The 72,089-nt window shown below is 44.2% G+C and overlaps 2 protein-coding genes across 3 annotated transcripts in view; one reads left to right on the top strand and one right to left on the bottom strand.

Moving 5' to 3' along the window:
• LOC310771695 (nucleolar protein 14-like) overlaps nt 1-11,837 on the top strand; it is a gene marked incomplete at both ends in the record, with an annotated part of 22,283 nt that extends 10,446 nt beyond the window's left edge. The window contains 5 exons of the mRNA XM_083631930.1: nt 2,679-2,801; nt 2,923-3,054; nt 3,612-3,891; nt 5,085-5,215; nt 11,727-11,837. Of these exons, the coding sequence (XP_083488056.1) occupies nt 2,679-2,801; nt 2,923-3,054; nt 3,612-3,891; nt 5,085-5,215; nt 11,727-11,837 (777 nt within the window). The remainder of the gene's footprint in view (nt 1-2,678; nt 2,802-2,922; nt 3,055-3,611; nt 3,892-5,084; nt 5,216-11,726) is intronic.
• Nucleotides 11,838-25,326: 13,489 nt separating this feature from the next.
• On the bottom strand, nt 25,327-59,200 carry LOC310795752 (semaphorin-7A-like). 2 transcript variants are annotated; one of them, XM_083657824.1, is made up of 14 exons: nt 59,145-59,200; nt 52,496-52,626; nt 52,091-52,138; nt 51,575-51,676; nt 51,179-51,278; nt 50,353-50,463; nt 47,490-47,629; nt 46,639-46,817; nt 41,590-41,701; nt 38,668-38,860; nt 34,699-34,814; nt 32,101-32,246; nt 28,285-28,349; nt 25,327-27,503 (listed from the first exon to the last, which is right to left on the bottom strand). In XM_083657824.1, exons 1-14 carry the CDS (start codon nt 59,161-59,163, stop codon nt 27,151-27,153), a joined length of 1,815 nt encoding a protein of 604 aa, XP_083513950.1. In that variant the 5' UTR covers nt 59,164-59,200; the 3' UTR covers nt 25,327-27,150. The 2 variants fall into 2 exon arrangements, with proteins under 2 accessions (XP_083513950.1, XP_083513951.1); XM_083657825.1 differs by having other exon boundaries at nt 28,294-28,349.
• Nucleotides 59,201-72,089: the final 12,889 nt, after the last annotated feature.

Genomic DNA, 72,089 nt, shown 5'->3' with positions numbered 1-72,089 from the left:
AACTGGTGGGTCTTTTAAAACCCTAGGACCATAGGACTGACTTCTGAACCATGTTTATCTTCACAAGCGTCACAAACAGAGACTTTTCAGATGAGTGTGTATTTTATTTATATTATTTATATATTTTATTTTTAGAGAAGGTATTTATCCTGAACATCAGAATGCACTGATCCATCTGCTTTGCTCACATGCTGTGTCCGCTCCTCTCCCAGCCCCAGAGTGCTACAGTGACCTGGAGGATCTGCTCCACGGCCACTCCCCCAACAACCAGCGCCTCATACTGGCCAGGGCTCAGAAGTGCAACCACCCCAGCTTGGCTGTGGGCAACGAGCTCAAACTGCAGGTATGTGGAGCGCACATGTCAAATATGTAAAGGTAAAGTCCCACTGATTGTCACACAATGTGTGAAATTTGTTCTCCGCATTTGACCCATCCCCTGGGGGAGCGGTGAGCGGCAGCGTGCGCCGCGCTCGGGAATCATATGGTGATCTAACCCCCCAATTCCAACCCTTTGATGCTGAGTGCCAAGCAGGGAGGCAAATGGGTCCCATTTTTATAGTCTTTAGTATGACTCAGCCGGGGATCGATAACCGATATTTACCAATGTCGATATGATCTCTATAGGACAAATAAGCGTGACGTCACTTGACACCCAGAAATGTGGAACCCCGCGGCAGTTAATAGTATGAGTTGTGCCAAACAAACGTTAATATCTCAAAAACTATACACCACATCGCTTATATTTTGACATTCTGAGTGAGAGCAGAATTAGCTCAAGAGTTTGATGTATAATATATGCATGTCGTGTTAAAGTTGTGTGAACTGTCGCAGTTTTTAAAATGTAAACAGAGTCAAGCCGGCTAGAGCAGACACTCACGCCTCACGCCACTTGGGCTCCATAGGGTTCCATTGCCGTTGCCACCCAGTGACGCGGTTTGTTTACCAAAATGCTGCTCGGCTGATCCCTCGTATAAAAAACACATTTTTACAATAATAAAATTTGGTACATAGTGAAAAACGCATGTAAACACTGAATTGGAAAAAGTAATGCATTTCTTTATTTCCAAAACATTTGAAAAAGTCCATAAATCATAGATTTACTGCATTGTTTCCTCTCAATGTGAAAATTTTGGCTGATACCGATAACTGACTAACATCTGCCGATACTGATATGATCGCCGATATATCGTGCATCCCTAATGGATCATATCCTATATGTTTTGCAGTCTTCTGCTGATACCTGCAGCGCAGAGCGGCATCCAACCCTCTTGCATACTCACTTTCCTCCATTCTCCATAGTAGCTCTGGGAGAGCTGCCCCCCAGTGATGTCATCGGCGTCATCGGAATCATGTGGTTGCAAACAACCTATAGGCTAGCTACAGATCATAGTCACACATCTGATGGTGTTACTGGTTAGATAATAGGCTCGTTTGAGATGAGCAGGTTCTGCGCAGATTCGACCAGCGCCTTGCTTGGCCCGTTGCATGATGGTTAGAAAAGTTGTCCGACTTGCTCCGCCTGGCTCTCGTGAGAGAGAGGTGGGCGCAGGTTTGTCACCACATGAGTCAATGATATAAGCGGGTTGTGTCTACATGGCCGCTAACACAGTAAAGCCCAGAGGCTTAGTTCCATTGTGCTCCGTGGGGCTCGAACCCACGACCCTGAGATTAAGGGGCCCTTTACACGAGGACAGTTTTGTGAAAGAAACGACACAATAGCGTTTCCTTCACACCTTCTCCTTCACACCTTCTCCCTGTTTACATGAGCGCTGTTGAATTTTTAAAACGCCGTAATGTACATGCCAGGTCGCCAGGTGGCAGTGTGATCACCTTATTCTTTGCCCATGCAAGGACGTTCTGCATGACGTCATTTCGTAATCGTCTTTCCAGTTTTAAACGCGGAAGTAGAGTATGTCTACCGCAGTCATTTAGACTTGCCAAAAAGCTTTTTTCAAGCAAAAAAAAAACCAAACTGTTTTAAAGTTTTAATATTTGTCGGGTGAGAATGTAACATATATGTGACCAGTTTATCAGAATAACGCCTATTGGAAATCTTTAACGAGCAGCGAGGACCGGGAGGCTCCCGGTCAGCGCAGCACAGTCAGACTGTGCTGTCGGACTAGCTATCTGTCAAACCCTACTGTTGTAGTTAGGCTACTGGCAGTGAGAAAACACTGTCGACGTGCTTTTGTAACTAACGTTAAATGGCGACCGGGTACAGCCATCGGCCCCTCGCAGCAGTAACGTTATGAACATGTAACTGAAGTTGGCCACAGTGTAGCTTAATTCTGAATGTTGCCAAATTTCATTCATACTGACGTTTTATTTGGTTGCCAACTCGCGCACGGCTATGGCGTGTGTTGCCTGTGCAGGCACGTCAGAGTTCCTGAAATGAGCTGTCTCAAAGCGATTACATGGAGCGCTCAGCGGGGAGCGTCACCAACAATTTCAGTATCTGCATGACTTTATGCATTTTGGTTGTTTATAGCATAATAACATCTGATTTAATGTGATGAAAAAGTGAAATAATAAACAATTTGACTTTGGAAAATGAACCCTGTTTATTGACCTGACATTCTGTTACACATAGAGTAGCCTTCACCACAGTCTCAGACCAGTATGTTTATTGATATCATTCCTCCCGTGTTTTTTCTCGCCCTTCCCTCTGTGCTTCCCAGCTGGAGGAGCATGACCTGATGGTGAGGGAGCTGGGCTTTGAGATGAAGGTTCAGCCCTCGGAGAAGATGAAGACCCCGGAGGAAGTGGCCAGGGAGGAGAGGGAGCGGCTGCACAAACTGGAGGTCTGGAAACGCAACATTGTACCTATCCTGTTGTTTTGTGAACTTGTTTTCATGCTCCGCGTTATAGTAGGTATCTTCTGCCTTGTGATTTGGTTTCCATCCATGCGGTTATTTTCTCCAGGCCGACCGTCTGAGGAGGATGACGGGAGATGTGGGAGAGGAGAAAGCACAGAGTCAGATCCACATGTCTGCTGACGACCTCAACGATGGCTTCATCCTGGATAAGGATGACAAAAAGATCCTGGCCTATCAGGTAAGACGCAACATGTGATGTATTTGCGTAGTTTATCTATTGATCTACGATAGTGCTGGGTTAAAAAAAAAATCTGATACGAATCGATATTCATTTGAAAGAACTGCTATTGATTAATGAATCCCAATATTGATCTTTGAATAGAATGCCTTTTCCCCTGGATGCTTGAAGCTTTAACCCCATTAGACTCGCATGGTTCAGTTCTTAGTGCAATGAGGTCTCGTAAACATCTGTAAACATTCATATTTTTAATAATGCACCAGATTAGAGGGCTGCTTGTACAATTTACAGCATTAGTTCTTTGTGAATTTCATATCCAAGCAAAATTGGTCAAATCGAATTGAGACCTTGTGTAACAGAATCATATCGTCTCGGGAAATCAGTGGCAATACCCAGCCATAATCTACAAAATATCAGAATAATGATTATCTGTTAAAGAACCAATGTTTTCTCTGTTGTCACTTTTTTTATCCATTTATATGTTGATGCAGAATGAATTTAATTTTCTTTTCTTTTTTATCTCTAGGATGGAAAATTGAACATTGATGAGGGGTCAGAGAACAAGGATGAAGGTGAGGATGATGAGAAGGGGGAGAGTAGTCAGGAGGAGGAATCAGAGGGAGAGGATGACGGTGAAGATGCAGATGAAGAGGAGGAGGGCAGCAGTGAGGAAGAGGATGGTCACTCGGACCCGGACTCTGAGCGAGAGAGCGAGGATGAGGGGGAATGGACAGAAGGAGAAAGAGAGCGGCACCAAGCCACGAAAGAGTCTGACCACAGAGGAGAGGAAGGCCCAGCAGGAGGCGGCTAAGGCAGAGCTGCCCTACACATTCACTGGTAACTGCTGTCACACACACACAGATGTTCAAAGAACCCATTAGACCAGGGGTTTTCAAAGTCTGAGACTGTGGGCCTCCCCCCAGACAAAGCTTGGAAAAAGATGTGCCTCTCTCAATTCCTGGATGCCTATGGGATTATTGATCCAACACTCAACAATTGTGCCAATAGCCTGATATTGCTGTTTGACATACTTCAGACACCAAATACATAAAAAAGGTCTGTCTGAATGCATTTATTTGTTTCTGACTGTGGAAAAGTGGGATAAAACAAGTAAAATCCACAAAACTACAGTATCTCTTTAATCAAATCACACACATTTAGGCTATTCTATAGTAGGCTATGTGATCTCCTTTTGATAAATAATGTACGGTAGTAATATGTTTTCAATTCCATTCACTGAGCCTCCCCAGAAACTGCTCAAAGCTCCCTTGGGGAGGCCCGCCTCCCACTTTGAAAACCCCTGCATTAGACTGACTGATGTTGATCAGTGGCTGTGGGCATTGTGGTGTTTGGTACCTTGACATTTTTTTGTTTCCAATCCAGCCAGTCCTCTGGCTTGGCAACGTTAAAATGCTCCGGGGCAGAAAACTTGAGATGGGTTTGATCCTGTGGTGTTCCTGTCAGCTAGCAATCTGTAGCTAATGACTAGCAGCTAGCGATCTACACACTCTACTAATTAGCAGCGCTTACAGTGCGCCAACTGTCGCAAACCACGTGCCACGACCAATCAATGGTGTGACTTCAGTCACTCACATTCAGTTTGTAGGGCTGCCCTGCTGTTGCGGTCCAGCCAAAAATAAACTTAATAGCAGTCAGGTAAACAGCTGTAAATTGCTGTAGCAGGCCAGCGCAGGAACTCAAGCACACCAAGACATTTGCGTGCTAATTTGTTGCTGTGAATTTAATTTAAATTGAATTTTGTTAAAATGTTTGGAGGCTTATCATCTCCTGCCATAATGTTTAGGTTATTTGCTTAACAACTGGTGGGTCTTTTAAAACCCTAGGACCATAGGACTGACTTCTGAACCATGTTTATCTTCACAAGCGTCACAAACAGAGACTTTTCAGATGAGTGTGTATTTTATTTATATTATTTATTTATTTTATTTTTAGAGAAGGTATTTATCCTGAACATCAGAATGCACTGATCCATCTGCTTTGCTCACATGCTGTGTCCGCTCCTCTCGCAGCCCCAGAGTGCTACAGTGACCTGGAGGATCTGCTCCACGGCCACTCCCCCGACAACCAGCGCCTCATACTGGCCAGGGCTCAGAAGTGCAACCACCCCAGCTTGGCTGTGGGCAACGAGCTCAAACTGCAGGTATGTGGAGCGCACATGTCAAATATGTAAAGGTAAAGTCCCACTGATTGTCACACAATGTGTGAAATTTGTTCTCCGCATTTGACCCATCCCCTGGGGGAGCGGTGAGCGGCAGCGTGCGCCGCGCTCGGGAATCATATGGTGATCTAACCCCCCAATTCCAACCCTTTGATGCTGAGTGCCAAGCAGGGAGGCAAATGGGTCCCATTTTTATAGTCTTTGGTATGACTCGGCCGGGGATCGATAACCGATATTTACCAATGTCGATATGATCTCTATAGGACAAATCAGCGTGACGTCAATTGACACCCAGAAATGTGGAACCCCGCGGCAGTTAATAGTATGAGTTGTGCCAAACAAACGTTAATATCTCAAAAACTATACACCACATCGCTTATATTTTGACATTCTGAGTGAGAGCAGAAATAGCTCAAGAGTTTGATGTATAATATATGCATGTCGTGTTAAAGTTGTGTGAACTGTCGAGTTTTTAAAATGTAAACAGAGTCAAGCCGGCTAGAGCAGACACTCAAGCCTCGCGCCACTTGGGCTCCATAGGGTTCCATTGCCGTTGCCACCCAGTGACGCAGTTTGTTTACCAAAATGCTGCTCGGCTGATCCCTCGTATAAAAAACAAATTTTTACAATAATAAAATTTGGTACATAGTGAAAAACACATGTAAACACTGAATTTGAAAAAGTAATGCATTTATTTATTTCCAAAACATTTGAAAAAGCCCATAAATCATAGATTTACTGCATTGTTTCCTCTCCATGTGAAAATGTTGGCTGATACCGATAACTGACTAACATCTGCCGATACTGATATGATCGCCGATATATCGTGCATCCCTAATGGATCATATCCTATATGTTTTGCAGTCTTCTGCTGATACCTGCAGCGCGGAGCGGCATCCAACCCTCTTGCATACTCACTTTCCTCCATTCTCCATAGTAGCTCTGGGAGAGCTGCCCCCCAGTGATGTCATCGGCGTCATCGGAATCCTGTGGTTGCAAACAACCTATAGGCTAGCTACAGATCATAGTCACACATCTGATGGTGTTACTGGTTAGATAATAGGCTCGTTTGAGATGAGCAGGTTCTGCGCAGATTCGACCAGCGCCTTGCTTGGCCCGTTGCATGATGGTTAGAAAAGTTGTCCGACTTGCTCCGCCTGGCTCTCGTGAGAGAGAGGTGGGCGCAGGTTTGTCACCACATGAGTCAATGATATAAGCGGGTTGTGTCTACATGGCCGCTAACACAGTAAAGCCCAGAGGCTTAGTTCCATTGTGCTCCGTGGGGCTCGAACCCACGACCCTGAGATTAAGGGGCCCTTTACACGAGGACAGTTTCTGAAAGAAACGACACAATAGCGTTTCCTTCACACCTTCTCCTTCACACCTTCTCCCTGTTTACATGAGCGCTGTTGAATTTTTAAAACGCCGTAATGTACATGCCAGGTCGCCAGGTGGCAGTGTGATCACCTTATTCTTTGCCCATGCAAGGACGTTCTGCATGACGTCATTTCGTAATCGTCTTTCCAGTTTTAAACGCGGAAGTAGAGTATGCCTACCGCAGTCATTTAGACTTGCCAAAAAGCTTTTTTCAAGCAAAAAAAAAACCAAACTGTTTTAAAGTTTTAATATTTGTCGGGTGAGAATGTAACATACGGTATATGTGACTAGGAGTGGGCTATAAATGGGTCATTTCTTGTTTTGCTTAGGTCTCAGTTTTTTTGTATTCCATTTGCCCTATCTCAACATGAAATGACAAGATTTTTGGCTTCAGGTCCAAGAAAAAAGTGTGCAGGGCACAAATCCAAGATGACTACCGTTTTCCCTGAAAAATCACATTTCACAACTTTGTCATTTTTGGGTCTTTTTACTTGGTTGTGGTGTCTAACCCTATGTTTTGGGGGTCAAGCAATCTATTTATGCATCTAGAAGTAGTCACAAACCATCATATATTGAGTTAATACATACTTTTGACCAGATTTACCCTTCTTTACCTCAATTTTGAACCATGCCCGTAGACCTAATATTTATAGAAAAAGATTAAATTTGACATACCATAATAATATTAATAGCAACCCTACACTGCTAATTATTACCAACATTTCACAACATTTAACTTATTTCACTACAAAATACTGTATGGTGAATTTTATTGTTAAATAGGCCATCCGCTGTCATAAGTCAACATTACTGTAATCACATGAGGGAGATGGGAAGACAACAGCACAACCCTAGCACAACAGTTTGACTTGATTCTAGAGGAAGCTGGGGTACAGAAGTCATTTAGCCTCTACAAAGAGAGATGCTTTACTAGACTTGGATACGAGGCAGGTGCAGTCTATGATTGCATTCCCTACATCAAACAGCTACTTGAGACACTGCTAAATAATCTTCTTGTTCGAGCATGCAACATTTACCTTGAGAATGACTTCATAATAGCAGGATTCAAAGCACTTGCTAATTTTACGTACAGGGTGACAATGCCCTTCCTCAACTGCGTTGAGATAGCAAGCCAGGATTTGCTGCTTGACATGCTTCCCAAGCTCTGCAGTGACCTTGCTGACAGCTGAGAGCCTAAAAATATAAAAATGGAAGACAATGCTCCACAAAGTGATCTCGATCACCTTCTTCTTGGAGAGATGTGTGTCCAGGCCGCGAAAGGAGTGGAATTGCAGCGCAAACATGAGTATTAGGATGTTGATCCTGATGCTGCATGAGCAACTCCTCTCTATACACTGACTGCAGACCAATGGAAAAACCTGCCCACAAACAACCTGAATGCAGAGAGGTACTTGACCAAGTGTGGATATCTTGCTGCCCAGTCAGCCCAACACTCACATAGGATGTTCAAGGCAAAGGGGATCAAAGATGACCTTTATGCTAACAGATAGACATGGCAGTGAAGTTGAGCAGTCAACCACATCTGTCCTTAAACACCTAGATGCAATGGAAGTGACATGGAGTAACAAACAGAAAGAGAAGAAGAAACGGGTTGAGAGAGAACCTGCAAAAGAAAGTGAGGGCCAATGATTTTGTTGAAAACTTCTTGTGAAGTGCAAAGAACATGGAGGGCCTATTTAATAGATGTAATAGGCCCTATTACATCTGTCACTACTTAATGAAGTGAAGGCACTTGTCCTTATGAAGTCACCTGAGCTGAAGGCTTACTTGAGGCAAGTGATCCAATACCAGAGAGTTATCAGAAAAAGAGATGATTGAGAACCTAATTGTGCTCCTCGGGGATGATTACCAAGCTGAGGTGGTATTTCCTTGTGAGGAGGAGGAGCCAGAAAGGCAGAGGGGATCTCTCAGGAAGAACCTATGCTCCAGCCCAACCAATTACTTGCTGTCATTTGGGATGAGGGTATATTGGGTTTTACCTGGATGATAATGGGGATGGAACCTTCCGTGTGGATCACCTGATGCACGTTGGTACCGGAGATTAAATTTGGCAGCGACCACCTGGCACTGATGACATCCAGGACACTATCGGGCAGCAGATTGTGCCTGTGGCAGTTTCAAGAGCCTGGGACTTTATAGGAGAAAACTGTTATGTTTTAAGCAATGCCCCTGAAATTGAACATAATGTTTATGTTTAGTGAACTATGCTAATTAAGGTGAAAAAATAGGTAAATTTGGTCAAAAAAGGTATTAACTCAATATCTGATACTTTGTAACTATTTCTAGATGCATACATAGATTGCTTGACCTCAAAAACATAGGGTTAGACACTAAAACCAAGTAAAAAGACCCAAAAATGACAAAGTTATGGCTAAAAATGTGATTTTTCAGGGAAAACGGTGGTCATCTAGGATTTGTGCCCTGCACACTTTTTTCTTGAACCCCAGGCCAAAATTTTTGTCATTTCATGTTGAGATAGGTCAAATGGAATAAAAAAAAACTGAGACCTAATAAAAATGACCAAAAAAGTGTTTTTGACCTCTGTATAGCCCACTCCTAATGTGACCAGTTTATCAGAATAACGCCTATTGGAAATCTTTAACTAGCAGCGAGGACCGGGAGGCTCCCGGTCAGCGCAGCACAGTCAGACTGTGCTGTCGGACTAGCTATCTGTCAAACCCTACTGTAGGCTACTGGCAGTGAGAAAACACTGTCGACGTGCTTTTGTAACTAACGTTAAATGCCGACCGGGTACAGCCATCGGCTCCTCGCAGCAGTAACGTTATGAACATGTAACTGAAGTTGGCCGCAGTGTAGCTTAATTCTGAATGTTGCCAAACTTCATTCATACTGACGTTTTATTTGGTTGCCAACTCGCGCACGGCTATGGCGTGTGTCGCCTGTGCAGGCACGTCAGAGTTCCTGAAATGAGCCGTCTCAAAGCGATTACATGGAGCGCTCAGCGGGGAGCGTCACCAACAATTTCACTCTGGAGGGTGGTTTTAAAATGTGTCGTTTCCTAAGCGCAAATTCGCCGTCGCCGTCTTAACGGGCACTAACGATAAAATAATTCCCCGTTTCCATAGGAAACCGTCCTCGTGTAAAGTGCCCAATTCCACCGCAGCTAGTAGCGCGGTCCCGCTCCGCTCGACTCGATAAATGGTCTCATCCCACCGGTAAAACCCGGCCCAGCCCGGTTAGATTTGAGGCTGAGTCGTGCTACTTTTGGTCCCTGCCTCGTCGGGGTTCTATTCTGCGAACCCGGGTTCATACGGTGACGTGAAAACATTGTAGACGACTGATTGGTCAGGCAGAATCGTGTTTACTGTCTATCCTACTGACTGTCAATGCAGCGCTGCATACCAGTTTAGTGGGGGCTTACCTTCTCTTATATTATGTTATTTCCATCAGTCTTTTGTGTTGCTGCCTTCGGCGCTGGTGAAATAAAATCGATCTCCTTGCTCAGCTTTAACATGCGCTCCTCGGGAAGCCCTTTGTAGTTGCCTCTGCTAGGCCGCAGGCCAAGCCGCGGGTCTTGCCTGTTGAGCTGCCGCTAGGGTTCTCCTCGTAGCGCCTCTCCCGTCCCCGTCCCCGTGCAGTGCATGCATGTGAGTTTGAGTAACAACAAAGTGATATCCATTCTCCTAGCCGATTGTCACATTTGCCCATGTACACTGTAGGTCATTTAGAGGCACCAGTATTTCATAATCAGTTTAAAAGTTCCGTGTATTGATTTCATTTTAACGTTATACTTATAGCCTACTTCGGCAATGGGCGGAGGGCAGATATGCGGTCCCATTGACGACCAGGTGTGGGCGGAGGCAAGTAAACTTGCTATGGAAACAGAGTCTATATCAAGTAGAGCCGAGTAATACCAGATAGAGTGGAGCTGTACTGTGCTGTTATATGTGGTGGAAATGAGCCATAAGAGTCTCATGCTCTACCGACTGAGCTAGCCGGGCTGCCCTGAGTTCTTTACAGTGCACTAGTGTGCCTGCCTGCAGCCCCCCCCCCTCCCCCACAGTCCATTCATAGTCAATGGATGTCGTCAGTGTGTCAGGCTCCAACACGGTGCAGCAGGGGGCTGTGTGAAAAACATGCATCAGTAGTTAATCAATCATCAATAGTGAGAGAGTACAGCAGGGATACTCAACTTGCTTTGCCCGGGGGCCACTTTCGTGAAATGATAGAAGGCCAGGGGCCAGTTAATAAACAATCAATATAAATTTTTCTGTAGCGGATTGTAGGTGTCAGACGGAGTTTAGTCTGACAATGTTGTGCACACCAGATAGTTACTTAGGTTAAGAACATACATAAGTGCCTAGGTAGCGAGCAGACGGCGGTATTTGACAATTTAGCAGCTAAATCATAGATTATTGAAACATATTCCATATTCCAGACTGAAATGCTATAACAGAAGTGTGAGTATTGGCCAGAATGACATGAACATTTGGACACTTATTCAGCGGGTATCTTGCATGTTGCGTTCAGGTGCACTGTAAAAAAAAAAAATTGCAATTCCATCGGGGGCCACACAGGGGGCACCCGCGGGCCGCATGTGGCCAGTTGAGTATCACTGGAGTACAGGGTGATCCTACTTTAAGGGGATGCAACCTGACGTCATGCTGCAGCTGCCAATCACCTGGACACACACACACACACACACACACACACACACACACACACACACACACAGCTCTGCTCTGTCTGTTTCACTCTCGTCTCTTCTTATCCTCTCTCTCTCTCTCTCTCTCTCTCAAAAGTCGTGGCTTATGTGACAGGTGTCAAGGGTCAGAGGGTACACTGTCACACGCTTTTTGGTTGATGATGGTTCTGAAATGTCTTGTTAAGGATGGGCCAGAAAGTGAGTTTTGAAATCCAGAAATGTGAATTGATTTCATCCACCCAGGCAGTGGTTAGAGGAGGCCATGAGAGAAAATGAGCCTGGATCGTGTTTCATCTTCACCAAGAGTGACCTGCTGGTGAGTGTATGGATGATTTTTGATCACTTGCAATGAATGTTACCAGTTTTTTATATTTTCGTTTGAGCAGATTCTATCATTTTCTGCTTTGACCTCATTGTCTTCTCCTTCAGCCCTCAGAGGAACGGCACATGACAGAGAAAGACGCCATCAGGATGGCAACAGAGATGCAGGCAGAGTTTTGGGCTGTATCGGCCAAATCGGGTATGCTCACTCTCTTTTAGTCTCATAATTAAGTTACATTAAATTAAGTTAGGGAAGGGGGGGGGGGGGGGTGCTTTAATCAAAGTCTGACAAATTAAAATCTCCCGGACCAGAAGTCCAGTGAAATTATCTCCCTCAAAACACATTTTGAATTGTGATGGGCTCAAATTAAATTTCCACACATCTCCTTCTTTCAAATAGCCTAAGTGAATATTTTTATGATATGAATGTAATATAGCATACCTGGTCTTTTTTTTAATTATTATTATTTATGGACTTTTTGTGCATAATTGTTTTATGGGGTATTTTCATACTAATCATGAGCCCAAAATGTTAATTCATACAACTGTTTAACCTGCACCACGCTCTTCAACTTTTATTGATTACATTGTATCGTGGTTGTATCAAATCATGAACCCAATATCGGGTATATTTCTGCCGTGAGTTCTCACATGACATACTGTACACTACCAGTCAAAGGTTTGGATGTGGTCCATGAGTTCTGTTCCAAACTGTTTCACTAGAAGTTGTAAATCAGAAAGACCACATACACATACAGTCACCTAAGTGATGTCACATGCCACAAGCTTCCAAGAGCTATGTAGTTTTTATACCAAACTAACCCCTACGTTTCAGTTTGACATCAAACTGCGACTTTCTTTACATGCAAAGTTATGTTTTAAATTGACAAAATTAACGTTGGCACCCCGTGGCCCAATTCAAACGGGATCAAAAAAGTAACCTTATTCTCCATTCATAATTTTTTCAGCGCTGGTACAGGGAGAAAGCAGGAAGTGACGTTTCACTTTGGCTCTCTATTGGGCTAGTGGCATTCTCTTCATCTCATGAGACCTTAAATCATATTAAATATAATCAAGTAAGCCGAATCTCAAGAACTCTTACTTTAATTTATTCTCTATCACAGATGATGTGAAGTGTGACGATCTTTGATGATGTGAAGTGTGATGATCTTTGTGGCTGTTTGTGTCACCAGGATCGGATCGGGCCAACCTGGAGCAGACCGCTGCCAAAGACACCAGCAGAAACTGCTGCTGATGAGAAGACTGTTACTGTGAGCTTCGGCTGTGGAAAATAAAGTGTCTGACCATCTAGAACTGGATTGTCATGTGCCTTTCCCCATCACCTTTATTACAAGGTACAAGGTACATGGTCAACTTTATTATCCCACAAGGGGAAACTCAGGTGGTAGTCATACACGTCTGTTGCAGTAAATGTCGTGTACACACTGTACACACCATATACACATACACATAGCCACACACATACACACGCACGCAATATCAAAAATATAAAACTACGACAATATCCTACATAGGTTTAAAAGTTACAAGTGCAAGTGCAAAGTGCATTCTGAGAGTGCATTGAGCACATTAAAGGTGCAGAGACTTTTAGAGATTACACACAGCGGCATACAATATCCAATACAGTATATACAGTCCGAACAATGTACACAGTTGGATCAATTATTTATTGTTTGGCGCTCTGATTGCCGTTGGCACAAAAGATTTACTGTACCTGGTTGTTCTGATTTTTCTTTGCAGAATTCAATTCAGAACTCATAAAAAAACTGCCATGTATTGTGGAGATAGGTATTATTAGGGTTCAACCAATAGGAGCTTCTGAAAGCCGACACAACATCAATATTTTTGTATTGAAGCTGCTGATTGTTTTTATTATTATCCTTTTTTCAAAGCCCGATACCCCCCCCCCCCCCCCCTCCAAAAAAGTCCAAAACCTTCAACATATGCAGTGTTTGGCCAATCATTATATTCTTGGCAAGGGGAAAAGGCCTCTGAAATAAACCATGTTGTTGCATACTTGTGTGGGATCTGAATCGGTTCAGGTTCATGTCTTCCCATAGACAACCAGTGTAGTATTGATCAATTCTACATGTGGAATCTGTATTCCAGGGGTTTTCAAAGTCCACAACTGTTATTTGATCCCATGGCCAGTTGGCCACTCAGCAATTGAGTCAAGATAGCCTTTTATTGCTGTTGACATACTTCAGATACACCCAATACATAAAAGAAAAGTCTGTCTGAAGGCATATATTTGTTCTCCAAAACTACTGTATCTTTGAACTATCTCTTGAACCAAATCACACACATTGAGGCTATTCTATGTGACCTTTGATAAGTTATGTATAATGTCATATATTTTTCACTGCCATTCACTGAGTCCCCCTGAAACTGCTTGGAGCCCCGTGGGGAGGAGGCCCGCCTCCCACTTTGAAAAGCCCCGATGTAATCAATCAAACTGCATCATATAATCATATCAGAGGTGGAGCACACTGACTGGACCACATCCCATTTGTAATAAGTCTAGTCTAAGCTCCATACAGTATATTGATGTAATAGTGTGCGTGTTATATATTTGAATCTTTCATTGATTACTTTCATGATAATATTTGTTTGTTTATACAGTTTTGTTTATTCTGTGGAGTTTTGTCTCTTCCATTCATATGTGTTGATTTAGCTCCTGATACTGTAAAGGTGTCATAAAGGATTATACTGTATATGAGTTTGAATCATAAATGTTTGTCTCCGAGTAAGAAAGGTTTAAGTCTATATGCTGCTCAAAGTATAAACTGGACAGAGAAATATAACATAATTACTTTTTTAATCAACACATTATGATGTAATGGACCAGCTATAGAGCTGATAATAGCCTACATTCATGACATCAGTATTTTTTGTCAAAACATTTTGTTTAATAAAGTCATTTTTATCATGGGACTTCAAGCTGTCTGAGCTATTGAGTCATCCTTATAACCGTTATAATTATTACATCCATCATGGATAAGGACTCCATCTATCTAGCCAAAGATTAAATAAATATGAAGATAATTCACATCTTATTCTGGCCTATTAAAACCCTCTCTGCTAGCCTGGAACGATGGACAGTTTCAATTGGAATATGGATGGATAGTGAGCAGCTGTACAGTACATCCAAGAACCTTAAAGGAATGTAGGTAGAGAGCCAAAGTCGACGTCACTTCATGCTTCACCATGCGCATGGTAGATTGTTTTAATCAGTTTTTTTCCCTGGTGAAATGTTCTATGGTCTCTCTTGATTCCAAATATAGCCTAGCTGAATCGCTTGCCCAAGCAAAACAATTTTATAAGCATTTTACGAAATGTAGATGGATTTTTGAGATAAAATTGAATGCATTGCATACATGCACAAAGATGATTTCCAGACCACCAGGAAATAAATGTTTGGAATTCTAATGTTTATATACATGTATCTCTGCCCACGCAGGTTGACGTGTCTGTCCGCCTGTCTGGACCTGGTGAAGTGCTGCTGCCTGCTCTACAAAGACCTCACATCCTTCGCACACATTTCCCAGCCAATCAGCACGCTGCTTTCAAAACATCTTCCTGCCCAAATGTACACTGAGTGATACACTGTTGTGTTTCTATATTCTTTTTTTGCCCTGCGAAGTCTGCATTCCTTTTTCTACAAGGTCAACTCTGCCCAGCGTCACGATCCTGTGCCATATTAACCTCTACTAGTCATCACCTCTTACATGGTCTGTTAATAACCGTAAATATGGACAGTATGACATGATGCTTGATAAAATAACATCAATTGTTCTTTTCTTAGAATATGTTTTCTTTTTCTTTTTTTAGCTTTAAGGTTTAGAATATTTTCAGAGAATTGTTATTTAAGATCAGTCACATCTGTGGTAATTTTATAATTTTATTCATAGGATGAGTAGTTGCGATCTTCTTTGTTGATATGGGTTTATTTCCTCTGGTTTGTTTTTTAGATCCTAGTCGTCTTTTAGTATTCTCCCTTCTGTCTGATTTGCATGCCACCCGGAGTGTAGCTGCCTTCCTCAATGCTCTCTCTCTCTCCATCGCTCCCTCCCTCACAGCCTCCTCTCCTGCAGACACTTCCTCCTCCTCTTCCTCCTCTTCCACTGCCACCACCTCGTCCTCTGGGCCCCGCGCTGTGGAGGGCCGGGAGGCGGAGGTGAGACTGTTGAAGGACCAGGCCTGGGGGGTTCATGCTCTTCTGTCTGGCCTTGGGTGAGTGGTGCCTGTGACACTGACGAGCCAACCCCCCCCCCCCCTCAGGAACTCTTGCTCTTGTTTATAACTCTCTCTCTTTCATACTCCTCCTTCTCTATCTGTCCTGCACCTCGCATGTGAACATTTTCCCCACATCTCCTACCCACCAGCGGGCCTGTCTGCATCACCTAACCTGGAGGGTGTGTGTGTGTGTCAGCATGTTGGTTTGCTCAGAACAAGCTTGCTCTTTTCCTGTGAGGTGTCTGACCTGTAGGGGTTTCTTCATCTCCGTTGTAGGCTAAGACTTTGCCTGTATAAGGGGCAAAACTGAGTCAATGCTATGCTAAAGGGGACAACGCTGGGATTCCTTTATTGCAGTGGTTCTCAAATGGGGGTCCGTGGCACTTTGCCAGGGGGTCCATGAAAAGTTTTCAGGAAAATATTTGTTGTTGTGGCAAAAGCTTCATGGTTCAACAAAAATATGTTATACTTTAAATCTAAAATGGTTCATGGATTACATTCTAATCTAACAAACCTATCAATTTCAAAGTCAATCACTTTACCATGGAAACAATTAAGCTTAGCTCAAAATATACCGGGGACCCCCTCATTCTGATTTGTGATTTGTGATTTTGGGCTAAGCTTAACTCTCTGTGTGTGTGTGTGTGTGTGTGTGTGTGTGTGTGTGTGTGTGTGTGTGTGTGTGTGTGTGTGTGTGTGTGTGTGTGTGTGTGTGTGTGTGTGTGTGTGTGTGTGTGTGTGTGTGTGTGTGTCATGTGTGTGTGTGTGTGTGTGTGTCATGTGTGTAGGTGGGAAGTACGTGCCCAGAGCCATCCTGGTGGACCTGGAGCCAGGCACCATGGACTCAGGCCGCTCCGGGCCCTTCGGACAAATCTTCAGACCCGACAACTTAGTGTTTGGTAAGGACACACACTACTGGGTTTACAGCTGCTTTCTCTACAGGGAGGTCACAGGTTACAGGCTCAGATATAGAACAGCACTCCTGAGCCGGTAGGGAATCCGCCTCTTGCTCAAGGACACTTCGGCAGGGCGGAGACCTGCCAGCCAGGGACCATCATCGCAGGGTTCCTCTGACGTGTCCGGCCCGGCAGGCGCTGGCCATATGGGCGGACCCCCGTTACCTCTCGAGAGGCACTCGGTTGGGCCCTGTCCCGCTCAGGTTGGTGATTCGCACCGACGCCTCCCTCTGGGGATGGGGTGCGGTTTGCGGGCGTTTTTCGGCGAACGGCCGGTGGGAGGCTCAGGAGCTTCGCCACATAAACGTGCTAGAGCTGGAGGCGATTCGCCTGGCTCTACTTCACTTCCAGCGGCTCATACATGGACGCCATGTTCTGATCCGCTCGGACAATACGGCGGCGATCGCCCACCTGAACAAACAGGGCGGTGTGCGGTCGAAGGCGCTGAACCGGTTAGCGGTGGAGATTCACCTGTGGGCGTATCCCTGTCTCCTTTCATTGTCAGCGGTTCATCTGCCGGGACGGCTGAATTTCGGGGCCGACCTGCTGTCTCGAGGCAATCCCCGTCAGACAGAGTGATGCCTCCACCTTCAGGTGGTGGAACAGATTTGGGCCAGGTTCGGCTGCGCCCGCGTCGATCTCTTCGCATCGCGGCGCGCGACGCACTGCCCACTGTGGTTCTCGATCCAGGAGGACACCCCCCCCCCCGTTGGGTCACGACGCGCTGGCGCACGCGTGGCCACAGGACGGCTCTATGCGTTTCCTCCGATCCTCCTGATCCCTCAGGTGTTGGACAGGGTGAAGGAACAGCGCCTTCAGCTCATTTTAGTGGCCCCCTTTTGGCCCAAGCAGATATGGTTTGCAGACCTGATCTCCTTGGTGCAAGGTCCGCCCTGGGCGCTGCCAGTATGGGTGGATCTTCTATCCCAGGCGGAAGGGGAGGTGCTCCACCCCTCCCCAAGCAGGTGGATCTAGCAGTCTGGCTCCTGAACGGGACCATTTGCTAGCCCAGGGCTTGCCCGATAATGTGGTGTGCACTATTCAGAGTGCTAGGGCTGCTTCGACCCGCTCTCAGTACACGTACAAGTGGCGGGTCTTTTCGCGTTGGTGCACGAATAAGGGCGTGGATCCAGTGAACTGTGGTGTGCGACCAGTTCTCTGTTTCCTTCAAAGCCTGCTTGACGCGGGCCAGTCCCCGCAGTCGCTTAAAACATCTTAAGTTGATTTAAATCACTTTGCTGCGTGATTTGGACTAGACGGTGGGATGCAGGATATTCTGTAGGCTACCTAAATTTAGTAATATCATTCATATGTGGAAAGTATGTATGTAGTGCTGCTACTATTAACGCTATATTATATTATATTGTAGGCTGTGTAGCGGTGTGTAAATAGCTATATGTATATAGGGTAGGCCTACTCCATCCATATTATCGATATTCATTGTCTTTTATTTTCTGTGCTTACAGAACCACACACACATACAGATCCTTTCCAAAAAAATAATAATCATGGAAATACCATGGATGACCGTGCAGCTTCAGTGGATTGTCAAGCAAAGATGATTCAAAAATTTGGCGGAGATTCAGAGGGAGTGGACTGAGGCTGGAGTCAGTCATAACTGAGAGGTAACTGCTGATTTTCTTCACACTATAATAATTTCTTGAAATACTGTTTTGGGGGTTTTCTGGAGCTGTAGGCCAAACTTATGAAAAATGAAACAAATAAAGGCTAGAAATATTTCACTTTGTGTGTAATTAATCTATAATCTATGAAAGTCACTTTTTGAAAGGAATTATTAATTAATTATTAATGAACAATATCAAAGAATATAGCACCATATCAGGGTTGAATACACAAAAATGTGAATCGATCAGTATAGGGGACCCATCCCAATAGAGTAAAAAAAAAAAAAAAAGGATTATCCATGGAAATGGGACAGGGAAAAAATTAAATATATAGGAATAGAAATACACAAGAATATATAAAATGTATAAAATTACTTGATACTATGATAAATTAGAAACCAAAATTAATAAAAGATATCTAACATTCAGAATTCAATAGATTGTCAATGGATGGCTATTGGATAAACAGATTAGTCAACAACCAATAGGGGAGCACTTTCGTTTGTTTGTTTTAGTCTTTGTTTTCTTAAAGGAGGAAAGGGAGGGGGTGGGAATCTTATTTGATTAGTATTTTTTTTTAACGTTTTTTTTCTTTTTCTTTTCTTGAAACGGGGGGGGGGTTGTGTGTGTGTGTGTGTGTGTGTGTGTGTGTGTGTGTGTGTGTGTGTGTGTGTGTGTGTGTGTGTGTGTGTGTGTGTGTGTGTGTGTGTTTGGGTGGGTGGGTGTGGGTGTGTTTTGGGTGGGTGGGAGGTGGGAGGCTGAGCGAGTGAATGTATGTGTGAGGTTGTGTGAGGGAGGGAGGGTGACAGTATGCATGGGTGTGTGTTCTCTCCCTACCCAAGTGTTGATATCCTTTTCTTTTTGATATTTGTCAGGTCTTAATTACTGTACTATTATTGTTGTTGTTTTTGCTGTTATTATTATTATTATTATCATTGTCATTATTATTATCATTGTCATTGTCATCATCTTTGACTATTTCACATTTTGAAAAAAATAAAGTTATAAAAAAGGTGCTTTGTGAATGAATCTATAATGTATGAAAGTTTCACTTTTTGAAAGGAATTATAGAAAAAAAAAAACTTACCATGATATTCAAATTTTTTGGAAAGGATCTGTACACCTGTTGTGTAATAAACACTATTGGAGATATCCCCGCCTCCCCGCATTCTTGCCGATGCACCACAGTGCTTACTGGATTTTTGAGCCCGATGCCGATACCAATATTAGGGAGCAAAAAAAAGACTGATATCGATATATCAGCGATATTCTCATATACATTTTTTTTTTAAATTTCAATTATCCCTCAAATCAAACACAAAGATATGATTTGACGTGACTTGAGATATGTAATGTAGGCAGGATATTTTACAGTTTAACAACAAACTTTATTGTTCAAAATGACATCAGTGCACTGAAACAGTAGTCAACAGTATTGGCAGTATTGGCAAATGGCTCTAGCCAGTTTGATGGCCTATAGGCGAGATTTGATTTGGCGCCACCACCTCCCCCTCCCTCTCTTTATCCCCTGCCTACCAGACTGTTTGTCTCTTTTAGGGGGGCAGGAGATGTTTAGGGTCAGATAGCAGCTCAACACTTTATGCCACATGGAAGTGGTACACTTCATCTGAAAGCTGGGAACCTGAAGACCTCATTTGAGTTGCAGCTCAGCACACGTGTCAAGTTCTTCGAGTCATAAATGTGTAATAAACATTGTGTTGGTTTGGCGTCTATTCAAATGTTGAACGTTTCCAGTGTTTTGAGCTTAGAACATTGTGATAGAACTTATGTCATCCCCATGATCAATTGTCTCATCACTTTTTGCAGCGATGTTTGAGTTGATACCTTTTGTTGTTACACAGATTTGCTGCAAGATTTAAGCATTTTTGACAACTCAAGAATTGATAAAAGAAAATGGTGGGTGGGTTTTTTTTTTTTTTTTTTTTTGTGTGCAAAATCTCTCCAAAATACCACTTTAAGACACAAGACCTCGAGAAACACAATAGAAAAATGCATGCAGTGATTTGGTATTAAAAAGAATGACATTTGGAGATTTCTGTAAGAATTTCATTTTTCAGCGATTGTTATCAAGCACTTCTCTTCTGGAAATTGCTCAGAAACCCCCTTATTGCCAATATACATAGGAAAGCCATATGTGATTCTAAAGTTTCATGAGGCTGTGAATATCCTAGAGGTCACAATAGGTCATTTTATACAGTGAGGTCAACTTTCGGATAATTGTCTCACTAACATCACTATATACTAGGGGTGGGAATCACCAGATTTTTTTTTAACCTTTATTTATACAGGGGGAGTGTCACTGAGAGCAACGCTCTCTTTTTCAGGAGCGCCCTGTTCACATTCACACACACATTCATACCTGGAAGCTGACCAGTACAACCACAGTCTGATCTGCTGGCCACTGAGCAGCTCCACTGGAGCAGTTGGGGTTAAGGGCCTTGCTCAAGGGTGGGGCAAGCGCTGCCTTTTCACTTTCCCCACCCAGATTTATCCTGCCGGTCCCGGGGATTGAACCGACGACCTTCTGGTGACAAGCTCGCTTCTCTAACCATTGGGCCACCACTGCCCCAGATGCCCACAATACGATACTAAAACGATACTTGAGTCACGATACGATAGTATTGCGATATCGCCGATATTGCGATATATTGAATATTGCGATATATTGAATATTGCGATATTTCGATATATTTTGCGATTTCTTACTTTTTCAACTGCAAATGATGTCCCCAAAGGAAAACTTTGTCAACATCTGGTTTAAGAACAATTTTCCAGTCTGTACATCTGACTTCAACCATTTTATTGCAGCAACATTGTCAAGTAGACAGACCAACAACTTTCATAAAGTCATGTCATAGTTGCATGCACCTGACAAACTGAACTGTTTGTTACAGTCTACTTACAGTCCACTTACAGACTGGATGTGTGTGTGGACTACTGTAGGTAGTTTTTGAACAATGCAACTTCACTTCACTTGCACAAAACATCTTGTGCAGCCCACTCAGTAACTGGAGAATTTGTAAATTATTGTTATGACAAAACTGTTACTGTTAAAACAAAATGAAAATATGCTACCGTTTGTTTACTGCTGGCCTTGGAACTAAAGTGTATAGTAGCCCGGTGGCCTGGCATGGCCTGCAAATATTATTATTATTTTTTGCAATATCGATACTTGGCGTCCAAATATCGATACAATATCGTCAGGCAAAATATCGCGATACTATGGTGTATCGATCCCCCCCCCCCCCCACCCCTACTATATACAGTCTATGAGCATCACACATGTATACACTGGGCTCATTGAATCAACAAGAGACTCAGCTTTCCAGTGAGATCCAATTCATGCACTGTTTAGGGACCCCAGTAAGTAGAAATATTACAATAGAATAGGCTAAAATAACATATTTGGACTGTGTGCATTTTTTGGGGGCCAAACACTGCATAGAATTAGCATAAAGTGGGCATGTCTGTAACCCATTCTCATTCAGATATCTTGAGCTGAGAGGCCAAGGGACCCCTTTGAAAATGGCCATGCCTATATGGTCTATATGTGGTCTATTTATGGCCTGTGCCTAGAGCCAGCCCTGAGTATTGCTAAGTGTTTGTGAGTGGCTATGCTGGCTGGCTGGTGAACCTTCAGAACCCTCTGACACTTCACCATCTTTTCTAAAGCTGAGGGATGTAGTTGCTGCCTTAAAATCCAGCGCTGGTGAGATCCAGGCAGTGCATGTTTCAGGACTCAAATGTCTTTGTTTTTCTCTTCAAGCTTAATCCTTTGGAGAGGAAACACCATTTACAATAGTTTTTTTAATGTTTTTACAATTCAACCAGACATTATAGACACCAGCTATTTATTTGTGTGTTACTGTTTGGTTTCTGGTGGACCTTTCTTTGTAGTAATGAGTTAATTTGATCACTTAAGCCATGTTACTAAAACACTTTCTCATTTCTAAAAAAACAAGCTTTCCGTTTCACCTGCTCAGTCTAGGCAATGACTGATAGTGTAGCTTTACTGCCTTTGTGTGTGTGTGTGTGTGTGTGTGTGTGTGTGTGTGTGTGTGTGTGTGTGTGCGAGTGTGTGTGTGCGAATGTGTGTGTGTGTGTGTGTGTGTGTGTGTGTGTGTGTGTGTGTGTGTGTGTGTGTGTGTGAGAGAGAGAGAGAGAGAGAGAGAGCAAGTTCTATGTACATGTGGGTGTGGTGCTCATCTCCTGTTTGTTTGTGACCTGCAATGCCATGAAGAATACTGCAGGTGGCGCCACCTCCAGGCCTACTACACCGTGGCAAAGAGACCCTCGGGTTGGAGCCAATGCTGACACAGTTTACTTTTATTTATCCGGGGAAAGTTGACGACCCCAACCTGCTTCACAGTCACACCGTTTCACACCTTCTCACTGGTGCAGCTTGCTGTGATACGTATACAATGTATGGTGTGTGTGTGTGTGTGTGTGTGTGTGTGTGTGTGTGTGTGTGTGTGTGTGTGTGCGCGCGTGTGTGTGCGTGTGCGTGTGTGTGCGCGCGTGTGTCTGTGTGTGTGTGTGTGTGTGTGTGTGTGTGTTGTGTGTGTGTGTGTGTTAAAGACCCCCCTACCTCGTCTCACCACGATACCTCAGGGCATTGGGCTTGCGGTCACTGTTGCATTCGATGTTGAAGCTATACTGAGGGGTGCGTTCAGACACACAGATGCTGTGGCTGAGGGGTGCGTTCAGACACACAGATGCTGTGGTGCGTTCAGACACACAGATGCTGTGGCTGAGGGGTGCGTTCAGACACACAGATGCTGTGGTGCGTTCAGACACACACATGAATGCTACTTTAGACTGACTTTGGTTTTGGTGTTGCATTTTTTTGGATTTTTGTCTTCAGTAACTGCAGGCAAGGTCTCATCACTCAGGAAGCTGTGAAGTTGGAAGTCTGCAGAACCTTTGTCTCTCGGATGATTTTGGAGTTAATTCAGTTTTAAATTGTTTAAAAGACTAACCTGATCTGTGTAAAAACAGGCGCATATGCAAGTGGTTATTGAATACCTCATTTATCAATTTTATGTTGTTTTTGGCTTGTACAATGCTCCGTATATTAATTCATCTGTCGGGTTTGTGCATATTTTTGTACTGTTATTATGGACATGATAATGATATTACTTATAGTTTTCTCTTTGATTAAAACAAACAAAAATAGGACAAAACACATGAATGCTTGTAAAAACTGGTTTGTGCTGATTGAGGAGCACTTTTCCAAAGTGGTTTTCACACATTCAGTTTTGTTCACATTAGTAATATAAAGATATGGTTCTCAGGGCTTTAAACTTGTATGTCATGATAAAGTTTTACTTTATATCTTATTTGTGTGTATTTTGTTCTTTTTTTTCTTCAAATTTGCATTTGAGCTCCATGATGGTCACAGTTGTTAACTGAACACATTCACAGGCGTGTGGCCCGTTATCTGGAAACAGTTGGTGGGTTGCTGCAAAACCAAGATAACACCGGCCAGTGAAACACACAGACAGCTGCTACAGCTCTGCTCCTACATGTAGCTGCTGATATCATCTTTTCAAATAGCCTATCAAATACATGTGCATTGCGCAACTCACCACTCACTTCCTCTTACTAACACCTTACCTCTTACTAACACCTTACCTCTTACTAACACCCAGTGAATGTAGACCACAGACCAGCCTGTTTCTGTCATCAAGTTAGTCACATCCCCCTAAAGGCTTGTCTCTTGACATATGAGTATGGTTATTCCACCCCCGGTTATATGACGCATCCTGGTTTTGAGGAGTGCTTAAACATCTACCACATTAGTCAAACACATGAGTCAAAAGGAGGGGGCTTTGTGAAGACCCTCAGGAACTCTCATACAGTACCTACCTGCTCTTTGGAAAGATTGCATTGCAACCAAATGGGGACAGACCCCTTTGTTTGGGGAACGTTCCACTGCATCAGTGTGGTATCTAGTTTCTAAATGTCTCTAACCAGAGAAGACGGCTTCTTTTTAAATCAGCAGTGCCTTGCTTCATACTAAAAGTTCAACATGTTAACTCCTCGCTGTCCTGTGCAGCCAGTCTTCTGGCCACTGGGCGGCTTCACACCTTTTTTTATGTCTTGCTCACGAGCGTTGAAATGATTTGTAATAATCACTCTCCTCCCCCAGATTTCAGATCACCTGTCCAAGCAAACATTTCACAATTGCAGTTTCACTGTGTGATGTTGACACCTCAGCCCCGTCACAAATCTTTCACCACAAGGCCATAAATGGATCATAAAAATACATAAAACTCTTCTGGAAGAATTTGAAAGTGTTCATAATTTTTATGAATATGCCACTCTTTCAGACAGAGAGAGATAAACAGTCAAATGTGTGAGCGAAAGAGAGAGAGCAAGAGAGACTGAGTTAGAGGTCTGACTATATATACAATTGAGAATGTGGGCTGTTTCAAGTTCTGTGTTCAGCTATGCCGTTTTACGTGCGATCGGGCTGAAACCTTTTGGGTGTGTAAAGGTCACCTATGCGGGTGACCTATGGGGCCAGATTTTTTAATTAGGGCAGATGAATTGCCCCAAGGCTATATAGTTCAGTGGTGATGTCATACATAGGCATTGTGACATCACTGATGATGTCATCAGTGACACACAGGAGAGACTGAGGGAGATAGAGAGAGTGAGACATTGCACGCGCGAGGCCACGCGGTGGCTGAGCTGCGTATGCAAGGGCCAGCTCAGTGAGCTGCAGGGCGGGCGAGCCTAGGCATTAAGCATGTGAGATGTCTAGTTAAATATAAGCAGACTGCAAGTGGTCAAACAGGCTTTTATTGTTTGTTAGATAATCAGCTTGGAAGGCACTTAAATATAGTGCAAATTACATCACATGAAACACTGTCAAATACCCAAAATAAAGTGCTAAAGATTCCTTAATACAGTGCAACCAGTCAAACAAAGTTCAAAGTTAGGAAGCGATTCGATTGGTGGTACGGTGGTACAGTGGTGAGCGCTGTCGCCTCACAGCTCGAAGGTCCTGGGTTCGATTCCCACCTGGGACGCTGTGAACGCTGAAGGAATGCGTGCCCGTCCGCATGTCCTCGAGTGCCCACCGCCCGGGTGGGGTCGTCAAACGGGCCTTTCTGTGTGGAGTTTGCATGTTCTCCCCGTGCCTCCTGGGGGTTTCCTTCATAATAGGAACCCCCTTCACCAAAACATGCAAGATCCTGGTCGCTGATGTGGTTCCTCCTCTGGTCGTTAAGGGCGCCTGTTCGGAGGGAGGGGAACTCGTTGGAATAGCGTGATCCTCCCACGTGCTATGTCGTACCGGTGAAGCTTTCCCTGTCAGGTGAAAAGAAGCGCTGGCTAACTGCCCATGTCTCGGAGGAAGCATGGAGCCAGTTTTCGGCTCTACCCAGATCGGCAGAGGGTGGAGCAGCAACCAGGTTAAATAAATTAAAATTAGTACTAATGGGGGATAAAAATGGGATAAAAAATCGGGGGGGGAAAAGAAAGCGATTCATATCTACATACAAATTATGTCCTTAATACAGTTCAATCAGTCAAACAAAGTTCAAAGTTAGGAAGCGATTCATATCTACATACAAATGAACTCCCAGAGGAATCATACTTCACGCTCAATAAGATCAAAACACATCATTCTCTCTGCTGAGTCTCACTACATTGTTTGACTGAAAAATAAGGATGGCTTAAATAAGATGGCTGAACCTCATATTTCAACTTCTTCAGCATGAGTCAGCCCATATAATCTCTATGGGCTGACTCACCAAGGGACGGTGCTGCGGCTCTAGGATTGGGGAGTCTAGAGCAGGTACATAGACGTCTGTTCAGATGTTACGTTGAATCCCTGATCCTGTCTGCCTGGGCTGGGCTAGCAGCTAAATGCTAACTCTGCTGCATTGGAAGAATCTGTATTTGAAACTGTATCTATTGTACTGTACAAAGTGCACTCTGTTCTTTTTTCAATTGAGCAATGGATTTCGACAGGAATACAGGAAATGGCTTAAAATAGCTGCAGTAATAAAGCTTGCCAAGCAAGTTTGAGGTAGTATGCAAGGTAGGAAGTTAACATGATGGTAAAATACTAAAGGGTAAAATTGACTGCATTTATATAGCGCTTTTATCCAAAGCGCTTTACAATGTGCCTACATTCACCCATTCACACACCGAGGGCGGCCAGCTGCCACGCAGGGTGCTGCCACAGCCATCGGGAGCAATTTGGGGTTCAGTGTCTTGCCCAAGGACACTTCGACATGCGGACTGGAGGAGCCGGGGATCGACCCACCGACCTTCTGATTAGTGGACGACCCGCTCTACCTCCTGAGCCACAGTCGTCCCACATGATGCAATACACGTTCAAAAGAATGTATTGTAATACAAGACTTGGATGATGGGCTGCACAATTCATCACGTACATGTATGATCATAGATGGCCATTTTCATTTCCACAATCACTAGTAGAAGGTTGGCATAGTGGCAATATAAGAGCATTGATAAAATGTTCCACTCGCCGTTGAAAATATTTTACGCTATTGCAGTCGATGTCAAGATGCTGATATAGTGCCATAAAATCAATCCTGATCACAATTTCTAGCAAAATAATCTGGATGATCATGTCAGTCATCATAACTGTGCAGCCCTATAGCTACTGTATTGTTATTGTACAGATACCTGGAGCTAACAACACAGACTCATGATCACCGCAGCCAGCAGATAAACCCAGGCCAGTGGGCTGCATGCCTGGCCTGCTCCGTTGTGGATCAGGTCTAGGCGGTACTTTGCCAGGGTTCTTCTGTAGCCCATCTCCTCCATCACACAGCTGTAGGTGCCCTCCTGCTCTGGACCCATGCTGTCAATGAGAAGGAGGCACTGCTGCTTCGTTGGGCTGCAGGGTATTATTGCAGTTCCATGATGCCAAGCGTACGTAGCATGGTGGGACGACACCGGGCACCGAAGGAAATACTTTGACCCCAAGAGAAGTGTGACACCTTCTGCATCTCCTCCAATCCTATCAGAAGAGCTGGTAAGCACTGAAAACACAACACAAGGATGTCTGGTTGTTGTTTGCTAGATTAGTGTTTATATTGATTGATTGATTGATTGAAGTTTATTTCAAATATGCAACAACAACAAACAATAAGTACAGATAGCCTTAAGCCATTAAAATATATAAATGTATGAAAGAAACACAAAGATCAAACTCAATTTTGTCATTACATAATATTTGAAAAGGAGTGGGAAGAAGTATACTTATTTAATCCCACCCCCTTTCCTCAAATCATAATTTACTAATTTCAAAACGATATACTTGTACTTATATAGATATATATATATATATATATATCTATATATATATAGATATATATATATACTTATATAGATATAAGGTTTTACAGTGGAAGGATTTCAGAGGCAGATGTGTGAAACAAAATGCTCAACAGCAATATTGCCATTTGGCAGGTAGTTCTCATGGGCGGAGTCAGTGCTGTGTTAATATTAATGGTGATATTTCCCTGCCAATCAGGTGCAGTGACCAGCCAAGTAGCAATTTCATTGGGTGCCAGCAGATCTTTTTCCATCTGCGCCAGTTCTATCACACTTGGGTGTAACCAACAGATTTTTGGTAATATTGTGACCAGAGACGGTAGCGCAGGCTCACAGCAGCCAGTGGCACACCTGTTGTAAAAAGCATTGTATGAGGAGGAATAAATTGTATAGGTGTGGTAGGAGCCAATCAAATTCCTCTCATCCCTTTTAAAACCGTGCTGCCATCAGAGTCAAAGCTATGTGTTGTCTGCTTTGACATCTCACCTTTCCCACCTCTTTGCTTCTGGCACACCATGCAATTCCCATTCTCCACATCCTGCAGTGTTCCACTGTGAAATGAAAAGTGCATTTGAGTTGAGCAAGATCTACATGTGAAGTAGGGATGTAACCATAACCAGTTTTAATGATAACCGTGATAAAATTCCTTACGATAACCGTAGCGTTTAAAATTTTAATTATAATTCAAACCGTGGTACCGTGATTACCGTGGTACCGTGATTACAGTGCTTTGAAAAACATGGTAAATACTGTCCATCATCAACCAAAGTTGGCAACAGTCTCCCGGATGCAAACGTGCAGCCTTGGAGACATGATTTCAGTGAGTGTATCAATCCTTTTTGGGTCTCAGTTTTCAATATAAAATGTTTTAAAATGATTTCAGTGAGTTTCTCTCTACTTTTGAACATTTTTAGCAATTTTTTACGAATACCGTGATAATACGATAACCGTGATCATTTTGGTCACGATAATCGTGATGTGAAATTTTCATACCGTCACAGCTCTACTGTGAAGCAGAGCTGAAGTACTCGAGTCCGGTCTTGAGTGTGAGGGATCTCGAGAGCCCCTCCTCACACTGCAGGCAAAAGTGGGCCAAATCTGAATTCCCCAGGCCCCCCCCCCCCCCCTCTCCCCCCGTAAGTGACTCAGGTCTGTTTTTTCCATGACCGTGTGAACAGTACAAATCACACAGAATCTGATCTTTTCAAATGTGACATCCTCTGTGCCACTTCTGAGTTCCTCATTTCACTTCAGTACATGTCATCATAATACAAATCTTTTAGATAACACTAAGGTTACTATGGTTACAACCAGACAATTGTCCAAGTCCCTCTGATCCGAGTCCCAAGCGAGTCTCAAGTCAATTGGTCCCGAGTCTCAAGCAAGTCCCAAGTCTTTCCTTTTGTCGGCAAGTCATGTTATTAATAATAATAATAATGATTGGATTTATATAGCGCTTTTCTAGACACCCAAAGCGCTTCACAGGAATCATTATTCATTCACACCATTCGTACCAGTGGTGGTAAGCTACGGGTGATGTAGCCACAGCTGCCCTGGGGAAGACTGACGGAAGCGTGGCAGCCATTTCGCGCCTACGGCCCCTCCGACCACCACCAACATTCATAGACATTCATACCCATTCATACGATCTTACCATCTTATTTCAAGTCAAGTCTCGAGTCGACGAGTCATAGGTTATGTCAAGTCAAGTCGAGTCAAAGATTGTCAATTCAAGTCCCTCACAAGTCGAGTCGAGTCACAGGTTAGAAGAAATGACAAGGCAGAGATTATTTAGGCTGCAGACGTGCGCGTTCACGTGAATACGTGCTTGTTGCCAAGCAACACACTTCTCTCAGACGAGCTCGAGACAGCTGACAGACAGCTCCAACTCAGATCAGACTTATAGAGTTGTATTCAAAGCATAGAAACGTTCTCAAAGCTCAATTTAACAGCGCCAACACAAGCAGTTTGATCACAAGTGCAATCAGTACTGAATGCGATGGCAGACTGCGCACTGCAGGCAGTTGACGAAGTCAGGAAGAAATGGAAAGATCTTCCGACGCATCAGCTTTTAAAAACCTGCCGACGAGCGGAGGTCCTGCGCCCAAAACGTCTATATTTACAGCACATATCGATCGATATTTTTGGAGAAGATTCCGGCCGCATCACGCGCAGATCAAGATGAGACAGCTGTCAGTGAGTACGCCTTGGGTGTAACTTTTACGCCTGCTCCATACCAGACGTAAAAGTTACACCCAGGCGCAGCGCATACAGGGCTTAATACTACATGGTGCACTAGTCATAAAATTAAGTTAGTCGTAACTTTGAGTTCTACGTTGGACGTAGAGTTACACCTAGGCGTACGCCCAGCTGGTGCACTCGGCTGATCTTGTCACAAGTCCGAGTCGAGTTTCGAGTCATTTTCTTCCAAGTCCGAGTCGAGTTTCAAGTATTTACCTTCAAAGTCCGAGTCGGAAGTCGTCAAATTTGCGACTCGAGCCGACTCGAGTCCGAGTCCCTATGACTCGAGTCCAATTGTCTGGTTACAACACAACCAACAAAACAGGAAGACAACGTCAGCAAAACTGTGCAGGATCTATATTGTGTGTATCAGAATTTCCACCAACTGAACGACTACAGGAAAGAAGGGTGGTGACAGAGTGGTCTCGCTTACCGTTTAAAGACACCATCCACTAACCACAACTATAACATACCAGTGCTATTGCATGTGGTCATGTTTCTCAAAACTAAGACGACATTTCACACCAACTCTCTTGGTTCCTGTCAGAAGGGGATGTTGCTACTTCTCTTTTGTCACAAACAGTGTGGCATCTTCCTGCTTTGTGCCATAAAGTCATCTATCTTTGTATCATTGAAAACTCAATGATACAAATAAAACTCAAAACTCAACTGAACCCCCCCCGCCCCCCCATAAAACTGTAACTCATATCTAATTTAATGCCTGTTTAACTGGGACTGTAAATTCATGTAGATTCTCTGCACATTTAATGTCTATTTAACTCAGTCTGTAAATCTCATGTAAATTCAACGTAAATTCATATTTATCATCCACAGAACACTTCACCACTCATGTACATATTGTATATATTTAATTGATTTGATTGCACTTGCAACTTTGTGATTGTCTTTAGTTATCTTCCTACTTCTTATCTCTGTATATTGATGTAACCGCTACGCTGCATACAGACACTAAGACAAATTCCTCGTATGTAACTTGCATACTGAGGCAATAAAAGTGATTCTGATTCTGATTGAGCAATCCAGCACATTTCCTGCCAAATTGGACCTGGTGGCACATCATGTAAAAGGCACTGTAGGCTGCCAACCATGTGGTCACGATGGCCTTGTTTGTTTACAGAAATTATACTTATGTCTCTAAATAAATAATGGCAATGAAAAATAAAATTCTACATCTAGCATCCTTAAGTGGAAATAAAGAATTTCACTCCAAAACGCTCCATCTCCAAATTGAAATATTGCCACCTGAAATTCATTAAGTCTTACTAATTAGCAGGTTAACATTTTGGTTGGCTATCAACTTGACATGACATGAACATGAGTTATGATTGTAGCTTTATGGCAGAAATAATTTTCTAAGATGTGTGTTTTTTTGTTGGTTTTTTGGTCGAGAGGTAGAATGAAGTAGCCTGGTTAACACCAGAGCAATCTAGTAAGAGAGTGGCGTCAGCGGAGGTCCAAAATGCGTGACTCAGTAGCCAATGAACAGCCAGGAATGGGTCTCGCGCTACGTTTGAATGCTAAAATAAAGCTGACGATATACAATTTGATTCTTTAAACGTCAGACTTTTTCAAAGTACATCACAAACTGCAACTCGACAGCGCTCCTTAATCCAGAACCTTACTTCCAGGAACTCTTGAGAGTAAAAAAACGGGTCCAATTGGAGTGAATGGTGATGTCGCGACTCTTCTATATACACGGCTCTGGTTAAAACCATTCTGTTTGGTTCTGTGGATCCGTCTGGCCTCCTGCCCGGGGCGGGTGTTTTCAGAAACAAAGTGTACAGGCCAATCAGGGACCTGCCTTGTAGTTGACATCATAATCGACCAATCAGGAACGCCACTGGCAAAACAGTTAGTTGCTGCCTCCATGGCTCTCCGGCTGGAACAGTAGCATCAACGTTTGTCGAGTTTACACAACCATAAGTGCAGTTATTGCAGAAATAGACTCAATAAAGATGGATCCACAGAAGGAAACTATGTGAGTTCACCGCTCCGGATGGTTTTAAGCAGGCTAAGAATGAAGATCTCCAAATGTCTTACGGTGTATGAGGGGTACAGTGGGTGCTGTTCCACCCGCAGTAGGGATCTCTGGCCAGGATGCATTCCTCACAGCTGTCTCCATAGTGGCCACAGCTCCCCACGTCCAGCTGGACCAGTTCACTGCTGCTTCTCACATAGAGCTTCCTCTGCAGGGTTAGACGGATACAGCTTAGCAGATACATGGCACCTATATTGGCTTTTTAATCAAAACTGGATATTGGACAGTCAATATTGTCCAGGGGTTCCTCCCTGATCATAGATACACAAAAACAGTGTGAATTCTTTTTTTAATCAGTTTTAGCCACGCTCAATTCCCTGCAGCTCACCCGCTACGTGGGCTCTCATATGCAGCTCTCATATGCAGCTCGGTTGCTGTGTGGCCTCACCTGCTCTATTGGCACAATTGCTTAAAGTCGAACTGAACCCGTAGTGGCGCGTGGGTCGGAGTCCGTTTCAGACTGAAAACATAACTTGTCTGAGATGACAGGTTGAGAGGCGGGTCATAGTAGCATGTTGATGATTTGATTTGACAATTCTGGGGACTGGCTTTGGCATTGGCCAATCCTGGCGTGTTCCACCCCCAAATCGAGTGGGATTCAGCGTGTTGTCGTGCTACGCGAGTGGGATCCGCCGAGTACCAGCATCCAGCTGATTCTGTGCGGAACGAGCGGACAATCCGATGCATGAGTGCTGCCCGCCCGCCTGGAATCTCTGAGGGGCGACCCCTGACAACCAGGCTCTCAGGCGCGCGCCATTATCGCTATTGCAGTAAATACAATATTCCTGGAATGCAAGTTTTAACGAGCCAGTTACATTTCTTTGCATTCTCAGACATTACCGTTTGATTTATTTAGTATGTTCCATACAATTGGCCAAGTTAGTAGTTAGTTTATGGGCTAGAAATTCTGCCAGATGACAGCCACTAGGCACCATTTTCTCCTTCATTTGGAAGAGAAAATGATCCTGAAATGAAGATTTGATTGACAGCTGCCATGTCGTGATATGATTGGTTGAAATGGGGTAGAAATCTGATAGTACTAGGTGACGTCAGCAAACTGTAGATTACTGTTATGAATGAAATCTTGAAAAATTAACTTTTGATGTGAATAAGTGTAAAAAACTAAAGAAATTCAATTTTTGAGATTTTTTTGGCATACATTATTAAATAGGTGCACTGAATACCCAGGTATTTTCAACTAAAAGAAAAGAAAACTCATTTTTGGGTTCAGCTCAACTTTAACTTCGCATCACTGATGACATCACAATTGCTCGAGTGACCATCACTGATCACATCATGGAGTGCTCAAGTGACATCACTCACATTTGCCCAACTTCGCATCACTGATGATGTCAGTGTGTGAAAGAAAAGTAGAGTCCGCACATTGACAGATGATGTCATAGACACTGTGACATCATCAGTGACATCATTACTGACCAGAATCATCACAAATCTCACAATGTGCGACCAAAATCACAGACAGACACTTGCTCATATTTTAGACTTATTTCGTATGCATTAAAGTCTTACAAATCATTGTAGACTACAGAAGGGGGGGGGGCGCACACCCCCCAATCACCATCAACGGCACAGTGGTGGAAAGGGTGGACAGCTTCAAGTACCTGGGAGTCAATATCCACCAGGACCTGACATGGGCCAACCACACCGCCACTGTTGTCAAAAAGGCCCAACAGCGACTACACGGACTCAGACGCCTGAAGAAATTCGGGCTAAGGCCAAAAATCCTCAGGGACTTCTACAGAGGCACCATTGAAAGCCTGCTGACTGGCTGCTTCACCACCTGGTACGGGAACTGCACCACCATGGACCGCAGGGCGCTAAGAAGGGTGAGGCGCGCGGCCCAGCACGTAACAGGATGTGAGCTGCCAGAACTGCATGAACTGTACAACCAGCGGTCCCTCAGGAGGTCCCTGAAGATCATCAAAGACACAAACCACCCCCACAACAGTCTGCTCTCCCTGCTACCCTCAGGGAGGAGATACATGGTCCCAAGAGCACGCACAAATCGCTTGAGGGACAGTTTCTTCTCGCAGGCCACGAGACTCCTTAACATATACAAATAGTGTAGTAGCCGCACTGCAGCTGCTACCATCACGTACGACTAATGTTCAATAGTATGTTAATTAGGCATATGCTATTTGCACCTAACAGAATGTTATTATGTTTAATTATGTTTAATTATGTTTAAAGTATGTTCATGCCATTTGCACATATGTGCAGTGAATACACCACTGTCTGTGGCGTGTCTTACTGCTTTATTGCTTGTTGCCTCTTGTTTTTATTTTATTTTTTATTTTTTGCACTATGTTGTAACAGAGTCTACAGCACAAGAATTTCACACGTGATACTTGTACCATGGAGTGACAATAAAAATCTTGAATCTTGAATCTACAAGAGCCCTTCAGTTCCTAGATGTGTGTAGTAGGGAGTGGTGGGTGTGTGGGTAGCTAGATGTGTGTAGTAGGGAGTGGTGTGTGTGTGTGTAGCTAGATGTGTGTAGTAGGGAGTGGTGGGTGTGTGTGTAGCTAGATGTGTGTAGTAGGGAGTGGTGTGTGTGTGTGTAAGCATGTCTGACTCACAGTGGTGGGCTGAAGCATCATGGTGAGGATGTGGTCAGGCTGGCAGAAGGGTTGATACTCAGTGATGAAAAACGCCTTGGTGTTCGTCTCCACAGCCTTGTGAACTCTTCCATTCTCTGTGGGGAAGCATACCGGTAATATGATGTAATATAGCACTGACAGAGGAGGATTTTTGCACTCATATGCCCTGTTATATTTGTACTATGTTGTAAACGGAGTCCACAGCACAAGAATTTCACACGTGATACTTGTACCATGGAGTGACAATAAATTTTTTTGAATCTTGAATCTTGAATGAGTAAGCGTCCTACCCACCAGGCCACACACCCACCCAGCCAGCCAGCCACACACATCCTTTAAACTTGTACTATCCTCATGGGGACCATAATGAGTACATGCGTTCCCTCTCCCCTGAACCTAACCATAACCTCATCCTAATTCTAACCTGAACCTAACCTTAACCTAATCCTAATCCTAATCCGAGCTTTAGCTGTGTACTATACAGTCAATTTTGCCTTTTATTAAGATATGAAGTAACGTTATTTTACACGAGTAGCCCACAGGGAATGTGTACAGATAAGAACTGATCACCGAAAACGGAGGTTTGGCATTATTTTTTCTGTGCTGTTATGACATGGAGATAGAGACAACAAGCTAACACTGTTAGCTATTAGCCTTGGTTTGTAAGGTACCCCGTTGTGAATTAACTTTGTGTTCTGTTGTGATTGTCTATTGTCTAATAAACGATTTTAAATGATTTGCTCTGTGCGTGATTCCAATTCAGTTCCATGACAGTATTGTACAGTGGCTGCTGTAAGCATGATGCGGGGGACAGTGATAAGTGATTGTTGTTTAACACAGTGAGTTTGATATGACTTCTTGTCAAATTACAAAGTCAAAGTGCAGTAAACATTTTACTAACAAGGTCAGGCAAGCACATCGTTATTGCTTTTATATGATCTTGGTTGTGATCAAGTCAAGGGAACTGGCATCCAGTGTGTGTAGATCAGTGATACTCAACTTGCGGCCCGCGCTGTTTTTTTTTTCTCTCTCTTTTTTTTTTAGTGCACCTGAACGCAACATGCAAGATACCCGCTGAATAAGTGTCCAAATGTTCATGTCATTCTGGCCAATACTCCACTTCTGTTATAGCATTTCAATCTGGAATATGGAATATCTTTCAATAAGCTCTGATTTAGCTGCTAAATTGTCAAATACCGCCGTCTGCTCGCTACCCAGGCACTTATGTATGTACTTAACCTAACTAACTTAACCTAACTAACTATCCGGTGTGCACAACATTGTCAGACTAAACTTCGGCTGACACCCCAAAAACCTACAATCCGCTACAGAAAAATGTATATTGATTGTTTATTAACTGGCCCCTGGCCTCCTATCATTTCACGAAAGTGGCCCCCGGGCAAAGCAAGTTGAGTATCCCTGGTGTAGATGTTCTCCATTGCTCCATAAAAAAAACATTATCCCATTTTCATAAACCTTGATAAGGTAACGAGGTAACTTCAGGTTTAACCCTAGGTTTGCCGTACCACAACGTTAGTTAACTTCTTACTGAGATAGATCACCATAGCAACTTATGCTCTACGGCTAACTTGCTTTGTAGCAGGTTAAGTTCAGAGGATAAGATCAAAACCCATGAAAGACCCACCTTCTTACCAATCAGCTCTTTGGAAACAGCGAGTCGCCATTCATATGGTCCCCATATGAAAAATACATTGCATTCAAAAGAAAAGAAAAAGAACAAAGAAAAAAAAACATATGGCTCCTGTTGAATTAATCGAGGACTGAAGCCTTGTACTTGTTGCAGGCTACATAATTAAATTAAGCCCTACTTACCACTTTGGAATATGTTTTTATATATTCATTTTTGTGCTCTCAAGTAGGCTAGATACGTTTGACCCCGTCGATCGATTGCAGCTGAATAGTGAGTGGAGAAATATCACTAAACCGGTGTAAAAAGGTTACATAAACGTCTCTAAAGCGCACGGAGCAACAGAGCTGAGGCTGACGTTGGGTTGGACATGGTCATACATGCTAGAATAGCCTACTACATCTAAGCAATTTAATAGGGGATCGCCTGCACACAGAGATTATTCATATCTAGGCTACTCCTGCATTTTGCAGCTGCAACTGTGTTGCTTTTAACCTGTCTGTGATTGAACTTCATATTATTTCCAGCATAGTCATTGTATGAAATATGGAGATATGCGACTCTACTGCCAATGGCCTATATGTGACCACAAAATAGGCTATTTTTTATAAATGAAATCTATGCCTGCAGTACCGTGTCGATTCAGTTCAGCAGCCCTTTTTTAAATTTATTATCATTTTTTTTTTTATTGATAGCCTATTAGCCTATAGGAATTATTCCATCAGTGCGACCAAACAACACATCATGAGATCATTATTATTCATTGAGCCTAAATGGTCTAAAAATGCCTACGGATTTTGGAAATTTAGATTGAGATAGATTACACATTACTTCCACTCGCAAAAAAGACATGCAGGTTTTATTTAGATTATTGAGAGGGTGAATTGAGCTGCTGTAGATACATGGAGGCAGAAACCGCTCTTCAAAGAAATTACTGATGTGAATAAAAGCGGTAACTTTAGACAGTCATTCGGAAACAGACTAATAATATGCAACACGGATTTTGATTCTGACATACAGTAGTAAAGCTTCACGATTTGCGCTTTGAATGAATGAGGAAATAGGCGTGTCTGGCGCTGTAAAAGCTGGGGCAGTCCATATTGCGTTGTGATTGGCTAGTTGTTAAAAACCACGCCTCTTTTGCGGGCACGAGCTCGGTGCACAAGTATTTTCATGTGCATGCACTCTCAACTTGATTAGAAAAACCTGGATCCAATTAACGAGTTGAGAACTACATCCGTGATATAACTTAACTAGAATCTAGCTAGATGAAACTATCTGGTTAAAGTCGAGCTGAACCCAAAAATTACTTATTTTCTTTTAGTTCAAATACAGTACCTGGGTATGCAGTGCACCTATTTAATAATGTATGCCAAACAAATCACAACAATCTAATTTCTTTAGTTTTTCACACTTTTTCACATCAAAAGTTAATTTTTCAAGATTTCATTGATAACAGTAATGTACAGTTTGCTGACGTCACCTAGTACTATCAAATTTCTATCCCATATCAACCAATCATATCACGACATGCAGCTGTCAATCAAATCTTCATTTCAGGATAATTTTCTCTTCCAAATTAAGTAGAAAATGGCGCTTAGTGCCTGTCATCTGGCAGAACTCCTATCCCATAAACTAACTACTAACTTGGCCAATTGTTAGAAACATGAACAAAAAACAAATACTATAATCTCTAAGAATGCAAAGAAATGTAACTGGCTCGTTAAAACGCGCATTCCAGGAATATTATTTACATTTATAACGATAATGGCGCACGCCTCTGAGCCTAACAGCCTCCCTGGCTGTCAGGGGTCGTCTCTCGGAGATTCCAGGCGAGCGGGCAGCACCTATGCATCGGATTGTCCGCTCGCTCTGCACGAAGCCGGTGGCTCCCTGGTACTCCGCGGATCCCACTGGCGTAGCACGACAACACGCTGAATCCCACCCGATTTGGGGGTGGAACACGCCAGGATTGGCCAATGCCAAAGCCAGTCCTCAGAATTGTCAAATCAAATCATCGACACGTATATGGTCCGCCTCTCAATTTGTTTTCAGTCTGAAACGGACTCAGATGCACGTGACGAACGGGTTCACCTCGACTTTAAGCCAAACCAGATCAAGGGACAGATCCTGGATCTGCTTATCCTACATTTGTGCGGTATAGCCCTCAGGCCTTGACTCAAACTTGTTATTTTCCATGATGCTCACTTTTTTGTTTCACAAAAAAGGGGGGTCGGGGAGAGAAACAGTAAGTGTGTTTCACCTTGCTTGAGTCATATTGTTTCAGCAGACTAACTCACCTAAGGAGAGAAACAGCACTGTGTGCCCATTCGTCTTGTTCTGGAAACGCTCCGTGCAGATGTGAGTGTAGTGCTGGTGATTAACGAGGAGTGGACCGGAGTCGTCCAGAGGCAGGACTCTGTCCTCCATCTCTGAGTTCTTGTTTACTATCTTCAGGACTTCATGAGGAAGCTTTGTGCTGTCCACCACACACTGAAGAAAGACGGGAAGGTCAGACACACCAGTACCCCCCCCCCCCACAAAAAAAGAAAAAGATAAATCAACTTTAATTGCACCTGTTTTAAATGATGTAATTGTGTGGATGATCAACTATTCGGTGTGATCCTCTTCTTTTTTTTTTTCCAATGATTTTTATTGAAGGACAGACATGGCAAACATGAACAATCAACATTAATTATCTCCTTCAGATTTTCTTTTTTTTTGACGGTGTGATCCTCTTTTGAATTGTATCCTTTTGTTTATTTAGGCATTTCATTTCCACTTTCATGTTTGTGATTTTCTTAACTTAATCTCAGCACCACTGGAAAAGAGGGTCCCAACCCTCAGTGTGTGTTCCGAGAATTAAATAAATGTAGGTTGATTGACTGATTGATTGATTGATTGTTTGATTGATTGTTCAAAATACATACTACAGCATGCGCTGGGACGCGTCATCAGTGATGTTAGCTGGGGTCGTAAGGTGTTTCGGGTCTGTCAACATCATACACCCTCGCCCAGTAGACCCAGCCGAGGCCGATTAAGACCCCGACCCGCGTCCTGGAAGCAGCCGCTCACGGATCAGCCTTCTTACTCTGTCTGCAACGTTGCCCGCGGAAGGGTTGATCACGCCCAATCCGCTGCAATAGAGCTAGTGCTACACCGCAGTATTGAAAGACCCTTCGGTGCATGGAGGCTCAGGCCCTGTGGGTTTCTCCCGGCCGCGCTCCTCCTTCGTCATTGAATTTAATTGAATTTAATTGTTGTGATTGTGTCTATTTCTACAACTAGGAATGCTCACCCGCTCTGCGGGCTCGCCCATCCTGCAGCTCGCCAAGCTTGCCCTGCAGCTCGCATTCGCAGCTTGCCCGCTGCGCAGCCTTGCCCGCAACTCGGCTGCTGTGTGGCCAATGAGACCAGCATCACTGATGATGTCAGATTTATGACATCACTGATGATGTCATCAGTGGGATTTATGACATCACTGATGATGTCACAGTGGGATTTATGACATCTCGGATGATGTTATCCATCAAATACAAAGGTGTTATCTTATGGAACAACTACATCCACCTGATGGACAGCTCACCCTCCCTACCAGTCTACAAAAGAAAACTAAAAGAGCATCTGTCCTCAATGGAATTGTGCTAAAAAAAAATTCTGTTGCCATTGTAATTTTTATTTCTTTTGATGTATTGCTCAAATAAGTTTGTTTATTTTGTTTTATTTTATTTTTTATTTTGTACTATCTATGTATTATTACTTGTACTATCTCCTTGGTTATAATATATATATTTTTTAGAAATATATATATATACCGGTATATATATTTTCTACTTGGTGAGGTTCTCGATAAGCCCTTCCAGGGTTTCTTACCTCTCCAAGCACTGATATGTATTGTATTTTATTAATTTCCCCTCCAGGTGAAATACACTTGGCATGTATTGTCTTTACAGTGCAAAATCAATAAAATAAAATCAAATTATGTCACAGTAGGATTTATGACATCACTGATGATGTCACAGTGGGATTTATGACTTATTTTTATTTTTTTATTCGATTTTTTATCCCATTTTTATCCCCCATTAGTGCTAATTTTAATTTATTTATCCTGGTTGCTGCTCCACCCTCTGCCGATCTGGGGAGAGCCAAAACTGGCTCCATGCTTCCTCCGAGACATGGGCAGTTAGCCAGCCGCTTCTTTTCACCTGACAGGGGGAAGCTTCACCGGTAGGACATAGCACGTGGGAGGTTCACGTTATTCCAACGAGTTCCCCTCCCTCTGAACAGGTGCCCTTAACGACCAGAGGAGGAACCACATTAGCAACCAAGATATTGCATGTTTTGGTGAAGGGGGTTCCTATATGAAGGAAACCCCCGGGAGGCACGGGGAGAACATGCAAACTCCACACAGAAAGGCCCTTTTGACGACCCCACCCGGGTGGTGGGCACTCGAGGACATGCGGACGGGCATGCACTCCTTCAGTGCTCACAGCGTCCCAGGTGGGAATCGAACCCAGGACCTTCGAGCTGTGAGGCGACAGCGCTTCCCACTGCACCACCGTACCCCCCATTTATGACATCACAGTGGGACAGAGAAACAAACAGAGCCCCAGCTCCCATTTATATACTGATAACTGCACTTATGGCTGTGTTTACTTACTGCTCATTAACATGAACATTACCGCTCGTTGCTTTGAGAGATGCTCTTACTGTTTTGCCAGCAGCCTTGATTGGTCGGTTATGTCCTCAACTCTGGGCAGGGCCCTGATTGGCGGCAATTTTGCCGTAACTTGTGTAAATGGCTGGGATAGAGTGGAAGTCCAGACTGCTCCATGGAGCCAAACAGAATGTGAGGTCATGTGATCAGGATGGTTTTAGCAGGCTATCAGCACATGACACAGAATGTGAGGTCATGTGATCAGGATGGTTTTAGCAGGCTATCAGCACATGACACAGAATGTAAGGTCATGTGATCAGGATGGTTTTAGCAGGCTATCAGCACATGACATTGCCATTCAAATAAGTCCAATAATTGTGGTAATGTGGTGTTTTCATGACAGCAGCCATGTCTTTAAAACAGCTGAGGGTCATGAAAATGCTGTCATTTGAGAACTGTATTAAGTCTTACTTCCTCTAAAATGTTGATTTGATAGACAATAATCCCAGTAATATTCACTGTATATATACATATATAGTTTTGGACTCATTACTATGACACGTACCGTCCCAGGCCTTGGGTTATTTGGGATGCTCGTGCTGAGCCCCTTGAACATGGATTGCGTGAAGATGTTGTCAATATCCTTTATTGTATAGATGCACACAGCACTCATCCCCCTGTAGAGACACAAAGCACACAGCACTCATCCCCCTGTAGAGACACTTAAGCCCTTTTCCCACATGCGCTTTGTACCGCAAAATGACCGGAACGTGGTGTAATGCCTGCATGTGGGGAGGTCGTTGTGCCGGTATAAGCGCGACCCCGTCGTCCCCGACATTTCACCAGTTTCGAGCCAGTCAGAAGAGCAGTATGCTCTTAACTCATTGAGTGCCATGGACGAGTATGTTCGTCAATTGGTTTAGTAACGTAGAGTGCCAAGGACGAGTATGTTCGTCAATTGCGTTTTTCGACGGTGGGACGTGCATCAAAGCCAGATCCATCTCCTGTGAAAGTATGGTGGCTGTTGAATGTGTAAAAGCTATTTTAGGGACCCATTAGGTGGCGACAGTGCTCTCCAGATTACAGAAAGGCGAGGAAAAAAGAGAGAAGAAGTCGTTGGGGAAACGGAAATCGCATCGCATCCGTATGCATCGATATGCATGAAGCATAACGTTAGCTGTGCCTGCAGCAGCCAATCTGCTGCCACAATTGAGCACCTCCGTGTCCGCTGCGATAGCCCATCCGCCTGATTTTGTTATTAGTTGTTATTATTCTCAACTGGAAGCATGGGAGCCGGTGACAAATACACGCGGAACGCTGTAAAAAAGCTGGATGTAGCGGACTTTTCAGTGCAGAGCAAACGCAGCAGAAAGCCCCAGAGACACTCCCATACGGAGGAGGAGTGTGCAGTTGAGGGGGGGGGGGGGGGAGGCACGCAGAGCAGCACACAACACTGACCCAGACAGCAGGACAGGATTGGCAAACGCAAGCCAGAATATCTGATGCCCACCAGCAGCAAATCAAGACCAGCAAGAAGCTGCAACCAGCAGCGCACGCAGGGGCCAGCGCTGCTGGTTGCAGCTAAAAAATATTGTTTTGCCAAACAAAATTCCTTGCGTTGGTTTAGTAACGTAGAGTGCCAAGGACGAGTATGTTCGTCAATTGCGTTTTTCGACGGTGGGACGTGCATCAAAGCCAGATCCATCTCCTGTGAAAGTATGGTGGCTGTTGAATGTGTAAAAGCTATTTTAGGGACCCATTAGGTGGCGACAGTGCTCTCCAGATTACAGAAAGGCGAGGAAAAAAGAGAGAAGAAGTCGTTGGGGAAACGGAAATCGCATCGCATCCGTATGCATCGATATGCATGAAGCATAACGTTAGCTGTGCCTGCAGCAGCCAATCTGCTGCCACAATTGAGCACCTCCGTGTCCGCTGCGATAGCCCATCCGCCTGATTTTGTTATTAGTTGTTATTATTCTCAACTGGAAGCCGGTGACAAATACACGCGGAACGCTGTAAAAAAGCTGGATGTAGCGGACTTTTCAGTGCAGAGCAAACGCAGCAGAAAGCCCCAGAGACACTCCCATATGGAGGAGGAGTGTGCAGTTGAGGGGGGGGGGGGGGCACGCAGAGCAGCACACAACACTGACCCAGACAGCAGGACAGGATTGGCAAACGCAAGCCAGAATATCTGATGCCCACCAGCAGCAAATCAAGACCAGCAAGAAGCTGCAACCAGCAGCGCACGCAGGGGCCAGCGCTGCTGGTTGCAGCTAAAAAATATTGTTTTGCCAAACAAAATTCCTTGGTTTTTGCTGTTCTATTGAAGGAAATTATTTTTGAGGTGTGACTACATCAGAAAATATTAGCTTCAGTCAGTGATGTGCATGAAATGTTTAATTTCACAAAAGGCTCTTTATCTCAGCTTCTAGAAAAAAACGGCTGTTTTTGGTTAAATCAAGCTATCTTCTCCGGCTGATAACTAAAGAACGGAAAATGGTATCAATAAACTTTTTTTTGCTGCTGATACAATAGAGTCTCGTCATCGTTCTGTGTGCGTGTTCGGTGTTTACATAGTAATATCACACAATATTCTGTGGGCCTCGAGAAATCACTGAAAACGCTCTGAAACTCTAGCACTGGGAGCGTCCGTTCTCCAAAAGTGGCTGGCACTCAATGAGTTAAGGGGACGCAAGTGGAAACGGGTCCAGTCATTTTCCGCGACAGCGGTCCTTCAATCATGGGCGAAGTGTAGCCTACACACGTTGCTTAATGTTCCAGCGGGCATAATCTAATCATTCGCGCACATTAAAGCAAACTGGCGAAATGATCTTGTGATAATAATGTGTGGGCGTGCTGATTTTCCCCTCTCTCCTGCCTGCTCGCTCTCTGTGGCCACAGTCCTCCTCCTTCAGTCACAGCCTCACAGGCACAGCCCGACAGGGACACAGACGAAGCAGATGCACGAAGCGAAATGTGGAAGTATTTTGCTTACGTTGCCGACAGCGAAGGCAAGCCCGGACACATCAAACGAAGCCAGTCTGTAAAAAGTGCTTCAACGCGACGTAGGTGAACGGATAAACAAGCAAACTTATTTCACCATTCGGAGTTTTGCCGACACGTCACTCCCCACCCGCTCTGCAGTGCCGCCCCGCCCCCCAACATACAGGCAAATTCGCTGATAGATTCCCACATGCGCGAGCCGAAGTGTGAAGGGAAATGTCCGATATTGACTTACAGGTAATTTTCCGGTACGCATGTGGGAAAACGGCTTTAGGCTCAGCTACTCTATATATATACAGTGCTGTTTCACAACTTCTTGTAGCCGTCTGCAGCAGAGACAGCAGGAAACCCAGCAAAGATTGTGGCCATGTTGGCAGAAAGATAGCAGAACCACTATCTGAGAGCTGAGAAAGTGGAACTGAGGTTGACGAAAGAGGACGCAGAAGCAGCCGACTCTACAGCCTCAAAACACTCATCTGTTCAAACAAGACACCCTAAAGAGCTGAAGTGAAAGGAAATGTCCAAAATACAATCAATCATCAACGATGACTGAGTTTGGACTTTTCCTGGCTAATCTACTATTAAAAATGAGACATTGAGATTTTGTCCGCAGGTTTGGTTTGGTCCTGTTTTGTATTTATTTACAAGCCTGTTTGTTTGTTTTTGCTTTTAGTTTAAACTGCCGTTCTGTTCTGTTTTTGCCTTTTGCCTACCACAGTTTTTGTTCACCCTTTTGGATAACCTGCTTTATTTTGTGCTTTTCGTGTAATTAGCTAATTAGCTATACCACACCCACACCTCCCTAGCACACCCCTCCTCCCTACCACCCCCCCACCTCCTTAACACGTTCACTGCCAACGACGTATTACTCCGTCAAAAAAAATCCAACGGTTCACTGCCAATGACGTATTACTCCGTCAAAAAAATGTTTTTTTTTTTTTTGACCGTGGGATGTGCATCTAACCCTTTTACATCTCTTATATAATTATTGGAACCACCGAACGTTTACAACCCATTCCACCGACCCACTAAGTGGCGACAGTGCTCTCCTGACTAGAGGAAGGCAAGCATTTTCATGAGAATGGCTTCCTCGAAGCCATTCTCATGAAAATGGATTGGCGAAAACGCTTTCGTTTTCGCGCTGATTGCTGGCGGTGCGGGATTGCAAATTTGCATAATAGATTACGGGTGGAACACACTTTGAAACACGCAGCATAAATATGACCAGAATCGCAAAAGCTTCATCAAAGCTCTCAACCAAAACTCCAAGAAACGAGCGAGTCCATCCAGACTTCCTCAAAGAGCGGCCGCGCAGACAGGCACAGCAGCAGCAAAGCAGTGAGACTGGTGACACGGCCGCTGCAGCCAAGAAGACACACACGGAGGGAGGAGTTGGAAGCAGAGGGGGGTTTCCTGCTGTTATGGAGGAAATTACTGTTCAAAACTATTGTTTAGATGTCTGATGTCTTACTGATGCCAAAAATGAATGGTTAAAGTGACTGTTCTATCGAATTTCACAAAAAGCCGTTTATCTCTGAATAATTTTTCAGACGCTGAAACCATGCTGTATTCAACTGCTAATGCTTACATAACTACTAACTCTACAAACTAACTCTTTTAGACAGAGAAAGCACACATTCTATTAGTTCTTTTGAGATATTGTGTGTTCACAAAATCTTAGCAGAAAAGAATCCTCGGGTCTTGAAAGATGAGCCAGAATCCTCAAAAAAAAACTCTGGCAGAACCTACCTACAGTAAAAAAAAAACGGCTGGCAGTGAATGTGTTAAAGGTGCGTTCACACAGAGATATTTATTTTTCGCTCTGTCGCTCAAGTCAACCCTTTGGAATCGCTCTGTCGCTCTGTTTAAATCGCTCATCAACAGGCACACGAAATGACGGACATGTGGGGGATATAACGTTACGCAATGTCATGCTGTTTGTCCACTACGAGCCACCGTCATTGTTTACAAGCTAAAGCCTATCAGCGTGCTCCTAATGCGAGCTCCATACCGGTAGGACAGACTTCACTTCATGTCAAGCTGTCAGGCTGTCAATGTGGTTTGTTGCCACACAATAAACCAGCGATTTGTTCCAAGCCAGTGTGAACCTTGACTCGCTCTCACACGGCAGCCAATCAGCGTTGAGCGGCGAGCGACTGATGCCAGCGTATTTTCGCTCGACTTGGGATATTTCATCTCGAGCGACGAGCGTATTTTCTCCCTATCGCTCTGTCTCTGCCGCTCGGACGCCCAGCGATTTTTCTCCCAGGCGAATATACGCTCAATCGCTCGTTTGCATTGACTTTGTATGTAAACTCGATGCCAGTGAAAAACTTTAATAGGTTGGTGTGAACGCACCTTAACACACCCCCACCTCCGTACCACATGCCCACTCACCTTATGTAGCCCCGCCCACTTGACACACTGTGTCTCGACTTCCTGTTAAAAACACCGGCTGTTCTACCTGCTCAAACTAGTCTGACTCACCTGGTCAAAAGGGAGCATCCCAAAACCTTTGGCTGATAATTCTGCTCATCAAATCATTTCAAAGAACTTCCAAAAAACGCTTTGTACCTGAGTAAAACATAAGACATTGATAATGGAATCCTACCATTCGTTTCTGAAGAGTGCGTAGACCCTGGTGTCCTGCCAGTGGTGTGCGTGTACGGCAGCCACATCCACCAGCTCAGAGTAGTGCTGTCTGCTGTCATGGTCTCCACAGAAGAGCCTGGCGTTCAGCCGGGACGTCCACACGTCCTGCAGGTAGTTCTTAGGCCCACCATGATCTGCCTGGAAGCCGAGGAACATCGGCAGGTTAGAGTTGGCTTCATTCTGTCTACAGCTGTTATACTGCGTACACTATCCATCACTTTCATTCATACTTTTTGTCTCTAATGATTGGTCACTGTGAACCCAGCCTTTATATAGTTTACTATTCCTCCTGTCAGCATATACTTGAAAAAGGCCTTGTACCGAAACGTATAATAAATTCCTGTTTGAGCAAGTGAAGACAGTGTGCGGGTGTCCCTTCCTCTTCTAAGTGCATCTACTGCACCTACGCACCTTCCACAAGACTTCTCAGGTCTGCAAGAGTCTTTGGATGATCATTCATACATTCTAAAATGGTCTCGTGTGGCAATGGTTGGTGCATATTTGAATAATCCACATTGCTATATTCTTGTTTCTAGGTTTTTTAGGGTTTCTATGTCCATTTTCTTTTTTTTTCTGATGCAACAACTCAATTCCCCCACAGAGATCAGTAAACTTTCATCTTATCTTTGCTCAAAACTCAGACGTGATGTTAAATCAGATGGGCTGATAGGCGAGAATAAACCGGTTACGGCAGTTATAGATTGTTTCCCCTTTATATAAAGGACATAAACGTCCGTTATAGTTGTGCGTCGCGGCTAAAGGGTAGAAATATACAGTGGAATAATCAGTGATTGTTTGTATGGCACTTACCATGCAAACCTGGGCAACAAAAGGCAGCCACCTAGTACTGTCCCTCGCTGAATCAGTGTTTTTCTCCTTATAGAAGGCAAACACTTTGTCCTGCAGTGTATCCTCTCTGCTGCTGACCACCAGACCCACATACTGCTGCTCTGCACACAGGCACAACACAGGGACTATTTGTTTCTATAGCCTGAGGAGGTAGATACACACAGGGACAACACAGGGACTATTTGTTTCTATAGCCTGAGGAGGTAGACACACACAGGGACAACACAGGGACTATTTGTTTCTATAGCCTGAGGAGGTAGACACACACAGGGACAACACAGGGACTATTTGTTTCTATAGCCTGAGGAGGTAGACACACACAGGGACAACACAGGGACTATTTGTTTCTATAGCCTGAGGAGGTAGATACACACAGGGACAACACAGGGACTATTTGTTTCTATAGCCTGAGGAGGTAGACACACACAGGGACAACACAGGGACTATTTGTTTCTATAGCCTGAGGAGGTAGACACACACAGGGACAACACAGGGACTATTTGTTTCTATAGCCTGAGGAGGTAGATACACACAGGGACAACACAGGGACTATTTGTTTCTATAGCCTGAGGAGGTAGACACACACAGGCACAACACAGGGACTATTTGTTTCTATAGCCTGAGGAGGTAGATACACACAGGGACAACACAGGGACTATTTGTTTCTATAGCCTGAGGAGGTAGACACACACAGGGACAACACAGGGACTATTTGTTTCTATAGCCTGAGGAGGTAGATACACACAGGGACAACACAGGGACTATTTGTTTCTATAGCCTGAGGAGGTAGATACACACAGGGACAACACAGGGACTATTTGTTTCTATAGCCTGAGGAGGTAGACACATTCAACACAACTGCAAAACAGAGGCAACTATTTGATGGTTAATGTCATTAATCAAGCATGGGCAGTGGTGGCCTAAAAGTTAGAGAAGCGAGCTTGTGACCGGAAGGTCTTCGGGTTCAATCCCCGGGACCGGCAGGATAAATCTGGGTGGGGAAAGTGAAAAGGCAGCGCTTGCCCTTCCCTCATTACCACCACTGAGGTGCCCTTGAGCAAGGCCCTTAACCCCAACTGCTCCAGTGGAGCTGCTCAGTGGCCAGCAGATCAGACTGTGGTTGTACTGGTCAGCTTCCAGGTGTGAATGTGTGTGTGAATGTGAACAGGGCGCTCCTGAAAAAGAGAGCATTGCTCTCAGTGAAATCTAGACTCGCCCTGTATAAATAAAGGTAAAAAAAAAAAATCTGGTGCCATAACACTGGCAAGGTTGTGGCAACAATAAATCTGTCTTATGAGGCAGGGTATCTGTAGGTTTAATTAAAAAAAAACGTAAGACTTTGAAGAGCTTTTTAACACTGCCTGAAATTGAATTTAAAGACCATTAAAAACCAAAATAAAGAAGCAAAGTTGGTCTATTTCTGATTGAACACAACTAATAGAACTATAGAAACTACTGTATAAATAGGCAGTACAGTGCACTCCTCTTTTAGTGATCACCTTTGGACGAGTCACTATAAGCGGATTATCATTATAACAATTTATTTTCTTTTTCTTTATTTCTCATGCAGATTACCATCTAATTGACATTTGTATATGTATTACATGAATACAGCACATATAAAGTAAAGTTGACTTTAAAAATCCATACAGTAAGTTAGGCTTCCAGCTGTTTCAAACACAGCGGTCTCGCGTAGACAGACATGCGATCATATCTCCACAGACAGAGATGCCGCGATCTCTCCATATACAGAATAGACAGACCTGCACTGAGTATCACTGCTGTATCTCGTTTGCTCAATCTTGGCAGTTTTTAAGTAAAAAAATTATAAAATTACTGCAGTTTTAAACATTTTTCCATTGTTCTCAGGTGGGTCAAGGCCCAAAATGATCACTGTACGCGGAGTATTGATCACTATAAGCAGATTATTTAAACAGCTTGTGTATAGGAATGATTCAGGACCAAGCTTTTTGATCACTATAAGTGGTTGATCACTATAACCATGATCACTATAAGCGGTTGATCACTTTAACTATGATTACTATAATTGGACGGCACGGTGGCTCAGTGGTTAACACTGTTGGCTCACAGCAAGAAGGTCCCGGGTTTGAACCCCGGTCCGTCCCAGGTCCTTTCTGTGTGGAGTTTGCATGTTCTCCCCGTGTTCGTGTGGGTTTTCTCCGGGTGCTCCGGTTTCCTCCCACCATCAAAGAAAGACATGTATGTTAGGGTTAATACTCCTGTCACTGCCCCTGGCCAAGGTACTGGCAAAAATAACTGGAGTTGGTCCCCGGGCGCTGCACTGTGGCTGCCCACTGCTCCTAGTTCTAGGAAGGTTCCTAGTAGAGGATGGGTCAAATGCAGAGGATGAATTTCCCCAAGGGGATAAATAAAGGATAACTTAACTTAACTTAAGCGCATTCCACTGTATAAGAAAGAACAGGCCAGGGTATTAATTGTTGACATGAAGCAGATACATGTATGATGGAAAACTGCAGTATGCACACTCTAACCCTGTTATGTATCAATGGAACAGTGTAAAGAAACCTGTCACAGCAGTGCGAAGAAAATGACAATAACTGTGTTGAAGACCGTGTACTGTCATACTTTGTGAGGCCTTTGAGAGTAAATATTTTAAGACATTTTGGGAGCAATGAAACTTCAGCCTTGTTTTTTCAGGATGATTATGCACCACTTGCAAATACAAGCCGGGGAATACCTTCAGGTAAATGTGGGCTAACCCACCATGTGACGGGCTAATTGTAATTCCAAGTAACCCCTAGCAGCTTTTACAGAGAACATATATGTATGACAGTATGAATACCCTTTCCGTGGTTCGCTGGTCCGACTCCTTTCTCTCCAAACTTGTAGATGCCAACCAAGTCTGTAGAGGGACTCGAGTGAGTGATGTAGAGGTCTGCACGTCCTGCGCTCTCTGGAAAGACAAGACTAACAATTAGCTGTGATCGTTTGCTTTTGTTTGCAGACAAGAGCAGTTGAGTCAACAAACTGAGGTTCAGAGTGTTCAGTCAGAGACATGTCACATTTTCTCTGAAGGAGCACCCGTTAGTGGGTTTGATCATGATGTGACTGACTCAATAAGTTCATGCAAAGCTGTGGTCTTTATGTGCCATAGTTTTTTTTGTTTCTTGTTGACATGTAAATTGGAAGGAGGTGGGCACTTTAAGTGTGGTCACCCAGAGGCACCACACTCTGTATTAATCCATCTGTATTATGAGAGGGGTGCCCTTTTTTCCACTTGAGCACCTGCCCTCCAAAATGTCTGTCCTCCACGCCACTGGCAGACATCTCTACGTGCGTGACGTGACGCGGCCGCTCTCCATTTCTCCAAACTGAGACCGCGACGGCTGCATCCTACCTCATAGCACTGACTGTCGTGTCGGCAAGGACCTCCTACAACCCCACATCAAAAAACCACAACTATCCCTTTAAATGCAGATATAAGCTGCCTTCTAGACAGGATGGCAGTACTCTGGTGAAATAGGAAAGAAACATACAGTATATAGATATATATATATATATATATATATATATATATATATATATATATATATATATATATATATATATATATATATATATATATATATGTATATATACTGTATGTATATATATGTAGAGGCACTCACCAATAAGGACAGATGGTTCACCTTCCTTCACCCTTGTCATTATTTGTCCCATGTGTGGAGTGCAAGATGGCTGCTCAGGAGATGACAGCTCTGTTATATTCTGCAAGGGAATAAGTCTGTTAATACAAATGACCAGCAACAGCCAACATTGTATTGACAGAGCACACAAGTCCTCTAATTATTATTTAGCCTGCCCTATACAACATTTAGAACAAACTACATCAATAGAAAGTCCATGTACTGGACACACTCATAGCTACTGGACACACTGTTGGATTGACAGGTCATTACAATTTTTATTCACTGCTGTTGCTAGATGTAATTCTAGAGCAGAGTACAATGAGATCCATTATTTCTAATCAAAACAGAAATAGTTGTGGTTCTGCTGTCTCTCACCATATCACAGCAGATGGTTCCCTTGCCATCAGTTGCACACAGGAACAGCTGGTTGGTCTCGCTCCTCTTGTGAAGCACAGTGATGTTGTCATGGCAACTAGCCTGACGGACACGAGCATAAGCAAATATTGAGGTGACATGATGTTATGTATTGAGCTGAAGCTCAGATCCAGGGTTCCACGTCACAGTGAGTGGAACAGGAGAATAACCATCACTCACAGGGTTCCACGTCACAGTGAGTGGAACAGGAGAATAACCATCACTCACAGGGTTCCACGTCACAGTGAGTGGAACAGGAGAATAACCATCACTCACAGGGTTCCACGTCACAGTGAGTGGAACAGGAGAATAACCATCACTCACAGGGTTCCACGTCACAGTGAGTGGAACAGGAGAATAACCATCACTCACAGGGTTCCACGTCACAGTGAGTGGAACAGGAGAATAACCATCACTCACAGACAGATCCTACTGTGCTATGCTCGTCTCTATTACATCACCTTGTGAGATACTCACTTGGTCACTGGTGCATTGCTTCCACAGCACAGTCCTTTCCTCAACAGGCTGTAAACAAAAAAATAAAAAGTCTGTCACTTTTCTCCATTTAATTATGGATTAACAACGTGTAGTTTGATTGAAAACACGTTTGCCTCCCAGCAATGAACTAATCAACTCCTAATGATTTCCAAAAACTGTTAGAATTATTGTTCAGCAAATTTGAACTTCCATATCCGGCATATGGATCAGAATAGCAAACACTTTTTTCTCAGAGTACAACAGGAATGTGTGCAGACACATATTGCAAGTTACACAGTAGTACATAGTACACAGAACACCTCACATACAGTGCAATCTACAAAATGTACTTAGCTTCAGCATTCAATAACACAACATCCCTGAGTACATACAGTATGAACATACCTTGTGCTTTTGAAAGTTGACTGAGTGCAGGTTTCTTTGTGCTGCAGCTATGACAGTGTCCGGGTGTGCGTCTTGGAGAATCTGCATGGGTGTTCCATCTCCTGGTAAAGCTAACCTTTTGAACACTTTATCTGAAATAGAAAGACATGTGAATGATACATTTTGCCTGTGCAAGACACAAATACAAAACTGTTGGTGGGACACTACAAAACAAAGGCGATGGTTTTTGACCAATTTTATTTCAAGGGATGGCAAGTTCAACCTTGAGATCTGCACTATATCCTGAACCTTAAGGGGGTATGTTTAAGTAAAACAAGCAGGTGATACAAATACTGAGACGTGAATAGTGAAAGCTATAACTAAATGATTTTTACTGATTATAAGGGAGATCTTACAGCTGACCCCAGGTCTGCTTCTGCTCTGACCCCTCCATAACAAGAAAACACACACTGATATTCATAGTCTTTAGGGATCTTGAATGTGTCTGTGGCGCTCTATAGTTCGTTTAGTGATCTCAACAATGTATTCACGAGTTTCCTGATGAGACCGTGGGTGCTTCCATGACAGCCTCCCTCCCTGTTTCCAGCTGCTGTTGCCTGTTTCCGCCCAGCACCGTTCATAGCGAAAGAGACTGAAAACAATCATAATAATTGTTGTGGCTTTGTACCTACCTATGTCTTGTAATGGAACCCCCCTGCATAATAATTTCACACGCATATATTTGTACAACGGAGTGACAATATTGTAGCGTATCGCTGATACGCCAAAGAACGGAGAGTTGTAGTTGGTACAGGGTCTTTATTCACAGGCTTCGTTAGCTCCTAGCAGCTAGCTTCACACCGCTAGCTCTACACATAACAACCGGTCTGCTCGCCCGCATGGCACTCACTCCCTTCCGCCCCGGCCGCTGGTCACATATATCCCCTTCCCCCTAGGAACACACCCACACACACAGTTCCTAGCTGCGATCCAGACACTTAGGTTGCACATCACATTACAGGTAATACTTGGATTACCTGAACACGTTACATACTCCTCACCCAACAATAAGGTTAACGCCCACGTTAACACCCACAACCCACACATATCCCCCTGTACCAAAACACACCAACACAACATTTTTCCCATCACCACATCAAATTCTAATTCCCCAACAAACAGTCTTTTCTTTTCAGCACCCCCGTCATAATGTCCAGTTTTTCATTAGGTACTCCGTAATGTCTAGTTTTCCATTAGGTACCCCCATAATGTCTAGTTTCCCATTAGGCACTCCATAATGTCTAGTTTTCATTATTTCCTTCTTTTTCACACATTCATTTAAATTCAACACAATATAATTTCAGTTCGACAACAACCCCAACATTTACATCATTCTTTTTCCATTACCTTCATTTAAACCTTTTTTCTTACTCACATTATCCCACTTCAACCACTATTTCCATCCCCCCTTTTAAAGCTTCTGTCCCATCTGAAGCACATTACAGTCAACACATGCACTGCAGTGTAAGTCAGCACGGTCCCCCCTCTGTGCCCCACAGTCCTCACACGCATCGCAGTATCTTCGCACATCCTCCTTTTGTTTGCCCCAGTAGAAATGTCCACGGATGCGGGTGAGTGTCTCTTCGGGCCCAAAATGACTGGAACCAGGGCCCTTGTGTGCCCCCTTAAGCGCCAACTCTCGCAGGTAACCGGGTACAACCGCCTGCCTCCCTTTTACCCCGTGCTCTGTTCTCTCCAACAGCCCGTCTTCATCTAGCCGCAGGTCGGAAAACATGTTCCACAGTCCTTTCGTGGCACCGGAAAACATGTGAGTCTCCTTCACAGGGGGCCGGCGTCCGGCCGCCACCCACGCAAGCACCGGACCGATCTCCGCGTCCTCCGCCTGCCTGCGTTTCCACTCACTCACGTCGACATCCTTGATGGTCGCTCTGTCGTCCTCCAGATCCACATCTGGACAGTCCTCCTCGTCTTCCTCCACCTCCTGCACTCGGTCGTCCTCCCGCCCCCCTTCCCCAGGGGACGGCGTGTTCAGGACAGCAGGGGGAACACAACCGGCCTCGCTCTCCACCTCGGCTTTCCGCACAGCAACCGTGGGGGGCGCAGTGCAGTTTCTGGCTAAGTGCCCAGGCGAACGGCAAGTCCAGCAGAGTCTCACCTGTCCGCCGCCTGCACGTCTCTCTTCTCCCGCTGCCCTCCGGTCCCCGACAGCCTTTTGACACTCTCTAGCCAGGTGTCCAATCTCGCCGCATGCCCAGCAGGCTCCCTGCTGACCATGTCGTTGTCCCGCATACCCGGTCCGTCTCCCGGGACCGCTTCTGCACCACCTCGCCACGTGGCCCGGCTCTCCACATGTCCAACACAGTCTCTTTTGCGGCTCCGCGTGGGGCCCGTGCTCAACTGTGACGCGGTATACAGTGATGTTATTGACGTTTGGTTGCTCCCCTGGAGCGGTGGGAGGGTGACCCATCTGGACTACCGGCCCCCCTGCAAACGTCAGTGTGCTCTTCCCTAGGTCTACTGTGCATTGGTTTAGCGTCAAGTAGTCCTCCCCCAAGATACAGGGCCCCGCCATCTCTACTACCCATACCGGAAAGTTCACTGTCTGTCCCCCCACAGTTATCATCACGGACCCCCTTCCCCTCATCGGCATCAACTCACCGGATACTGTCCTCAGCAGCTGGTCCGCTGGCTGCTCCAGAAGCGCTCCCTCTGGCATCATGTTGTAGTTCACCAGCGTTGCCGTACACCCCGTGTCCACCAGGGCGACACAGGGCTTCCCTTGCAGGCGGACCTGAACATGGCAGCCGTTCATCGTGTGCGGCCCGTTCTGCATGTTGACAGCGCCGGCGATGTCGTCTGCTTCGGGGGAAGGCGACGCCCCCCCTCCCCGTCTGTACCGCTGGGCCCCCTCCAACGGTGACGTGGCCATAGGGAATATGACGTAGGGGGCCCGTCTCGCCCCTCTTAGACGGGCCCCGCGCCGTTTCCCTGGTTCCACGCTCCTCCGCGGCACTCTCTGGCCCGATGCCCGGGGCGTCCACAGGTCCAGCAGCGCATGGCCCCGGGCCCCCTGGCCCCGGTATTGTCTCGTGGGGTGGGCTGCAGGGTCGCGCTTCGGAGCAGTTGTTCTGTTAACTGGCGCACCGACTCAGATAGCTCTTTCACCATGTTGCCTTGCTCTTTCACCATGTTGCCTTGCTCTGCCAAGGCCGTCTTCCATGCTGGCTCTTCTTGTAGCTGGCTCTCCGCTGCCATTCTCACCACTGGGGCGGCCTCCATTATGCCGCTGCTCTTATCCCAGCCTTCTACTGTCTCTATCTCCAGCGCCAACTCCAGCGCTGCTCCCAGTGTTTTTGGATGTCCCAGCGTTACCTTCTGGCTTAGACCCCGTGGCTTGATGGCCTGGACAAAGTAGCTTAGGGCTAACCCATCCAGCGCCTCCGTCGGTAGCTGGCTGTATGCGCGCCGGCTGAGAGTCTCAATGTCTGTTGCCAGTGCACGCAGCGACTCACCCTGCCGTCTGCGTCTGTTACACAGTTCCGCGGCTACGATGGCCTGCTCTTCACATCGTCCGAAGCGTCTCCGCAGGGCCCCCATCACCACATCCAAGTCCTTTGTATCCGCTATTGCCGACACGCACGCCGTAGCCTCGCCCTCGAGGGACATCACGAGATGGCTGGCTCTCTCCCTTCTCGTCCAGCCATTCCATTCTGCAGCCTCCTCAAACTGCTTGCAGTATGCCTCCCACTCGCCTTTACCGTTGTATTTCGGGACGAGCACGTCCTTCCTGGTTCTGCGGGCGCCATCCCCCGCCGTCGCGTGCCGTGCTTCAGCCTCGTCACTCCCCGCCTGTCTGCCAGCGGGGCCCGGCTCGGCTCCGCTCTCCTCCCGCCCGAGGTTCTCCCTCATCAGTCTGTATTCCTCCTTCATCCGTCTGTATTCCCCCCTATTCTCCGGATACACCGAGGCTTCACCGGGCCGTGGCACAGCCTCCATGGCTACAGCGGTGTTGTCAACCCGCTCGATCTTCACTCTCACCGGCCTCGGCTCTTCCGCTCTCTCCGCCGCCTCGTTAGCCCGCCTGCTAGCCTCTTTGAGCCGCGGGGTAGCTTCCGTGGCTACGGGGATATCGCCGTTTAGTTCGGATTTTATCATCACAAACCCCAGGCTTGCTGCTGCTATCCCCGCCTGGATCTCTGTGGTAGCGGCCGCGTCTACCCCGTCTTCTTTCTCCTCGGGTGCTTGGTAGTCCGCCCCGGCTCTTTCTCTTCCCGCCTCCCGTTTGAGTCTTTGCTTCTCTCTCTTCAGGAACTTGTTAACCATCTTGCCGATTCTGGAGGTAATTCACCGTTTTAAACTTCTGACGCCAATGTAGCGTATCGCTGATACGCCAAAGAACGGAGAGTTGTAGTTGGTACAGGGTCTTTATTCACAGGCTTCGTTAGCTCCTAGCAGCTAGCTTCACACCGCTAGCTCTACACATAACAACCGGTCTGCTCGCCCGCATGGCACTCACTCCCTTCCGCCCCGGCCGCTGGTCACATATATCCCCTTCCCCCTAGGAACACACACACACACACAGTTCCTAGCTGCGATCCAGACACTTAGGTTGCACATCACATTACAGGTAATACTTGGATTACCTGAACACGTTACAATATCTTGAATCTTGAAAGAGAGAGTCCGCTAAAGCTACCTTCAATGACCAAATAATAAGAGTTCCGGTTTGGACGTTTACCCTTTAAAACAAAAGCGGACGCGTGAAGTACGAGTGAATTGACATTCACCTCGTTTTTATAAAATATCGCCGCTATGCAACCACACAACGTTACTATTTTTAGCCATTTCGGATAAATAAGCCAAACGTTCCCACTCTGACAGCGGCGTGCACGTCCTTGCTAGTGAAAAAAATGTAAACAGGAAGTCGACAACCGGCAACGGCTGAGAATCATGGGAAACGTAGTTCCAGGAATAGGTAGTCTCTTAAATAGTTAAGAACCACTAGACGAGTTGGCTTCCGCAATTTTCAAATGCTTCCGCCATACATTGTGTATAGCTGCATTCGCCGGATGTAGATGAGACAGTCTGTTTTAAGAGACCAAATAAGGTGAATAGGCTAATTAACTGATACAGTGAATCACGCCAACAGACTCAACAAACTGATCCGCAAGGCCAGGCTCTCTATCCAAGTTATAGTTCCATCATGGTCAACGTCTCCCACCCACTCCATGACGTGCTGGTCGAACACAGGAGCACGTTCATGTTCATCTAACCTCGCGTCACCAGGCTCTTCTCGGCGAGAAAGAGCCTGGCTCCCGCCCACAATTGATTTTGTCACCCTACTGGTTCCCGCCTAGAGCCCGCCCTAGACCGGATGGCAGCGTTTCTAGCTCGTCAACTTTCACGTTAACTTGACAATTTGACCCAAGTATCAGAATCCTCTTTCACCGTTTTGACCGGTGTGTCAGGCGGTGGTGGCGGAGATGCCATATTGCATAAACGTTTTGTTTTATGTAACGCTAGATTTGTTTTGATCAGACTCAAGTTTAGGTAACATCACCGCGTCAAGCTAACGGCAACAAAGACGTTGTTAGGCGCATTGCCATCCGGTGTTAATTCTGGGTCCGGGGTTTACGCCCCCATGACAAAAAGCGGGGTGGAAGGTGCCCAGACTAATGTTCATCAGTGCGCTGTGGCCATCAAACTCTTTAACTCCTCCCTCGGAGCACCAGTCACTCTGACTCACTCCACCCGTCCACAACTCAAACCCCCTTGGATAATGTAGGCTATACCTGATGTGCAATAACACTCATGTGCAATTACTGCAAATTACAACAATTTGTGCAATAATCAAAAAGCCACACTGATACTGTTCACTTTACTGACTGGATGCACCTTCCTCGTTATTATCGTTATTTTAGTTTATTATTATTATATTATCACTGTTGTATTATTGTTATTATTATTATTACTATACCCCTCTGCGATATGTATAAGGAAATAGTAGGTAGCCTACCTCGATATTTCACTTTACTAAATGGTAGCCTACTAGTAGGTAGCCTACTATAGTAGGCTACCATTTAGTAAAAATGTGCCTAATGACTGATGGAGAAGGCACATTTTTGTGACACTTTACTGTACATAGGCTACGTAACTTCTATTGTAGGCTATTCTATTTTATTCCATTTTATTGTTATGGAACAGTCCTATGTCTCTTATGTTTGATGCTTATGTTGATATTTTTCCATGCCTGCATGAGTAGGCCTACGAGCAACTGTAGCATGTCCCAATTTCCCCTCAGGGATCAATATCGTTTTTTCTGATTCTGATATGGCAGAATCAGACTTCAATATAATAAATTAACTGTTATGCCAGAGTTTCTCTGGCTCGAGCCAATTTCTTTCTATTTTTTTTTATCAGTGATGTCGGTTGGACACCGCAAAAGCAGGCAGTTAACTAGCTCCATAAACGCGGTTTGTTCATCAAAACGCTGAACTTTCCTCAAACATCAGAAAACATTTAAAAATGATCGCTTCTCTAGGCTACATGACATGTTAATTGTAGGCTATTTAATGTTTCAATTTATTTGTCTGAGACGAGAGAGAGAGAGAGAGAGAGAGAGAGAGAGATAGGGAGGCGGGTATCTTACCTCTGTCTGTAAATGTCATCCTTGGTAAATGCGAGTTCGCCCCTGACAAATTGACGAGGCAAGACAATAAGAAATACATGTGTATTAATAAATATAACATTCTCCTGTATGTTGTCAGATCCGATAGCACACTCATCATGTCATCTCTCAACAAATTCCAACTCTTATAGCGAGTTCCTCAGGCTTCAGTTCCTCCGCTGTGAATGGGGGCGTCGCACATGTGTGTGTGTGTGTGTGGGGGGTTGGGCAGTTGTTTCATCACAGCTCTGTTGGCATCCTGCTGCTCCTGTTAAAAAAAAACACCCCCCCTCTCTCTCTCTCTCTCTCCCTCTGCCCCCTCCCCACCTCTGAATCTCTTCACACTCTATTACCTCTCTTCCCCAGGAACACTCTCTCTCTGGCCCTGTCTCTTCACTGACCTCTCTCTTCTTCATCTTGAAACTAGGTCGAGACCAATCATGAGAGACCAGTGGGTAGAATTTAGTCAGTCACACAGGAACATCTTTTTGCTGAGGGGTGCCCGTGCCCATGCTCATCACTCAGAATATAGGCTACTTATTTTAACATCAAATATTGCTTAATACAGCAGTTTTAATTATAATGAATGTCAACCAGTTTAGCCTGTTAATAGATCATTCCTCCAAAGCCAAATAGACTGTTTAAATAAGATTGAGTGTGAACAAAACACCATTGATGCACTGACTCATGTATAAAGCAACATCCTATTTCAAAAGCATTTCAAAAGCCAGTCTATATATTTCTTGTGAGTCATCCTGCTGCAAGACGTGATCAGATACACAGCCTATGACGTCATTCTTTTTCTTCTTTTTTTTGCATTTTTAAAAACAGAAACGGAAACAACGAAACAATGTGGATGTAGAGACATGAAACCCTAACTTGGCTTATACTTGTAGGTTATTAATACATAGGCTACTTGTAGCCTAATTTGTATGCTTCATCTTAAAATTGTCCTTGTAAGGAATCCAAAATTCAATAAGAGGTAAGAGGTTCTTGTGTAGGCTAGGTTGAAAGTAGTCTTGTGCCTGTCTGGTTGACTGTGGTGGTTAATCACATGCAAACAGCTTGTTGCAGAGAGATCATTTGAATAGATGTTGCCTGTGTGTTTCAGTGCTCATCTACTCTGTACATTGTTTCAACAGTTTCCCAGTGTGTCACTATCCTCACCCTGCAACTGAACTATTTCAAAACAACATATTTCCATTTGAAATATGTGACATCTATTCTAACAACATTATTTGAGACATTGTTGATAGCAAAAAATGAAATTATGGTTATTTTTAAAGCATAGTGGTAGCAGTGTAAGTAACTTAAGTCCCTGCCTGACAAAATGAGAACATTTTTGGATCCTCAATTTTAGAGATATTGAATGATGAACGGTGATGATTTTTCTCTCTTGAATTGATATATCAGTTTGTCAATGAAGTCTTGCTAAGAAATGCAGTAACATCAAGTAAACAATGTTGCTGGAACATAACCCACAGTAGCTTGTGATCTGGAGTCACATGTTGATCAGGCGCGTGTGCTGGCTAGTTAACACCATGGCCTACTGCTTTTTACATGCATTAAGGCAGAGGTTCTCAAATGTTTTTCAGCCAAGGACCCCTTACAAGATAGAAAATATACCGGGGACCCCCTCATTCTGATTTGTGATTTTGGGCTAAGCTTAGGCTACTGTAACTGTTTCCACGGTAACGTGCTTGACTTTTAAATTCATAGGTTTGTTAGATTCGAATGTAATCCATGAACCATTTTAGATTTAAAGCATAAAATATTTTCGTTACTATAAAACTATCCTAACGAAAATTCCGCTGACCCCCTGGCAAAGTGCCACGGACCCCTGGGGGCCCCGGACCCCCATTTGAGAACCACTGTATTAAGGCATGCCCTGGTAAACCATGCAAGCACAAATCTCACGTAAATTTGATCTCTCTCTCTCTCTCTCTCTCTCTCAAAAAGGGCTTTATTGGCATGATAAGTTGCATCTTACATTGCCAAAGCATACATTAGCAACACTTAGCAATTACAAAGAAACAAAAACAATCAATCTCACATGCACTCATACCAGTACCGGCATACAAAAATAATTATGGACTAAGATCATTCTTCCACACTGATAGAGAATGAAATTCCACAGCCAAAAGGTAAACAGTGAACCACTTGAAGGAAACCAGTTGAAATGAAATGATGGAGCCAGGAGTCAGAAGAAGTCGTCTGATATGATGTATTTGACATAGATCTTGGCCAAGAGCAAGAGATGCACTCTTGGCCAAGAGATGCACTCTTGCATATTCACGAATGGATACACAGGCTTAGATACATTGAACAGAAAGTCAAACATACTTATAGGACACACATCAGATGACATCAGTCTTGACGCACCCTTGAAGGCTACTCTGTAGACTCAACCTATCTGTTATTCTGGCCCTGTAGAGGGCACCGTGGCATGGTGACAGGGCACAGTGTGCGATAGAGAGGAGCTGCAAATGTAAGGTACAGGTTATCTAAATACGTCTGTCTGTGTATGTACACAGGTTATCCAAATATGATGTCTATCTGTGTATGTACACAGGTCATCTAAATATGAAGTATGTCTGTGTCATAACTATATGTAACTAAAATGGAAATGTATATGAATATATTAATAACTAGTGATTGTCCAAATAAAGGCTAATGTGATGTAAATTTTCTCTATCACACACATACACCAAAATTTGGAACGAGATCCCACTCCACACCAGAGAAATAACCTCCATCTCACATTTCAAACAAGCCTACAAACAACATCTGATGCTAGAAAACACCTGTAATCACTGATCCGACTCACCCCTAGGTTTTAATTTCTTGCTGTTGCTGTTTTGCATTGATGAATGAATGAATGTTTGTAAATGTAATTGTTTTTGTTAGGTCTGTAAAATTGTATGTAGTGAAATTGAACATGTTCTTGTATATTAATTATTTTTTGTTTAATGTACTGCAGAACAGGAACCTGCTGAAAACCAGTTTGTAACTGAGTCAGGCCAGTTGTGAAATGTATTTTTTATCCCTTCCTGTATAAATAAAGTGAACTGAACTGATCATTTTTATGCAAATTAGTGTCTAGACGCATGTTTTGAGGGTCAATGATCATAATAAAACTATTCCTGAAGTGGCCACATGTATCTGTGGCATGCTACTATGCAAATTAGTGCTGCCATTATAAAAATATAAGTTTTTTGTTCATGTACTAAATACCTCAGTCCAAAGTTCAACCCCTTCACTGATGCCAACTGTGTATTTTGCTGGGTATTCAACCTCCAAAAAACAAGGTAAGAAGCTAACTCACCAACACACCACACTACATCACAATACAGACGTGTAACAGGACACAATTCTACTACAGGGTAAAAACGTGGTTATGGAGAGCTAGTAGCTAGTTAGTACTACTAGTGAGCTAGTAAACATATTAAATCTAGCTAGAACCTAGTTTGTTGATGAAGCTGGGTTCATCTCTTATCTCATAATAAGGGGTTACGCTTAGCGCACGCAAGGCACGCAAGCTAGACCAGACCATGCAATATTTCTCGTCAGATTTAAAAGTCCAGATTTCATAACAGGGTGCCTTTAAGTTAATGGTGATTTGGTGGAAGCAGACATTAAGCCTGCATGCCCAAAAGAAAACAGAGTGTAGGTCCTGCAGCCCACAAATGCTGTCCAGCTACATGCATCTACATAATCTAGTGAACAATGTTGCAGGAAACTCACAGTAGCTTGTGATGGGGAGTCACATGTTGTTGATCAGGTGCACACATGTGCTGGCTAGTTATAAACACCATGGCCTCCTGCTTTTCACTTGCATTAAGGCAGGTCCTGGTAATGAAGTTAAATGGCAGTAAGACCAGCTCATCAGCTCCAAAAACAGCCTCTCCAAAGCACAAAACATCACTGCCCCAAACATCATCATCGACGACGGCTTCCCTGTTCCCATCTCCACCCAAGCAAGAGCCTCTGTGTCATTCTGGACAGCACCCTTTCCTTTGAACCCCACATAAAAAAACATCACCCGGTCTGCTTTCTTCCACATCCGCAACATCTCCAGACTCCACCCATCCCACCCGTCCCAACACAGCACTGAAGTCCTCATCCACGCCTACATCACAAACTCACTACTGTACCTCCTCCAAAACTCAACTGAACCCCCCCCCCCATAAAACTGTAAATCATATCTAATTGAATGCCTGTTTAACTGGGACTGTAAATTCATGTAAATTCCCTGCACATTGAATGCCTATTTAACTTAGCCTGTAAATCTCATGTAAATTCAACATAAATTCATATTTATGATCCAGAGAACACTTCACCACCCATGTACATATTGTATATATTTACTCGATTTGATTGCACTTGCAACTTTGTGATGGTCTTTAGTTATCTTCCTACTTCTTATTAGGAGTGGGCTATAAATGGGTCATTTTTTGTTTTGCTTAGGTCTCAGTTTTTTTGTATTCCATTTGCCCTATCTCAACATGAAATGACAAAATTTTTGGCTTCAGGTCCAAGAAAAAAGTGTGCAGAGCACAAATCCAAGATGACCACCGTTTTCCCTGAAAAATCACATTTCTAGCCATAACTTTGTCATTTTTGGGTCTTTTTACTTGGTTTTGGTGTCTAACCCTATGTTTTGGGGGTCAAGCAATCTATTTATGCATCTAGAAGTAGTCACAAACCATCATATATTAAGTTAATACATACTTTTGACGAAATTTACCATTCTTTACCTCAATTTTGAACCATGCCCGTAGACCTAATATTTATTGGTAAATTATAGAAAAAACAGATTAAATTTGACATACCATAATAATATTAATAGCAACCCTACACTGCTAATTATTACCAACATTTCACAACATTTAACTTATTTCACTACAAAATACTGTATGGTGAATTTTATTGTGAAATAGGCCATCCGCTGTCATAAGTCAACATTACTGTAATCACATGAGGGAGATGGGAAGACAACAGCACAACCCTAGCACAACAGTTTGACTTGATTCTAGAGGAAGCTGGGGTACAGAAGTCATTTAGCCTCTACAAAGAGAGATGCTTTACTAGACTTGGATACCAGGCAGGTGCAGTCTATGATTGCATTCCCTACATCAAACAGCTACTTGAGACACTGCTAAATAATCTTCTTGTTCGAGCATGCAACATTTACCTTGAGAATGACTTCATAATAGCAGGATTCAAAGCACTTGCTAATTTTACGTACAGGGTGACAATGCCCTTCCACAACTGCGTTGAGATAGCAAGCCAGGATTTGCTGGTTGACATGCTTCCCAAGCTCTGCAGTGAGCTTGCTGACAGCTGAGAGCCTAAAAATGTAAAAATGGAAGATAATGCTCCACAAAGTGATCTCGATCACCTTCTTCTTGGAGAGATGTGTGTCCAGGCCGCGAAAGGAGTAGAATTGCAGCGCAAACATGAGTATTAGGATGTTGATCCTGATGCTGCATGAGCAACTCCTCTCTATACACTGACTGCAGACCAATGGAAAAACCTGCCCACAAACAACCTGAATGCAGAGAGGTACTTGGCCAAGTGTGGATATCTTGCTGCCCAGTCAGCCCAACACTCAAATAGGATGTTCAAGGCAAAGGGGATCAAAGATGACCTTTATGCTAACAGATAGACATGGCAGTGAAGTTGAGCAGTCAACCACAGCTGTCCTTAAACACCTAGATGCAATGGAGGTGACATGGAGTAACAAACAGAAAGAGAAGAAGAAACAGGTTGAGAGAGAACCTGCAAAAGAAAGTGAGGGCCAATGATTTTGTTGAAAACTTCTTGTGAAGTGCAAAGAACATGGAGGGCCTATTTAATAGATGTAATAGGCCCTATTACATCTGTCACTACTCAATGAAGTGAAGGCACTTGTCCTTATGAAGTCACCTGAGCTGAAGGCTTACTTGAGGCAAGAGATCCAATACCAGAGAGTTATCAGAGAAAGAGATGATTGAGAACCTAATTGTGCTCCTCGGGGATGATTACCAAGCTGAGGTGGTATTTCCTTGTGAGGAGGAGGAGCCAGAAAGGCAGAGGGGATCTCTCAGGAAGAACCTATGCTCCAGCCCAACCAATTACTTGCTGTCATTTGGGATGAGGGTATATTGGGTTTTACCTGGATGATAATGGGGATGGAACCTTCCGTGTGGATCACCTGATGCGCGTTGGTACCGGAGATTAAATTTGGCAGCGACCACCTGGCACTGATGACATCCAGGACATTATCGGGCAGCAGATTGTGCCTGTGGCAGTTTCAAGAGCCTGGGACTTTATAGGAGAAAACTGTTATGTTTTAAGCAATGCCCCTGAAATTGAACATATGTTTAGTGAACTATGCTAATTAAGGTGAAAAAATAGGTAAATTTGGTCAAAAAAGGTATTAACTCAATATCTGATGGTTTGTAACTATTTCTAGATGCATAAATAGATTGCTTGACCCCAAAAACATAGGGTTAGACACTAAAACCAAGTAAAAAGACCCAAAAATGACAAAGTTATGGCTAAAAATGTGATTTTTCAGGGAAAACGGTGGTCGTCTAGGATTTGTGCCCTGCACACTTTTTTCTTGGACCCCAGGCCAAAATTTTTGTCATTTCATGTTGAGATAGGTCGAATGGAATAAAAAAAAACTGAGACCTAATAGAAATGACCAAAAAAGTGTTTTTGACCTCTGTATAGCCCACTCCTATTCTTATCTCTGTATATTGATGTGACCGCTACGCTGCATACAGACACTAAGACAAATTCCTCTTATGTAACTTGCATACTGTGGCAATAAAAGTGATTCTGATTCTGATTCTGATTCTGATCCCGGATTGATTACTTTTACCTCCTCGGTAACGCTTTAGAATACAGCCTGCAAATAACCCTGTAACTCCAGGGTAACAAGATGTGTACTTACAGGGTAATTACGGGGTACCCCACCTGTACTTACAGGGTAATTACGGGGTACCACACCTGTACTTACAGGGTAATTACAGGGTACAAGAAGTGAATTTAGCCTGTAACTACAGGGTAACAAGATCCTGCCACTAAGCCCTGGCAGCACATCACCCCCACCCTCATCCATCTCCACTGGCTCCCGGTCAAGTCCTGCATCACCTACATGTACAAAATCCTGCTCCTCACCTACAAATCCCTCAATGCCTGTAACAGGTACATTTGGAAAGGAGCCCCACAAAAAACACACATCAAGAAATCAATATTATAGCCTTAAAGCATATATATATATATATATATATATATATATATATATATATATATATATATACTGTATATATAAAGCAGACTGTAACTCACAAGTTTAGTGTTATAAGCCCCCTTGGCCTGTCCTGTCCGCTCGGACCCTGTACCTGTCAGCGTCACTCAGGACGGAGCCCTGGATCAGAACCATCTCCCCCGGCTGCTGAGCGCCCAGGATGGTCCCAGCAAAGGGAATGGACTGTGGGGAACACAGACATTATCAGGGATGAGAGCCAAGAAGGAACAGCTGGACACAGTGGGAGAGAGAAGCTGACCACATCTGAGCATGTCTTCCATAATGGCTCATGGGTAGCTGCCAAATTGGCTGCTGGGTAAGACTGCCCCCATCTGGCAGCATCAGGTTATAGGCCTGCAATAAACAAATATTAAAGTATGCATATTAGCTATACAGTTCCTATGTCTTTCTGCTTTAATACTGCTAACATAGACCCCAAACATTGAATAGCCTATGCACAAGCATGACTCTCTGGTAGCGACTCTTAGATTAAACTATGCACAGTGTGTTTGGGCTTTGGCGGAGTCAGTGCACCGCTGCAAGGGAAAGGTGTGTGAATGAGTGTGAAGGCATAGCACATGTAAATAAAATGGTTTTGGTTATTCATTCATTTCAGGCTGTCTTTGCGATGTGTTCTGTTCATTGCACATGGTCACAATGATGATTAAAATACGATGTATTATTGTGCAGCACTATAACAGCAAATAAACACATGCACACATTAGGGAAAATCTGTCAGTAGCCTATTTCAGTCTGAAATGTGTATTTTCATCTGATCTGGTGGAGGCATATCTCCATCAAAGTCTGGGCCCAAGCAGAGCATAGCACGCTGGTATGATTGCACCAGGAAAAGGATAGCTGTCATTCCTGTTTGTTTGAGCTAGGAGAGCTACAGACAGTGCATCACACATCACAGCTGTTTCAGATCAGTTAGATAGGCTATATAACGTTACTTCAGAAAAGCACAAAATCACGTTTTACAAGCCGCATTAAGTGTTCAGATTGAGCTATGAATGGAGACTGACGCCGTTGCCCCATTAGCTAGCCCAATAGCTAACGTTAGCCTCAGACTAGTTTACGAACAATATCAAATATCCTGAAAACACTGAATACGACAAACCAAGTGAAGTTACAGTAGCTAGTAGTGTCAACACAGAAAGCTGTTTCTCACCGGAGTCAACCCCGTCTGTTTGGGCTTTGTGATGGTCATGTTCTTGCACAGTGCACTGCACACTGATGGTCTGTGCCCAGCTCCGGCTAAATAAAAACAAATACAGATGCAGCTTTCATTCAAATGCATACAGCATGCAGTAGTAGCCGTGACTTCACGTCAAGTGACTTGCAATACCGAGCTTGGCCACAATTTTACTTCACCGCCCGGGGGCGCTGTGTTCCTGGGCGTCTAAAGTCTCTCCCGGAAGTCTCGAATGCAGGCCGCCGAATTTGAACAGACGTCAAGCAATCGACAAGACGACAAATTCCAAGCAACACCCTCTCTTACATCAAAGAAGGTACGTTAAAACTTGAATTAGCTACATTAACTTTTTTGTTTTGTTTGTGTTCTTAGCTAACGTTAGCTTAGCTTAAAACGTTAGCTTAGTAAGCTAGCTACCGTTAAGCTAACGTTATGAATTATGATAACAAAAAAAAAAAAAAACGACCCTTAGCTAAACTAACGTTAGCTAAACCGTAATTAATTCGAGCTAACAGTTAAATCATATGATGCAACATGAATTTAGGATTTGTTTCAGGTCTGAGACTCAGATTTTAACATTAATGTTACATCTAGCCCCGTTTGGAACTGTCATTTAGCTAAATCAATGCAGACTTTAGACCTATGCTTTGGACACACAATGTTAATCTTGCTTGGCACAGGGCATGGTTTTGCCGGAGCCCCATCAATAAACCCTTTTAACGGGGTCATTTGTGTCGAAAAGGCAGAATAAACACAGGTGCGAGCAAAACACTAATGATGGTTTCAAACGTCCATGATTGGAATGTGGAAACCCTCATTAGCGTTTTGCTCGCACCTGTTTATTCTGCCTTTTCGACACAAAATGGCCCCCGTGAGAAGGGTCTATGAAACGTCCACACCGTGTGTCCCTGTCTGTGTGTGTGTTTAAGCATAATATGAGACATTATATGGGTATATAATCACTTTATTATGCATAATATGACATTATTTAAGTATTAAAACAGATATTAACATTGGTTTGTCTTCATTTTTAAAAGTAATCATCTCTAGTAGTATTGTAGTATATTGGGGGCTGCAGTGTCACTCATGCAGCGATTCAACATTACTATGATCAATGTAATTACATTTTTTAAATGGTGATCATGATCTGAGAAAAATTACAAGTCAATGACCATAACATGATGCTGAATTTTGCGACAATCTCACACACTCTCTCTCACTCTCTCACACACACACACACACACACACACACACACACACACACACACACACACACACACACACACACACACACACACACACACACACACACACACACACACACTAGGCTATATATAAATTATGCAACAATGTGTTGGATTTGACAGGTGAATGAGCTACTTAGGCTGTTGTATGGGGGGGAAATAGAAAGGTCATAGAGCAAGCTGCAAACTGCTCCAGTGGAGCTGATCAGTGGCCAGCAGATCAGACTGGTTGTACTGGTCAGCTTCCAGGTATGAATGTGTGTGTGAATGTGAACTGGGCACTCCCGAAAAGAGTTCTGAGCATTGCTCTGCGAGTCTCCCCCTGTAAGAAAAAGCTACAGTATCAGAACCATGGACAGCGCTCTGACTCCTGGTAACAGTCACAGTCAAAGTATTGAAGCAGCACCTGAGAGCAGAGGAGCTGTATATTTCACTGTGGTTCTGAAATGACCACTGACATGTTTAATGTTGATTTTATGTTGAATTTTGTTATAGATTGCTAATCCATATGTCTAAACCTACGCCACTGCTCAGTGTGTTCCCCAGGTTTCGCTGAACACTGTGTGTTTCCCGCTTTCGGCGCACTATCTATTTACTAAAAGTGCTGTGTTGTTTCTCCCTAAGGTCATTAAGCCAGAGTTCTGTGGGAAGAGGATCAGGTCTGAAGCACCCAGAGTACTGCTGCCCGGTCCATCCTCAACATGGGTGGCACCTCTGTCAAAATTGGGCTACGATCCAATCAGGTAAGCTGAGTCTCTAACATGAAAATAGCATTAATTTCATAGACCAAAGTTCACATACAGTACATGTCATACACACATACATAGAACAGCCATGTATATATACTGCAAACAAGATGAAAGGGTAGCACATCTCAGTTTTCAAAGTCTAATGTCAGGAAGGTATGAAAAAATAGATACCGCTCAAGCCTGTGACAGTTCATTCATACACATTTATAACACATTTAAATATGGTAATATCATAACAAGGATTAATGGCACCGGGCCGTCTATAGTTGGCCAACAATATCCAACAGCTCAAAGGCACAAGAGTCAAAGTGCAACTGCATGAATTGATGTGTTCACACACTGAACACTGAACACAAAGTGAACATTTCCTCTTGTACTGTGGCTGTTCACAAGTCTAATGTTTCCTGGAATCAAAGCAAAGTTGCTTCTGTTTGTTTGACATGCAGGCAGTTTAAAAACACATTCCTGATGGCATTAGGTTAAAGCAGTCACAAAGGACATGTCTGGGCTCATTGATAATCTCATGTGCTATATTTATATCTTATAGGTAACGCATGCCGAGGAGGACCCTGACGCTTCCCCCGCCGCCAACAGCAGCCATGTATACGCCTCTGTCAACAGCACCTCAGACGTCGTGGACGATATTCGCAAATGTGGCTACCTGAGAAAGCAGAAACACAGACGCAAGAGGTTCTTCGTGCTGCGCGCGGCCAGCCACCTCGGCCCGAGCCGCCTGGAGTACTACGACAGCGAGAAGAAGTTCAGGAGCTCTGCTGCCCCGCCTCCCCGGAAACGGGTCATTTACCTCGACCAGTGCTTCATGGTCAACAAAAGGGAGGATTGTAAAAACAAACACCTCATTGCCCTCTTTACTAAGGACCAATCCTTTGCTATTGGGGCTGAAAACCAGCAGGAGCAAGAGGACTGGTACGTAGCTGTCGGTGAGTTGATACGTGAGGGGAAAAAAGGCCACCTGGATTCTGATGATTTAGATGATGGCTATGGTACACGTACGCTCACCCCCCGTACTGTGATTAAGGAGGTGTGGCAGGTGAATGTGAAACGGAAGGGACTGGGTCACACTAAAAAGCTCACAGGTGTTTACCGGCTGTGCCTCTCTAGTAAAACCATCCACCTCCTTAAGTTGAACTCTGAAACCCCCCGCGTGAACCTCCACCTGATGAACATCAGGTCTTGCGGACATTCAGGGCGCTTCTTTTTCATTGAAACCGGGGCTCTCTCCTTCATCGGCCCGGGGCAGTTATGGATGCAGGTGGACGATTCTGTCGTGGCCCAAAACATGCACAAGAGCATCCTGGAGACCATGAAGGCCCAGGGGGAGTTTCGGCCCAGGAGCAACAGCTCCAGCCCCATGCCGGTCATCAGGGCGTGGCGTCTCCTAGGCAACCTGCCGCCGAGCCAGACGGGGCTACAGCGGCGCTCGAGGACGGAGTCTGTTGTTGTCGTCACGTCGTCGAGTAAGAGCTCCGGCGCTGGCGGCGATCGCTTCCCAACGTCCAGCGAGGCCGAGGGGACGATGACCTGGCTGTTCCGCTCCGCCACCGGAAGCCTGCTTCATCCCAACACTGCCTCTGCCATAGAAGACAGCGGCTACATGCCCATGATGTGTGGCGTGCCTATGCAAGCTAGCTCCTCCCCCCATTCCCACCACGTCTCAAACTCCCCCCAGTTTCACAGCCTGGCTTCAGCTTGCTCAGCCCCGCACAGTCACCCCCAGCTCCAGCCCCCGTCCTCCATGGACTCTGACAGCTACATGGTGATGCGCCCGGTGGGCCTCCCCCAGCCCCCATAGTAGCTCTAGCATGGCTGTGTCCCGCCCTCCTACCTTCCAGAGAACCAACCAGTGCACTTAGACCTAGAATGTCCCTGATTCTTTTATTTTGATGTGTAGAAACAGTGGGAACCCTACACAGTATATATGTATGTTATGTTATGTATGTGTGTGTCTGTGTGTATAATATGTTTAATTTCATCTATTGCAAAAATCAAAATAAAATCAACAAATACTAATAAACAATGTATCTGTATCTCCCTGATTCGCGATGATCTGCTTTCATTTCTGCTTGTTTGGGGAGGAAAGTGAATGTTTTCTACAAACAAAACTCAAATGTTTAAAAGATTAATTGTTTTCTGTATTTTGACTTTTGCTGTAGCTTAACCTCCCCCTAGAAGGGACAATCTTTACAATCATTTTTTTCAGTCTCCATACATTGTGAAATGTGACACTTATGGTAGGTAACACAACCAGTTTCACTGTGACAGCGGTGACTGTTGGTCTGTTATGGCATCAGACTTTTACCCGTTTTCTCTCCTGTCTCACCTTGGCTGGTCCCCCCCCCCCCCTTCTTTTAGGATATAGGCACATTGTTGAAGTAGTTTGGTTTAGTTTATAGTCTGTTTATATACATACATGGATTA

This window comes from Poromitra crassiceps (genome assembly GCF_964638095.1).
Source record: "Poromitra crassiceps genome assembly, chromosome: 2".
NCBI lineage: Eukaryota > Metazoa > Chordata > Actinopteri > Beryciformes > Melamphaidae > Poromitra > Poromitra crassiceps.
Note: the sequence above shows the minus strand (reverse complement) of the source record. Positions and strands in the feature narration are given on the sequence as shown.

What these genes read in the sequence shown, in the direction of transcription:
- LOC310795752 (XM_083657824.1), bottom strand. An exon ending in GAACCATCTGCTGTGATATG is followed by an intron (nt 51,279 to 51,574) that starts GTGAGAGACAGC and finishes ATTCCCTTGCAG; the next exon opens with AATATAACAGAGCTGTCATC. An exon ending in ATAACCCAAGGCCTGGGACG is followed by an intron (nt 38,861 to 41,589) that starts GTACGTGTCATA and finishes GTCTTTCTTCAG; the next exon opens with TGTGTGGTGGACAGCACAAA.